The 72,089-nt window shown below is 39.5% G+C and overlaps 1 protein-coding gene across 1 annotated transcript; it reads left to right on the top strand.

Annotated features, from left to right (window-relative positions):
* Positions 1-21,627: 21,627 nt before the first annotated feature.
* Positions 21,628-68,247, top strand: RUSC1 (RUN and SH3 domain containing 1). The gene is made up of 9 exons (XM_053703226.1): positions 21,628-21,716; positions 29,591-29,653; positions 31,202-31,278; positions 33,508-33,682; positions 42,044-42,149; positions 42,435-42,481; positions 44,505-45,726; positions 45,845-45,976; positions 66,182-68,247. The coding sequence occupies exons 2-9, from the start codon at positions 29,611-29,613 to the stop codon at positions 66,348-66,350; spliced, it is 1,971 nt and encodes a 656-aa protein (XP_053559201.1). The 5' UTR covers positions 21,628-21,716; positions 29,591-29,610; the 3' UTR covers positions 66,351-68,247.
* Positions 68,248-72,089: the final 3,842 nt, after the last annotated feature.

Raw genomic sequence — 72,089 nt, 5'->3', positions numbered from 1 at the left:
CCCTGTGCCGTCAGAGATCCCCACACAGCTCCCCAACCTGTGAGACTTGCATCTGTTGAAATTACAGTCCAGGTCGGAAGAACAAAAGAAGCCCCCTGAATTAAACGATGGTGATCTGTCCACCACGTTAGAGAGTGTCGAACAATCGGTTTTAAAGATATTAATTGATATATCTTCGTGTAATCCCTGCACCATTGGTTCAGCATACAGAGCTGAAGAGGTCGCATGTGAAAACGAGCAAAGGGGATCGCGTCCGATGCAGCAGTCATAAGACCTAGAATTTCCATGCATAAGGCTACCGAAGGGAATGATTGAGACTGAAGGTTTCGACAAGCTGTAATCAATTTTAGACGTCTCTTGTCTGTTAAAGACAGAGTCATGGACACTGAATCTATCTGGAAACCCAGAAAGGTTACCCTTGTTTGAGGAATCAAAGAACTTTTTGGTAAATTGATCCTCCAACCATGATCTTGAAGAAACAACACAAGTCGATTCGTATGAGACTCTGCTAAATGTAAAGACTGAGCAAGTACCAAGATATCGTCCAAATAAGGAAATACCACAATACCCTGTTCTCTGATTACAGACAGAAGGGCACCGAGAATCTTTGTGAAAATTCTTGGAGCTGTAGCAAGGCCAAACGGTAGAGCCACAAATTGGTAATGCTTGTCTAGAAAAGAGAATCTCAGGAACTGAAAATGATCTGGATGAATCGGAATATGCAGATATGCATCCTGTAAATCTATTGTGGACATATAATTCCCTTGCTGAACAAAAGGCAATATAGTCCTTACAGTTACCATCTTGAACGTTGGTATCCTTACATAACGATTCAATAATTTTAGATCCAGAACTGGTCTGAAGGAATTCTCCTTCTTTGGTACAATGAAGAGATTTGAATAAAACCCCATCCCCTGTTCCGGAACTGGAACTGGTATAATTACTCCAGCCAACTCTAGATCTGAAACACAATTCAGAAATGCTTGAGCTTTCACTGGATTTACTGGGACACGGGAAAGAAAAAATCTCTTTGCAGGAGGTCTCATCTTGAAACCAATTCTGTACCCTTCTGAAACAATGCTCTGAATCCAAAGATTGTGAACAGAATTGATCCAAATTTCTTTGAAAAAACGTAACCTGCCCCCTACCAGCTGAACTGGAATGAGGGCCGTACCTTCATGTGAACTTAGAAGCAGGCTTTGCCTTTCTAGCAGGCTTGGATTTATTCCAGACTGGAGATGGTTTCCAAACTGAAACTGCTCCTGAGGACGAAGGATCAGGCTTTTGTTCTTTGTTGAAACGAAAGGAACGAAAACGATTGTTAGCCCTGTTTTTACCTTTAGATTTTTTATCCTGTGGTAAAAAAGTTCCTTTCCCACCAGTAACAGTTGAAATAATAGAATCCAACTGAGAACCAAATAATTTGTTTCCCTGGAAAGAAATGGAAAGTAGAGTTGATTTAGAAGCCATATCAGCATTCCAAGTCTTAAGCCATAAAGCTCTTCTGGCTAAGATAGCTAGAGACATAAACCTAACATCAACTCTAATAATATCAAAAATGGCATCACAGATAAAATTATTAGCATGCTGAAGAAGAATAATAATATCATGAGAATCACGATTTGCTACTTGTTGCGCTAGGGTTTCCAACCAAAAAGTTGAAGCTGCAGCAACATCAGCCAATGATATAGCAGGTCTAAGAAGATTACCTGAACACAGATAAGCTTTTCTTAGAAAGGATTCAATTTTTCTATCTAAAGGATCCTTAAACGAGGTACCATCTGACGTAGGAATGGTAGTACGTTTAGCAAGGGTAGAAATAGCCCCATCAACTTTAGGGATTTTGTCCCAAAATTCTAACCTGTCAGGCGGAACAGGATATAATTGCTTAAAACGTTTAGAAGGAGTAAATGAATTACCCAATTTATCCCATTCTTTGGAAATCACTGCAGAAATAGCATTAGGAACAGGAAAAACTTCTGGAATAACCGCAGGAGCTTTAAAAACCTTATCCAAACGTATAGAATTAGTATCAAGAGGACTAGAATCCTCTATTTCTAAAGCAATTAGTACTTCTTTAAGTAAAGAGCGAATAAATTCCATCTTAAATAAATATGAAGATTTATCAGCATCAATCTCTGAGATAGAATCCTCTGAACCAGAAGAGTCCAAAGAATCAGAATGATGGTGTTCATTTAAAAATTCATCTGTAGAGAGAGAAGATTTAAAAAACTTTTTACGTTTACTAGAAGGAGAAATAACAGACAAAGCCTTCTTTATGGATTCAGAAACAAAATCTCTTATGTTATCAGGAACATTCTGCACCTTAGATGTTGAGGGAACTGCAACAGCCAATGGTACATTACTAAAGGAAATATTATCTGCTTTAACAAGTTTGTCATGACAATTATTACAAACAACAGCTGGAGGAATAGCTACCAAAAATTTACAGCAGATACACTTAGCTTTGGTAGATCCAGCAGGCAGTGATTTTCCTGTAGTATCTTCTGGCTCAGATGCAACGTGAGACATCCCAGGACACTCATCTACATGTTTGTAGAAAGCCAAACCAGTACTGAAACGAGAATCAGTAGAGGTAATGGTATAAGAGTATATCGTCGATCTGAAAAGGGAGGTAAGAGATGAATCTCTACGACCGATAACAGAGAACCTTATGAAATAGACCCCGTAGAAGGAGATCACTGCATTCAATAGGCAATACTCTCTTCACATCCCTCTGACATTCACTGCACGCTGAGAGGAAAACCGGGCTCCAACTTGCTGCGGAGCGCATATCAACGTAGAATCTAGCACAAACTTACTTCACCACCTCCCTTGGAGGCAAAGTTTGTAAAACTGATTTGTGGGTGTGGTGAGGGGTGTATTTATAGGCATTTTAAGGTTTGGGAAACTTTGCCCCTCCTGGTAGGAATGTATATCCCATACGTCACTAGCTCATGGACTCTTGTTAATTACATGAAAGAAAAGATATCTGGGAAAATAATTCTGCTGGTGTTTCGTTGGGTGCGTATATATTGCAAAGCACTATATCGGTGTTGTCAATTTGACCTTTAACTATTAGATATCTCCCTTCCTCATCTATGATTGTGGATTCATGTATAAAGTTAAGGGCCGAGTGGATTAAAATGGATACTCCCCTTTTTTTAGTAGAGACAGTTGCATAAAAATGTTGTTGAAAGTGTCTGGACCAGTATTTAGGAACTTGATGTCTAAAAAAATGGGTGTCCTGTAAGAAAAAGATGTTAGCCTTAATATTTATATATTGGTTCATAGCCACTCGTCTTTTAACATCCGTGTTCAGACCTCTTACATTGTGAGAAATCAGTTTAATTTTTGGGGCCATCAGGGTAACTATTGTTTGGAGCTATAGAGCAGCTAAAAAGTATCTTTATAATGCTATTACACCAGGTATCTTTCTGGTGGAAAGCATCTGCTAACCAATCCCATATAGGGTTTGTGGGGAACACATGGCATGTATCAGTGACTTGTGGGTCCAAGCAGAGAATATGTTTGGTTGTGTGGGTATAGTAACAAAGTAACAAACTAACCATAAAAAACAAACATGGTAATTCCCCCGTGAGAGGGTTAAGTAAAAGAACAGATAACATTGAAATATTAAATGTGCAAGTGCTATATATCAGAAACAAAGAATAACAGGTGAAACCCCCTCCATAGGCATATGTTGTCTGCAGTAGACACCCATCCTACCTCTGGGTTGCCCATGAACCTGCATATATCATCATCAATAATCTGGTAGCCCATAAAGGGAGTCCCACAATGCAAACGTTCATTAAACATTACAACTGTAGAAAGTCTTATAGCTAACAACTATCCAGTACAGCTCAGTGGAGAATCTCAAAAAAGGATACTCTGTTCGAGATGGTTAGGCCCTCCAAATATCTTTGGGCCTTCTTCTGTCATCTCCTCACCTCTAGAAGATTTCTGGGACATAAATCTGTATTTCATTTAATTTTGGGACATCTTTTGCCTGTTTTCCATTTGGGTAGAGTGCTTGATTTCAGCTGTGCTTGAGGTTCCAGTTGCAATCCTGAAACTGGCGAATCAGGCATTTTTGGTGTCTCTAGTCCCAATCTTTGACACAGATCCGGAATGTCAGTCGCCTCCTTAATGGTTATGGTCAGGTTGTCCTTTAGGATATAAAGAGCAAAAGGGAACCCCCACCTGTATTGAATCTGTTGCTTTCTCAATAATTGCGTGAGAGGGCGCAGAGAGTTCCGTCTTTGTAAAGTCATTATGGACAGGTCTTGGTAAAATTGAACAACCGACCCTTGGAATTTGAAGGTGGGGGTATTTCTGGATGCCGAGAGTATAATTTCCTTATCCTGGAAAAGTAGCATTTTCACTATTACATTGCGTGGTGGAGCCTCCCCCATGGGTTTAGCTTTCAGGGCCCTGTGAGCCCTTTCCATGGTGAATTCCATATCTCCTTTGTTTCCCGTTATGCTTCTGAAGAGCTGTTGCACGTAGGTGAGCAGGTCTTTACCAGCTACTGTCTCCGGTATACCTTTTAATCTTAGATTACTTCTTCTGCTCCTGTTCTCCAGGTCCTCTAGTTTATCTTTCATCTCTGTGAAAAGGTGTTGATGTGAAGATACAGTTTGCGAAACTCCAGCTATATCCTAAGTAATTGCTTCCGTGTGCTCTTCGAGTGTATCTATTCTGCCTCCCAGTTCATCTATATCTGATCTGATTTCTGTCAGGCTGGCAGTGACTGCCATGTGCATGGAGTTGATTTTGTCCCATAACTTGTCGAAGCTGGTAGAGATATATTGTTTTGAAACTAGGGATTTTAGATCCGCTTTAGTCACAGGAGTCTTGTCTGCGTCTGATATTGTGGTTTCTGAGTCTGAATCCATTTCTTCTTCTTCCACTTCTATATCTGGTTGATCAGTCTGTTTCAATGGTTTAGACAATTTAAAATAGGTGTTCAAGGATGAAGTCTTGCTTTGTTTATCCTTAGCTGATTTTCTGACAGACATGTTGGGCGATACGAAGGTATTCACAGACAGTCTCCGGTGGGTATCCTATTGGATTGAATGGTAGATATTGTCGGGGAGAAGAACAGCCTTGTACAGGATGGGGAGCCACTGGAGATCTTATATGCTGGGAGAGAGGCCCACACCACAGATTCTAAGTTTACATATATATATATGGTACCGAAGTGACTGGAGTATAACAGGGGGTCACTCTGTTGCATTATGAGTGGTATGTTCTAGCAGATTATTCTCCTGAGATCCATAGATGATATCTTTTCTGTGGGACACAGGTTGTCTAGCCTCCAGGGGAAACTCTGGAGTCTGAAAGTCACTAACGTAGCACTTGCACAGTATGTGTCTGAAGTTTAGAAGGCACGCATATTTCTGGGTGTTGTTTGCATCTATTTATTCAAGTGTGCAATGTTTCAGGTCTAGCTCTGCTCCCCAGGGTCAGTGTCCTCATCACAGGACGATAAACGGAAAAGGGGACTCAGGATTTGACCCACCACCACTGAGGATGGCAGGAAAAAGGGGGGGGGAGAGTAGTGCCTTAATATAATTAAGTTGTTGCTGCTGAATTTGGGCTCCCAAAACTGTGGGCCTTAACAGAACTGGTGGGTGAGGCCCTATAGGGGGCTAGTGGTTGTTATATCCCGTGGTGCTATGGATCCACAACTTGAGTATGAGATTTTAAATTTTATTTCCCAACATGCCAGTCCAAGTTCCCAGTGGGCTATAAAATATCTGTGACCTGGTACACTAGTTGCAACCAGCACCGTCTTAATGAGAGCACTGTCCTACAGCAAGGGTAGTGAAGAAAGATGGCGTTTTTTCCCGCCACTGATCTGCCTGCAAATGTGTGATGCTGGTCCTGTAACTTACAGATTAGTACCAATCCAGTGGTGTTTCAGTTGTCAGGTGTCCCAGAGTCTATGGCCCCAATTTAGCAAAGGTCTTGCGGACCTGATCCGACACTGCGGATCAGGTCCGCAAGACCTCGCTAAATGCGGAGAGCAATACGCTCTCCGCATTTAACATTGCACCAGCAGCTCACAAGAGCTGCTGGTGCAACGCCGCCCCCTGCTGACTCGCGGCCAATCAGCCGCCAGTAGGGAGATGTCAATCAACCCGATCGCATTCGATCAGGTTGATTTCCGTCGATTCCTGTCCGCCTGCTCAGAGCAGACGGACAGGGTTATGGAGCAGCGGTCTTTAGACTGCTGCTTCATAAGTTGTGTTTCTGGTGAAACACAGACGTTCAAGCTCTCTACGGAGCTTGTCAAATGGGCCTGCTAGTCTGTTGGTCTAGGGTGTTTGAATGATCGTTTGTTGCTTCGTCGTGAGATAGGGCCTCTGGGGTATTTATAGTTCTTATTAGTCAGAAAGTACCCAAAATATCACCTTTGATGTCTTTATGATGCTTGGCTCTGCTTCTCATCCACCCCTGGTGGGGTAGCTGACACTTTTGTTGGCTTTCTTAGGGCCTGGAGTCCCGAAGTAAGCCGCAGCCTGGACTTTCCGAGAAATTTGCTGGTTCTCTGTTTCTGGTGTATCATGAACCTTCTCAAAAATGTCCCAAATCTGCACCGGACTGTCTGTGTTCATGTATTTTGCACCCAGGTAGTTTTTTTAAGGCAGATTACCTCTGTTATATGCACAAAAACACTTTTAAAAATCAAGATCTGCACAGAGCTTCACAGTGGTGCTGCTGCTCAGGTTGCTGGCTGGCGTCTTTCCTCGTTAACTTTGATTTAACCCCTTAACGACCGACGACGTATGCCATACGTCCTCAAAAAAAAAGCACTTAACGACGAGGACGTATGGCATACGTCGTCGGTTTAACAGAGCACTGGAAGCGATCGAAATCGCTTCCAGCTGCTCTAACAGTATTGCAGGCTTGCCTTAAGGTCTAGGCATCCTGCAATACTGTTCCCGAGTGCCGGGACCGGATTGATCACTCCCCCACGAGTGATCACTTCCGGTTTCGCTCCACGTGGAGCCCGGCAGTGTTTCAGAGCATCGGAAGCAATCGGACACGCTTCCGATGCTCTGCTTGTGTGCTAAGTGCCTCAGTGGGTCGAGGCACTTAGTTAGTTATAAATAAAAGTAAAAAAAAAAAAAAAAAATGCCCTATATAGCCCCCCCCTCCCCCTTCACTAGGCATCCAAGATGGCGATGCCCAGTGCATCATGGGGCCTCTGGGGGTGTCCCTAGCCTGCCTCATCATAGGGGCAAGCTAGGGTCACCCAATCTGAGCCTCCCACCCAAAAAAATAAATAAATAATAAAATACCCCATTTGTCTGATCATGTCAATATTTGTAAATATTGATACTGATCAGTGTGGATCTCCCTCCCTCTCCTTACTTGCGATTTTGTTGGAGAGAGAGAGAGACCTGTTTTTTTGCAGAGAGAGATTTAATTCTTTTATTTGTTAAAAAAAATATAGAACCAAAGGCTCTTTTCAGAGCCATTAACCCCTAGCTTGCCAGTGATCACTATAAATCACTGGCATTAGCATAGCTGCACTTTTTTTTGCTGTCTGTGCATTTTTTTAGGGGTTAATTTTTGTTGTTGTAATTTTTAAAAAATCCAGAGGCTCTTTTCAGAACCATTTAGTTAATTTAATTTAATTTTCAGAGCCATTAACCCCTAGCTTGCCAGTGATCGCTATAAATCACTGGCAGTAGCATAGCTGTACTTTTTTGCTGTCTGTGCATTTTTTTAGGGGTTAATTTTGTTGTTGTAATTTTTTAAAAATCCAGAGGCTCTTTTCAGAACCATTTAGTTAATTTAATTTTCAGAGCCATTAACCCCTAGCTTGCCAGTGATCGCTATAAATCACTGGCAGTAGCATAGCTGTACTTTTTTGCTGTCTGTGCATTTTTTTAGGGGTTAATTTTGTTGTTGTAATTTTTTAAAAATCCAGAGGCTCTTTTCAGAACCATTTAGTTAATTTAAATTAATTTTCAGAGCCATTAACCCCTAGCTTGCCAGTGATCGCTATAAATCACTGGCAGTAGCATAGTTGTACTTTTTTGCTGTCTGTGCATTTTTTAGGGGTTAATTTTGTTGTTGTAATTTTTTAAAAATCCAGAGGCTCTTTTCAGAACCATTTAGTTAATTTAATTTAATTTTCAGAGCCATTAACCCCTAGCTTGCCAGTGATCGCTATAAATCACTGGCAGTAGCATAGCAGTACTTTTTTGCTAGTTTATTTAGTTAATTAATTTAGTTAATTAATTAATTTAATTTAAAAAAATTTAGTACATTTTTTCTGTGACAGATACAAAAATGTCACAGAAAATATATAGTGCTGAGGAGGCGTATGCCATCCTTGCGTCAGAGTCAGATGCCTCTATGTCTGACTCAGACCCCAATTTTGACCCTGCCATATGCTCAGATACATCACTAGATGCAGTCTCAACTGATAGTGATGTATCTGTGGCTGCTAGACCCCCTACCAGCCTCCCTGCTAGCCCCCCTGCCAGAAGGAGGCGTGTTGCTGCCATTGCTGCTGAAGAGTGGGTAACACCTCATCTCCAGAGGCCAGATATCCCACCCTTCACAGCAAATGCTGGCATAAATATAGATGTGGCAGGTTTTAGCCCCCAGCAGTTTCTGGAAGTGTTTCTGGGCGATGATGTATTGGGCAACATTGTCGCCCAAACTAATTTATATGCCCATCAGTTCCGTGCTGCAAAGCCTGGAACATATTTGGCAAAGCAGCAATGGGCCCCCATCAATGTGCCAGAATTCAAAAAATTCTGGGCATTAACCATGCTGATGGGCATCATAAAGAAACCCTCCATTCGCTCCTACTGGAGTACTAGCCCCATCTGCTCTACCCCCATTTTCTCCCAGTTTATGTCGAGGAAGAGGTATGAAATGATTCTGCATTTCATGCACTTCAGCGACAACAGCCTGTGCCCCCCTAGGGAGCATCCCCAATTTGACAGGCTGTATAAAATCCGCCCCCTGATAACCCACTTTTCTGCCAGGTTTGCAGAGGCTTATACACCTGGAAGGAATATATGCGTTGATGAATCCCTAATGAAGTATAAGGGAAGGCTGGGATTCAAGCAGTTTATTCCTTCCAAGCGCTCCAGATATGGGGTAAAGGTGTATAAGCTCTGTGACAGCGAGAATGGGTATACTCAGGCCTTCCGGGTGTATGAGGGAAAGGATAGCCAACTTGACCCTCCAGGTTGCCCAGAACATATGGGAACCACTGGCAAGATTGTCTGGGACCTGATATTACCCCTAATGAACAAAGGGTATCACTTGTACTTAGACAATTTTTATACAAGTGTCCTTTTGTTCAAGCTACTGTATTGCTTTGATACAGTAGCTTGCGGTACAATTAAAAAGAACCGCGCAGGTTTCCCAGGACAGCTTGTACGCACCCGGCTACGAAGGGGGGAGACCTCAGCTCTGCGCCAAGAGGAGCTGTTGGCACTGAAGTACAGAGACAAGAAGGATGTATACCTTCTTACCACCATCCACACAGAGAGGACGGTGGCGGTTTCTGTACGTGGCAGAGCTGAGATCATAAGGAAGCCAGTGTGCATCAAGTCTTATAACCGGCATATGGGTGGGGTTGATCTGGCTGATCAGCTGCTGCAGCCCTACCTAATTATGCGGAAGACAAGGGCCTGGTACAAAAAGGTTGCAATTTACCTAATGCAGATTGCAACCCACAACGCTTTTTTGTTGTTCAAAAAAGCAAACCCCAGAGTTAAAAAGACTTTTTTACAGTTTCAGCTCCAGATTATTATGGGGATTTTGTACCATGATGCACCTGCTCCCCGGGCGGTGATGGGAGAGAGCAGAGTTGGGGCTACCCATTTTATTTTTAAAATCCCACCTACTGCCGCAAAGCAGAAACCACAAAAAAAATGCAGAGTCTGTACCAAGAGGGGGAAGAGAAGGGACACCATATATCACTGTCCTGATTGCCCTGGACAGCCTGCACTCTGCATTGGGGACTGCTTCAAGCGGTACCATACAATGGTCAATTTTAAAAAAAATAAATACATTTGCTGTTATATATATATATATATATATATATATATATATATATTTTTTTTTTTTTTTGGTTATGTTTACAGTTAGATGTTTTTTTGGTTTTTTTACTTTTACTGTGCCAGATTTTTACATTTCACTACTCTATTTTTTTCTAAAATTGGGCCTGTTTTTTTTTAACCAAAACCCCTGTCAAACCTATGCATGGGGGACATAGGTGTTCTCAGGGTGCCTTGCAGAAAACAACCTGAAGTATGTTTTTGTAATAACTCTCCTAAATCATAGTCAAAAAGCAATGTGTCTGTAAAAATGAAAATTGAAAAATTACCACCATACACTTTCTCCAATTTTTTGGGCTAAAACGGTTGCTTCAAAGGCATCAAAGCACACCATATACAATACCTTGGGCTGTCAACATTTAAAAAATATACACTTTGAATGCAATAAATAAAAGTGGGGTATGCGATAGGCCCCAAACTAAAGATAGGCCTATCAGAAGAAATACTCTCATTTTTAATAACTAAAATCACAAGTCATAAAATTGTAACATAACCTTCCCAAAATCCTGGCAAACCTATGCATGGGGGGCATAGGTGTACTCAGGGTGCCTTGCAGAAAACAACCTGAAGTATTCTTTTACAATAACTTACAACAATCTCTCCTAAATCATAGTCAAAAAGCAATGTGTCTGTAAAAATGAAAATTGAAAAATTACCGCCATAAACTTTCTCCAATTTTTTGGGCTAAAACGGTTGCTTCAAAGGCATCAAAGCACACCATATAAAATACCTTGGGGTGTCAACATTTAAAAAATATACACTTTGAATGCAATAAATAAAAGTGGGGTATGCGATAGGCCCCAAACTAAAGATAGGCCTATCAGAAGAAATACTCTCATTTTTAATAACTAAAATCACAAGTCATAAAATTGTAACATAACCTTCCCAAAATCCTGGCAAACCTATGCATGGGGGGCATAGGTGTACTCAGGGTGCCTTGCAGAAAACAACCTGAAGTATTCTTTTGCAATAACTTACAACAATCTCTCCTAAATCATAGTCAAAAAGCAATGTGTCTGTAAAAATGAAAATTGAAAAATTACCACCATACACTTTCTCCAATTTTTTGGGCTAAAACGGTTGCTTCAAAGGCATCAAAGCACACCATATACAATACCTTGGGGTGTCAACATTTTAAAAATATACACTTTGAATGCAATAAATAAAAGTGGGGTATGCGATAGGCCCCAAACTAAAGATAGGCATATCAGAAGAAATACTCTCATTTTTAATAACTAAAATCATGTAACATAACTTTCCCAAAATCCTGGCAAACCTATGCATGGGGGGCATAGGTGTACTCAGGGTGCCTTGCAGAAAACAACCTGAAGTATTCTTTTGCAATAACTTACAACAGTCTCTCCTAAATCATAGTAAAAAAGCAATGTGTCTGTAACAATGAAAATTGAAAAATTACCACCATATACTTTCTCCAATTTTTTGGGCTAAAACGGTTGCATCAAAGTCATCAAACCACTCCATGTATAATACCTTGGGGTGTCAACTTTTTAAATATAATCACATTTATGGAAAACAAATAAATTGGGGTATGTTAAAAGACCCCCCAAAAAAACGATAGGCAAAGAAAATATGTTAAATGTGAAAAAAAATCACAAACACATGTCAGACATTTGGCATTGCACCGCCCAAACAAGCCACCAAACCTATGCATAGGTGGTATCACTGAACTCAGGAGATGTTGGTGACCACATATTGGTGTCTTCTTTGGAAGTAACACATAACAGGAGCTGTGAATCCATGTCTAAAGTACAATGTATGTGAAAAATAACACAAAGAAATGAATACCCAATAGTTTGACAAAGACTAGTGGTTGAATTAGTGTATGGAAAGTGTTAAAATACCTGCATTTGAAATACCCTAGGATGTCTACTTTTCAAAAATAAATGGTTTTATGGGGGTAAATTACATTGGCCGGCTTCAGAAATGTCTTAAATAGAACATGGGTGCATGGGATGTGAAAATGGGAAGTGTAAAAAATGGAATGCGCTTCCTAAAAATAAGGCCTTCTAGCCCCCAGAGAACCCAACACACCTATACATGGGTGGTATCACTGTACTCAGGAGATGTTGTTGAACACATATTGAGGTGTTTTTTGGCAGTAACACATAACAGGAACTGAGAATCCATGCCTAAAGTACAATGTGTGTGAAAAATAACACAAAAAATGACTACCCAAAAGTTTGACAAAGACTGGTGGTTAAATAAGTTCATGGAAAATGTGAAAATACCAGCATTTCAAATACCCTAGGGGGTCTACTTCTCAAAAATATATGGTTTTATGGGGGTAAATTTCATTGGCCGGCTTCAGAAATGTCCCAAATAGGACATGGGTGCATGATGACCGATGTGAAAATTCCAAGTTGAAAAACTGGAATGCGCTTCCTAAAAATAAGGCCTTCTAGCCCCCAGAGAACCCAACACACCTATACATGGGTGGTATCACTGTACTCAGGAGATGTTGTTGAACACATATTGAGGTGTTTTTTGGCAGTAACACATAACAGGAACTGAGAATCCATGCCTAAAGTACAATGTGTGTGAAAAATAACACAAAAAAATTACTACCCAAAAGTTTGACAAAGACTGGTGGTTAAATAAGTTCATGGAAAGTGTGAAAATACCAGCATTTCAAATACCCTAGGGGGTCTACTTCTCAAAAATATATGGTTTTATGGGGGTAAATTTCATTGGCCGGCTTCAGAAATGTCCCAAATAGGACATGGGTGCATGATGACCAATGTGAAAATTCCAAGTTGAAAAACTGGAATGCGCTTCCTAAAAATAAGGCCTTCTAGCCCCCAGAGAACCCAACACACCTATACATAGGTGGTATCACTGTACTCAGGAGATGTTGTTGAACACATATTGAGGTGTTTTTTTGGCAGTAACACATAACAGGAACTGAGAATCCATGCCTAAATTACAATGTGTGTGAAAAATAACACAAAAAAATGACTACCCGAAAGTTTGACAAAGACTGGTGGTTAAATAAGTTCATGGAAAGTGTGAAAATACCAGCATTTCAAATACCCTAGGGGGTCTACTTCTCAAAAATATATGGTTTTATGGGGGTAAATTTCCTTGGCCGGCTTCAGAAATGTCCCAAATAGGACATGGGTGCATGATGACCGATGTGAAAATTCCAAGTTGAAAAACTGGAATGCGCTTCCTAAAAATAAGGCCTTCTAGCCCCCAGAGAACCCAACACACCTATACATAGGTGGTATCACTGTACTCAGGAGATGTTGTTGAACACATATTGAGGTGTTTTTTGGCAGTAACACATAACAGGAACTGAGAATCCATGCCTAAAGTACAATGTGTGTGAAAAATAACACAAAAAAATGACTACCCAAAAGTTTGACAAAGACTGGTGGTTAAATAAGTTCATGGAAAGTGTGAAAATACCAGCATTTCAAATACCCTAGGGGGTCTACTTCTCAAAAATATATGGTTTTATGGGGGTAAATTTCATTGGCCGGCTTCAGAAATGTCCCAAATAGGACATGGGTGCATGATGACCGATGTGAAAATTCCAAGTTGAAAAACTGGAATGCGCTTCCTAAAAATAAGGCCTTCTAGCCCCCAGAGAACCCAACACACCTATACATGGGTGGTATCACTGTACTCAGGAGATGTTGTTGAACACATATTGAGGTGCTTTTTGGCAGTAACACATAACAGGAACTGAGAATCCATGCCTAAAGTACAATGTGTGTGAAAAATAACACAAAAAAATGACTACCCAAAAGTTTGACAAAGACTGGTGGTTGAATTAGTGCATGGAAAGTGTTAAAATACCAGCATTTGAAATACCCTAGGGTGTCTACTTTTCACAAATATATGGTTTGATGGGGGTACATTCCATTGGCCAGCTTCAGAAATGTCCAAAATAGGACATGGGTGCATGATGACCGATGTGAAAATTCCAAGTTGAAAAACTGGAATGCGCTTCCTAAAATTAAGGCCTTTTGGCCCCCAGAGAACCCGACACACCTATACATGGGTAGTATCACTGTACTCAGGAGATGTTGTTGAACACATATTTAGGTGTTTTTTGGCAGTAACACATAACAGGAACTGAGAATCCATGCCTAAAGTACAATGTGTGTGAAAAATAACACAAAAAAATGACTACCCAAAAGTTTGACAAAGACTGGTGGTTGAATTAGTGCATGGAAAGTGTTAAAATACCAGCATTTGAAATACCCTAGGGTGTCTACTTTTCAAAAATATATGGTTTGATGGGGGTACATTCCATTGGCCAGCTTCAGAAATGTCCCAAATAGGACATGGGTGCATGATGACCGATGTGAAAATTCCAAGTTGAAAAACTGGAATGCGCTTCCTAAAATTAAGGCCTTTTAGCCCCCAGAGAACCCGACACACCTATACATGGGTGGTATCACTGTACTCAGATGTTGTTGAACACATATTGAGGTGTTTTTTGGCAGTAACACATAACAGGAACTGAGAATCCATGCCTAAAGTACAATGTGTGTGAAAAATAACACAAAATAATGACTACCCAAAAGTTTGACAAAGACTGGTGGTTGAATTAGTGCATGGAAAGTGTTAAAATACAAGCATTTGAAATACCCTAGGTTGTCTACTTTTCAAAAATATATGGTTTTATGGGGGTAAATTCCATTGGCCAGCTTCAGAAATGTCCCAAATAGGACATGGGTGCATGATGACCGATGTGAAAATTCCAAGTTGAAAAACTGGAATGCGCTCTCTAAAAATAAGAGCTTTTAGCCCCCCGAGAACCCGACACACCTATACATGGGTGGTATCACTGTACCCAGGAGATGCTGCTGAAGACATATTAGGGTGTTATTTGGCAGTAACCCTTAATATTATCAGTAAATGTATTCTTAAATTGCTATTTTGTCAAAAAATCAAATTATTTTTCCCCCCCCCCAAACTTTGGCATAGATTGGTGGTAAAATGGTTGCATGAAAAAAGTCAAAATACCCCAAGTTTAATACCTTAGGTTGTCTTCTTTTAAAAAATATATACATTTGAAGGGTTATTCAGGGATTCCTGACAGATATTGGTGTTACAATGTAACTATCGCCAATTTTGAAAAAACATGGTTTTGAAATAGCAAAGTGTTACTTGTACTTATTGCCCTATAACTTGCAAAAAAAGCAAAGAACATGTAAACATTGGGTATTTATAAAATCAGGACAAAATTTAGAAACTGTTTAGCATTGGTATTTTATGGTGGTTGTAGATGTGTAAGAGATTTTGGGGCTCAAAGTTAGAAAAAGTGCATTTTTTTCATTTTTTCCTCATATTTTATATTTTTTTTTATAGTAAATTATAAGATATGATGAAAATAATCATATCTTTAGAAAGTCCATTTAATGGCGAGAAAAACAGTATATAATATGTGTGGGTACAGTAAATGAGTAAGAGGAAAATTACAGTTAAACACAAACATTGCAGAAATGCAAAAATAGCCTTGGTCCCAGATGGTCAACAAATTGAAAAGTGGTCTGGTCACTAAGGGGTTAAAGGGACATGAAACAAAAAATGTATTTCACGATTTAGATAGAGAATACGATTTTAACCAACTTTCCAATTTACTTCTATTATTTATTTTGCTTCCTTCTCTCTGTATTTTGTTGAAGAAACAGAAATGCATATGGGTAAGCCAATAACACAAGTCATACAATGTGCAACCACCATTCAGCAACTCCTGAGCCTATCTTTATATGCTTTTAAACAAAGGATACCAAGAGAACAAAACAAATTAGATTATAGAAATAAATTGGCAAGTTGTTTAAAATTTCATGTTTTCTCTGAATCACAAAAGAAAAATATTGTGATCCATGTCCTTTAAATCTATACACAGGTACAAGTCCGGAATTCCAAAATCAAAATTTATTCTGAAATCCAAACTTTTTAAAAATTACTATTCCCCCCCTCCCATTTGTAAGTCACAATCCCCTCTGCCTGTTTTTTTGTGTTCTACAATGCAAATAGTCTATATTTATTTAAAACAACAAATCTTACCTTTCTGATTACAATACCATATTATCTTTCTGAAGGTAGTATGTATACAGAGGTATTAAAAAATTATCTAAAAACTACCTTTGGTATTTAAAATGATATAAAACTACCTTTAGGTTACATGTATAAGCTGTATTAGGACATGTAAATATTGCCTAAATGAAGGAACGAAGTGTAATCAATATCTTCCATCTCCTCTCAAAACTGTCCCATTTCAAAGATGCAAATATTCCAAAATCCAAACCTTTTCCCAAGCAGTTTGGGCTTTCTACCTGTTTACAGTCGCCTAGATTTAGAGTTTTGCTGCCAAAGGGGTGCGTTAGCTACGCGTGTGTTTTTTCCCCCGCACCTTTTAAAAAACGCTGGTATTGAGAGTTCTCTGAAGGGCTGCGTTAGGCTCCAAAAAGAGAGCGTACAGGCATATTTACCGCCACTTCAACTCTCAATACCAGCGTTGCTTACGGTAGCGGCTAGCTTGAAAAACGTGCTTGTGCACAATTCCCCCATAGGAAACAATGGGGCAGTTTGGGCTGAAAAAAAGACCTGCAAAAAAGCAGCGTTAAGCTCCCAACGCAGCCCCATTTTTTCCTATGGGGAAACACTTTCTAAGTCTGCACCTAACACCCTAACACGAACTCCGAGTCTAAACACCCCTATCCTTACACTTATTAACCCCTAATCGGTCGCCCCCGCTATCGCTGACCCCTGCATTATATTATTAACCACTAATCTGCCGCTCCGGACACCGCCGCAACCTACATTATACCTATGTACCCCTAATCTGCTGCCCCTAACATCGCCGACCCCTATATTATATTTATGAACCCCTAATCTGCCCACCCCAACGTCGCCGCTACTTTACCTACACTTATTAACCCCTAATCTGCCGACTGGACCTTGCCGCCACTATAATAAATGTATTAACCCCTAAACCGCCACACTCCCGCCTCGCAAACCCTATAATAAATTGTATTAACCCCTAATCTGCCCTCCCTAACATCAGCGACACCTAACTTCAAGTATTAACCCCTAATCTGCCGACCGGACCTCGCCGCTACTCTAATAAATGTATTAAGCCCTAAAGCTAAGTCTAACCCTAACCCTAACACCCCCCTAAGTTAAATATAATTTTTATCTAACGAAATAAATTAAATATTATTAACTAAAGTCTTCCTATTTAAAACAAAATACTTACCTGTAAAATAAACCCTAATATAGCTACAATATAACGAATAATTATATTGTAGCTATTTTAGGATTTATATTTATTTTACAGGCAACTTTGTATTTATTTTAACCAGGTACAATAGCTATTAAATAGTTAATAACTATTTAATAGCTACCTAGTTAAAATAATTACAAAATTACCTGTAAAATAAATCCTAACCTAAGTTACAATTAAACCTAACACTACACTATCAATAAATAAATTAAATCAATTAACTACAAGTACCTACAATTAAATAAACTAAACTAAATTACAAAAACAAACACTAAATTACAAAAAAAAAAAAAGATTACAAGAATTTTAAGCTAATTACACCTACTCTAAGCCCCCTAATAAAATAACAAAGCCCCCCAAAATAAAAAAATTCCCTACCCTAATCTAAATTAAAATAGTTAACAGCTCTATTACCTTACCAGCCTTTAAAAGGGCTTTTTGCGGGGCATGCCCCAAAGAAATCAGCTCTTTTGCCTGTAAAAAAAACACAATACCACCCCGCAACATTACAACCCACCACCCATATACCCCTACCCTAACCCAAACCCCCCTTAAATAAACCTAACACTACCCCACTGAAGATCTCCCTACCTTGAGTCGTCTTCACTCAGCCGAGCAGCGATGGACCAAAAGAAGACATCCGGAGCGGCAGAAGTCTTCATCCTATCCGGGCAGAAGAGGACATCCGGACCGGCAAACATCTTCATCCAAGCGGCATCTTCTATCTTCATCCATCCGACGAGGAGCGGCTCCATCTTCAAGACATCCGGCGTGGAACATCCTCTTCTCCCGATGTTCAATCAGATTGAGCTTGCATTCTATTGGCTGATCGGAACAGCCAATAGAATGCGAGCTCAATCTGATTGGCTGATTGGATCAGCCAATCGGATTGAACTTGAATCTGATTGGCTGATTCAATCAGCCAATCAGATTTTTCCTACCTTAATTCCGATTGGCTGATAGAATCCTATTAGCCAATCGGAATTCGAGGGATGCCATCTTGGATGACGTCACTTAAAGGAACCTTCATTCGTCGTCTAGTCGTTGGGAGAAGAGGATGTTCCGTGCCGGAGGTCTTCAAGATGGAGCCACTCCTCGTCGGATGGATGAAGATAGAAGATGCCGCTTGGATGAAGATGTTTGCCGGTCCGGATGTCCTCTTCTGCCCGGATAGGATGAAGACTTCTGCCGCTCCGGATGTCTTCTTTTGGTCCATCGCTGCTTGGCTGAGTGAAGACGACTGAAGGTAGGGAGATCTTCAGGGGGGTAGTGTTAGGTTTATTTAAGGGGGGTTTGGGTTAGAGTAGGGGTATGTGGGTGGTGGGTTGTAATGTTGGGGGGGTGGTATTGTGTTTTTTTACAGGCAAAAGAGCTGATTTCTTTGGGGCATGCCCCGCAAAAAGCCCTTTTAAGGGCTGGTAAGGTAATAGAGCTGTTAACTATTTTCATTTAGATTAGGGTAGGGAATTTTTTTATTTTGGGGGGCTTTGTTATTTTATTAGGGGGCTTAGAGTAGGTGTAATTAGCTTAAAATTCTTGTAATCTTTTTTTATTTTTGTAATTTAGTGGGGGGTTTTTTTAATTAATTTAGTTTATTTAATTGTAGGTACTTGTAATTAATTGATTTAATTTATTTATTGATAGTTTAGTGTTAGGTTTAATTGCAACTTAGGTTAGGATTTATTTTACAGGTAATTTTGCAATTATTTTAACTAGGTAGCTATTAAATAGTTATTAACTATTTAATAGCTATTGTACCTAGTTAAAATAAATACAAAGTTGCCTGTAAAATAAATATAAATCCTAAAATAGCTACAATATAATTATTTGTTATATTGTAGCTATATTAGGGTTTATTTTACAGGTAAGTATTTAGTTTTAAAAAGGAAGACTTTAGTTAATAATATTTAATTTATTTCATTAGATAAAAATTATATTTAACTTAGGGGGGTGTTAGGGTTAGACTTAGCTTTAGGGGTTAATACATTAATTAGAGTAGCGGCGAGGTCCGGTCGGCAGATTAGGGGTTAATACTTGAAGTTAGGTGTCGCCGATGTTAGGGAGGGCAGATTAGGGGTTAATACAATTTATTATAGGGTTTGCGAGGCGGGAGTGCGGCAGTTTAGGGGTTAATACATTTATTATAGTGGCGGCGAGGTCCGGTCGGCAGATTAGGGGTTAATAAGTGTAGGTAAGGTAGCGGCGACGTTGGGGGGGTTAGATTAGGGGTTAATAAATATTATGTAGGTGTCGGCGATGTTAGGGGCAGCAGATTAGGAGTACATAGGGATAATGTAGGTGGCGGCGGTGTGCGATCGGCAGATTAGGGATTAAAAAAAATTATTAGAGTGGTGGCAATGTGGGGGGGCCTCGGTTTAGGGGTACATAGGTAGTTTATGGGAGTTAGTGTACTTTAGAGCACAGTAGTTAAGAGCTTTATGAACCGGCGTTAGCCCAGAAAGCTCTTAACTCCTGACTTTTTTCTGCGGCTGGAGTCTTGTCGGTAGAGGGTCTAGCGCTCACTTCAGCCAAGACTCTAAATACCGGCGTTAGGAAGATCCCATTGAAATGATAGGATACGCAATTGGTGTAAGGGGATCTGCGGTATGGAAAAGTCGCAGCTGGAAAGTGAGCGTTAGACTCTTTCCTGACTGAATCTAAATACCAGCGGGCCGTAAAAAGCAGGGTTAGGACCCCTTAACGCTGCTTTTGACGGCTAACGCAGAACTCTAAATCTAGGCGAGTGTGTGTAAATATATATATATATATACAGTATATATATATATATAATCGTGCAGCTGTACCTTTAAGTAAACAATACCAAAAAAGTGTTGTGCTGAGCATGTTTAACGTACCTGTTACTAACTAACTACCCCAAATACGCTTTTTATCAATAGCATTTCATTAACATATCTCTACCGTATGTCAGAAATCTTGTCTGCAAATTTAATTGTTTTCCAAACCCACTCCATTGGTATCCTTTGCTCTGTACCAATCCGTTTACAATACCTAGGTTTCAAAATGGCGCTTTAAACACAAAGTTATTGGTTTAAGTATTTTGCACATGCAGTGCTGAAAATAGTGGGCAGGATAACGTGACATCATCGACTAATAAAATATATAACTTTTAGAACGTTATGAAACTTCGTTTTGGAGAAAATATAGGTCAGTAGGTTTTAATTAATGTTTATTAACTTTAATATGTTAGTTGTTTAGCTTAAAAATTATAACAGAAAGTAATCCTTTAAAGGGATACTCCACCCAAATAGTTTCTTTCATGATTCGGATAGAGCATGCAATTTTAAGCAACTTTCTAATAATATACGCCTATTATCAATTTTTCTTCGTTCTCTTGTGATCTTTATTTAAAAAGCAGGAATGTAAAGCTTAGGAGACTGCCCATTTTAGGTTTCGCACCCTGGATAGAGCTTGCTACATTTAGCTACCAATAAGCAAGCGTAACCCAGGTCTGAACCAAAAATGGGTCTGAAAAAGTTTGGGTTTAGAATCCCTTTAACTATTTAATAAATAATAAAAACAAAGATTTTGCATGATTTTTCACCATGCCAGTGAGTTTTTTATCAAGTCCATAGACTTGCAGGGTTAGTATTGCTAAAACCACAAGCTCTAGCAAGTTAGAGTGTACACCGTTTGTACTATACTGTAGTGTCCCTTTAAAGAGCAATGATTTAGCAGAATACACAACAGTGCCTAAAACCTACGCACTGAGATGAACATTGTTCCTAAGAAAGAACAGGAATATGCTAATGCATAGTGAAGTATGCTCTACCCAAATCCAGCTGTTATTTACGTCAGCCAAGATTACGTATATTTTACAAATGGCGAAAAGTAGAGCAAGCACTGCAATGCGTTTCAGTCTGTGACGTCACACAACGGTGTCTGTCCTCCTTACACATAAGCAGCATGAGCTGGCACCAGTTGAAGTGAGAGTGCTGCAAATCTATTTCAGGGTACAGGAACAACGATGTATGGTCTGGGATAAATAATTAAAAGCACTGGATGTATTTTAGTCTATTAATAGGCATTAGAGCCAAAATATCAGAGCATCCACCTTAGAAAGGAAATACTTTCCATAAAATGCATTCAGCCAATTTCAACGAGTCCCCTTTTCACTTCCTGATTATTTATATCATTCCCCCTCCTCCCTCTCTTTAGCCATGTGACATACAGGAAAACATAGAGCCTGGTAGCTTACTGATAAACCGTCAAGCTTCTAATAGGATGAAAAGTCATGTGATTCCGTTTAACCAATCACATGTGCCTTATATTACATAGTATTGGATGTCCACAGGGTCCCAGTTCCGCCGTGTGAGGGTCTCCTGGCAAACTTGGTGAGTCACAGAGACAGGACACGCCCCTAAACTAGAACACCGGGCACACCACCGCATTTTAGCAATGCATTGCCTCCAAGTCCAAGAAGAACGGCATTGTAGACCCTGACATTGTTATATAGAATACGGATGTTCATGAGGACACTGAATGTATAAGTGGAATTATTTACAGACATCAGAAACAGCAAAGTCTAGCATCAATTTACTTATCAATAACCTTTATTATTGAAGAACAAACTCAATTCGTTCTCATGTATATAGACACAATCACACGAAATAATGCGTACATATAAAATGTATTAGTGGGATTTGCTACGTTTTGTGACACTACTAATATTTATTTAAAGACAATCTTTTGAAATATATTTTGTTCTCATGATGTCTTAATCATTATAAATTGCATCTGTACAATCAACAGACAGTGTAACTAAAGGTTGAACCTTGGCAGCCCTGGATCATTAGTAGGAAATAAGTTACAATAATTTTATTGTGCCAGAATAACTATAAAAATACATTACACGTTAACATCCCTTTTGTCTAAACAGATCTGGAATGTTAGTGATATTTTAGATGGAGTATAATTTATCAGTTGAAACGAAGATGCGCTATAACTTCATTTTTAATGTAGCGCTAAAATTCAAATTCCCAGAGCTCCGGCCGCCCATTTAAAAAAAGGATTTTTGTTGTTGAGCTGTTTGAACTGTTCTCCAATCAGCACTCTAGACATACGGCACTTTTGTTGTACCTAGAGCGCAGATTGGAGAATATTTAAAACCGTTAGCTCAACATAAATATTACTTTTGAAGTGGGCGACAGAAATTTGAATTTCAATGCTACATTAAAAAGTAAGTTATAGCGCATCTTCATTACAACTGATGAATTAAACTCCATCTAAAATATCGCTTACATTCCGGATCTGTTTATACAAAGGGGAACGTTTACTAGCACTTTAAAGCAATATGAACCCCAAAAATGTATTCTGTGATACAGAGTATACAATTTAAAAAAGTTTCCAATTTACTTCCATCATCGAATTTGCTTTGTTCCCATAATGTTCTGTGTTGAAGAGATACCTAGGTAGGCATCTAGAAAACTACATGGCAGGAAATAGTGCTGCCATCTAGTGTTCTTGCAAATGAATAACATGCTTGCAAAACTGCTGTCATATAGTGCTCTAGAAATGGGCTGGTTCCTAAGCATACATCCCTGATTTTCAATAAAAGATACAAAGAGAACAAAGAACAATTAAAAATAGAAGTACATTACAAAGTTGTTGAAATCGTATGCTCTATCTGAATCATGAAAGAACAATGTTCATATCCCTTTAAAGACTGCTCCATTAGATGTGGTGTCATTTTAAAGGAGATATTGCATGGTTTTTATACATGGTTGGTACAAATAATTTAATCTTTTCAGCAGTTTATAGAAATACTAGTCCTAAAGCCCGTTCACACGGGCCATTTTTTGCAGTACAGTGGTCCCACCCCTTGCGCTCTCTCCCTCCCCCTCTCTTTTGCTCTCTCTCTCTCCCCCCTCTCTTTTGCTCTCTCTCTCCTCTCTCTTTTGAGCTCTCTCCCCCCTCTCTTTTGAGCTCTCTCTCTCCCCCCTCTCTTTTGTGCTCTCTCTCTCCCCCCTCTCTTTTGCTCTCTCGCTCCCCCTCTCTTTTGAGCTCTCTCGCTCCCCCTCTCTTTTGAGCTCTCTCTCTCCCCCCTCTCTTTTGAGCTCTCTCCCCCTCTCTTTTGCGCTCTCTCTCTTCCCCTCTCTTTTGCGCTCTCCCCTCTCTCTTTTGCGCTCTCTCTCTCCCCCCTTTCTTTTGTGCTCTCTCTCTCCCCCTCTCTTTTGCGCTCTCTCTCTCCCCTCTCTTATACGCTCTCTATCTCCCCTCTCTTTTGTGCTCTTCCCCCCTCTCTTTTGCACGCTCTCTCCCCCCTCTTTTGTGCTCTCTCCCCCCTCTCTCTCCCCTCTCTTTTGCTCTCTCTCCCCCTCTCTTTTGCTCTTTCCCCCCTCTCTTTTGCGCTCTCTTTCCCCCTCTCTTTTGCGCTCTCTCTCCCCCCTCTCTTGCGCTCTCTCTCCCCCCTCTCTTTTGCTTTCTCTCTCTCCCCCCTCTCTTTTGCTTTCTCTCTCTCCCCCCCTCCTCTCTCCCCCCTCTCCCCCACCCTCTCTCTCTCTCTCTCTCTCTCTCCCCCCTCTCTCTCTCTCTCTCCCCTCTCTCTCTCTCTCCCCTCTCTCTCTCTCTTCCCCCTCTCTCTCTCTTCCCTCTCTCTCTTCCCCCCCCCTCTCTCTCTCCCCCCCCCTCTCTCTCTCCCCCCCCCTCTCTCCCCCCTCTCTCTCTCCCCCCTCTCTCTCTCCCCCCTCTCTCTCTCTCCCCCCTCTCTCTCGCTCTCTCCCCTCTCTCTCGCTCTCTCCCCTCTATTGCGCGACAGCACCAGACCAGATCTTTTGCGCTCTCTCTCCCCTCTCTCTTTTGCGCTCTCTCTCTCCCCCCTCTCTTTTGCGCTCTCTCCCCCCCCTCTCTCTCTCTCTCTCTCTCCCCTCTCTCTCTCTCTTCCCCCTCTCTCTCTCTCTCTCTCTCTCTCTCTCTCTCTCCCCCCCTCTCTCTCTCTCCCCCCCCTCTCTCTCTCTCTCCCCTCCCTCTCTCTCCCCCTCTCTCTCTCCCCCTCTCTATCTCTCTCCCCTCTATTGCGCGACCGCACCAGACCATGCCCCCTTCACGCCAGACCACGCCCATTCACAGCCATTCATGTCCGGCCATGCCCCTTCACGGCAGTCACGCCCCTGTTCATGCCCGGCTACGCCCACTTTTGCCGTAGATCAGCTAGGGACTCAAAGGCCAGGTGTGTTTGTCCTCCTGCTGTCTTTACTGCGAATGAAAGCTTCGGACAAACACACTTGGCCTTTTATATTATAGGATAAACATTTTCTCCTTTTAATGGGTGGGGGGGTTCTTATGTCCCCCCAACAACAAAACAGGGTTTTATTCACCCATATCTCCCCATAAGTGACAGAAAGGGGCCCCAAAGACCCTGTTAGAGTTCTTTCCTTTCAGTGAGGTATCTCATGCCCCTGTCATTGGTTGGTGACTGATATAAAGTGTTTGATTGTAAAATTTAGAAAATAATGACTTAGGGCCACATTACGAGTGGGGTTTATTGCGGTTATTTTTACGCGTTGGATTTACATGTTGGAATTAAGCGCAATCACGATTTATTCAAGAATGAACTTGTAATACGAGCGGTACACGATGCGCGAAAAAAACTTACTTCTAGCGGAGTTAGCGCGGGAGTGTTGAATAATCTGGCCCTTAATTGGTACACAGTAAAAAAATTACACAAAAAAACATTTTTTTTATTCTGTTACAGCATGTGGGCTTAGACACCTCAGAGATGCACACAATCCCCCAAATTTTACATGTGAGAAACAAGCCAGAGATTGAATGATTACATACATTTACACAATTACACTTAACCAGTACAAAATGGACACAACAATAGAAACACAAGAAAAAGGTTTTATGGTCTATTTATATAAAGGAAACTTTCAAACACTAAGAGGAAGACACATTTTGGAAAACAATTTAATTATGATATTTATTACATTAAAAAAAAAATAGTGACCAAATATATATACCACACTAATCTTCCACTAATGAAAAAAGATTATTATTCAATCAACCTTTTCACTGAGATCCTTATTCCCAAAAGGCATTTAACGATTTATCAAAAAATACCACTATTTAAAGCCAATATTAACATGCCAGCAATTCAAACATTCTATTAATATGGCTATGCTGCATAAACTATGTGTACATCGATGTGTAAATAAAAAAAAAAAAAAGATAGTAATCTCTGCGCTGAAAACAACTAAAAAGCAGATGGTCCCTTTCCCCTAAAGTGTACTAGAAAAATATAAAGTTAACCCTCACATAGAGTGCGGACAACCTAATACCACTGCACAGAATAAACTGCTTAAATTAGTTACTAAGCAGACAGATACGATACTTCAATTATATAAAAAATAATAATAACACATAAAGGTGAACATATAGCACATAATAGCACTACTTAGACAATATACGTTGATCAGGCGTTTATGAAACAAGATAAGTGCAGTATCAGAACACAGCTTTAAAAACAGTTTTAAAATTCAACAATTAAGAACACAATTACGATATAATGGAAATGATCCGATGACGACCGATTATCAATTAAACAAAGGATTCCACATTGATACCACTGGAAGAGGACACCCAGGTAGCTGGAATACAGAAAGATTCCAATCAACAAAACAGAAAAAGAACCAATCGTAAAGTACAAGTTAGACATCTCCCAGGTATGTCAGCAAACAATTCGTACTGGCGTGTCAATACACTTTCAGATCCTCAGACTACGGAACCGTGCAGGGGAAATCTTTACGCGTTTAAGCCCATCCAGGGCCTTTGTCAAGCTGCAGATGATGGTATACGGAAGGTTTAAATACCCGAACCTGTAATTTAATTGGTTCTCTACATTGAATACATTACTGTGCATATTAGAAGACAGATCTAAAGCTAATTACAGCGTAGCAGTCAATGGGGCCTATCTATCAAGCTCCAAACGGAGCTTGACAGCCCGTGTAAATCACCACAATTTAACCCGATCGAGTACGATTGGGTTGATTGACACCCCCCTGCTGGCGGCCTATTGGCCGCGAATCTGCAGGGGGCGGTGTTGCACCAGCAGCTCTTGTGAGCTGCTGGTACAATGCTGAATACGGAGAGCGTATTGCTCTCCGCATTCAGCGAGGTCTTGCGGACCTGATCCGCACTGTCGGATCAGGTCCGCAAGACCTTTGATAAATTGGCCTCAATGTCGTTAAAAAGGGGCAGAACTTTTAAACAATGTATCGTTCATTTAAACAATGTATCGTTCATTTAAACAATGTATCGTTCATTTAAACAATGTATCGTTCATTTAAAAACATATAAATATAATCTAAAGTATTTTATCTGTGAAATTGTTATAAATACTATTTGGACATAAAAAGGTTACAAATACAAACCGGAACAAATTTATTAAATATGAAAAAAGGGATATTTTTAATTATAAAAAGTTAAGAAATGACAAAATGGAAAAAAAAAAGTTCAAATACATAGATCACATATAGGCGAAATAAAATGTATAGTATACAGATTATTATATACTGGTAACAAACGTATTCAGTATAATTTCACATTGTCTCAATCCTAACAGGAACAAATGTGGACCTAAGTATGTAGTGGAACATCCTCATACTAAAGAGTACATATAAAGAAGGAAGGTACAAATAAAGAAATAACCATCACAGTAGTTTCATTTATCTATACCTTCATCATTACTCAATGAATATATATTTAAAGGGACATAATACTCATATGCTAAATCACTTGAAACTGATGCAGTATAACTGTAAAAAGCTGACAGGAAAATATCACCTGAGCTTCTCTATGTAAAAAAGGAAGATATTTTACCTCACAATTTCCTCAGCTCAGCAGAGTAAGTTTTGTGTAAAAAGTTATACTCAGCTGCTCCCAGCTGCAGGTAAACAAATTTAAAAAAATGAAGAAATGAACAGCAGCCAATCAGCATCAGCAGTGCTGAGGTCATGAACTCTTACTGTGATCTCATGAGATTTCACTTAACTCTCATGAGATTTCATAGTAAGCTTCCTTTACCTGATTGGTGAAATAATATGAGAGTGCACGATGCTAGTCCCTTCAGATGTCCCAGGACAGACACACTAAAATGCTGCTTAGAAATCCTTTACAATGGGAGGTGGCTACTGAGGAACTTTTGAGGTAAAATATCTTTCTTTTTTACATAGAGATGTTCAGGTGATATTTTCTAATCAGCTTTTTACAGCTATGCTGCATCACTTTCAAGTGTTTAAACATTTGGGTATTATGGCCCTTTAATCATTAAGATAGCAGCCTATATCAAAATCCAGATTTAAACCCCCTGGTTGTAGAGTATTTAAATCAAAAATCCAATATGTGATTTGTTATACAATGTAGTTGTGGCAAACAATACATGGGTGAGTCGGAAAGACCCCTGCGTGATAGGATTAGGGAACATATTTGGTCAATTCAAAACTTTAATCTAGAAAGGAACAAAGATTTACCTATAGCTAAACATTTTGCATTATGTAACAAATAAGATTTGAATCATTTCTCATGTGTGGGACACAAAGGTAACTGGAGAGGTGAAAACTCACCAAGGGAGCTTCTTAAGAAAGAAACAAAATGGATTTTTGATTTAAATACTCTACAACCAGGGGTTTAAATCTGGATTTTGATATAGGCTGCTATCTTAATGATTAAATATATATTCATTGAGTAATGATGAAGGTATAGATAAATGAAACTACTGTGATGGTTATTTCTTTATTTGTACCTTCCTTCTTTATATGTACTCTTTAGTATGAGGATGTTCCACTAATACTTAGGTCCAGATTTGTTCCTGTTAGGATTGAGACGATGTGAAATTATACTGAATAAGTTTGTTACCAGTATATAATAATATGTATACTATACATTTTATTTCGCCTATATGTGATCTACGTATTTTAATTTATTTTTAATTTTGTCATTTCTTAACTTTTAATAATTAAAAATATCCCGTTTTTTACATATTTAATAAATTTGTTCCGGTTTGTATTTGTAACCTTTTTATGTCCAAATAGTATTTATAACAATTTCACAGATACAATACTTATGATTATATTTATATATGTTTTTAAATGAATGATACATCGTTTAAAAGTTATGCCTCTTTTAAAAGTTTTGCCTCTTTTAACGACATTGACTGCTACGCTGTAATTAGCGTTAGATCTGTCTTCTATTATGCACAGTAATGTCTTCCATGTAGAGAACCAATGAAATTACTGGTTCGGGTATTTAAACCTTCTGTGTACCATCATCTGAAGCTTGACAAAGATCTTGGACGGGCTGAAACGAGTTTTCCCCTACACGGTTCCGTAGTCTGAGGATCTGAAAGTGTATTGACACGCCAGTACCAATTGTTTGCTGACATACCTGGGATATGTCTATCTTGTAACAGATCAAGTACGGAGGAGCTGCCGACGAGAGGGGTTGATCCACACCTGCATCTTAGAACCTTTCCGGTGTAGGTAAAAGTGTACAAATTGGTTCTTTTTTCTGTTTTGTTGATTGGAATCTTTCTGTATTCCAGCTACCTGGGTGTCCGCTTCCAGTGGCATCAGCGTAGAATCCTTTGTTTAATCGATTATCCGTCGTCATCGGATCATTTCCATTATATCTGAATTGTGTTCTTATTGGTTGAATTTTAAAACTGTTTTTAAAGCTGTGTTCTGATACTGCACTTATCTTGTTTCATAACCGCCTGATCAACGTATATTGTCTAAGTAGTGCTATTATGTGCTATATGTTCACCTTTATGTGTTATTAAATAAAAAAAAATGTATAATTGAAGTATCTTATCTGTCTACTTAGTAACTAATTTAAGCGGTTTATTCTGCACAGTGGTATTAGGTTGTCCGCACTCTATGTGAGGGTTAACTTTATATTTTTCTAGTACATTGTAACAACTTCCAAATAGTTTAAAATACCTATCCTAAAACTTCTATAAAAACACAGTAAAATCAGCTTCTGTAATACAATATGCCTGGGGGAGAGAGCAGTCATAGAAGCATGTACTGTATTAATATATAGCTGGTGCAATAGAGGTTTCATTGTAACTCACATATGGTGTTGCCTAGCAGAACAATATTAACTTCTAATGTGCACACAAACAAAGACAGAGTGGTCTGGAGGTGTCCTGTGAGTGCACACTGGCGAAGTGGTCCTGTAAACAATGTAATATTGGTATTCTGTGTTGCAGCTGGACTTGACAAGCTGTTGATGGCAGAAAGAGGAGAAGATCCCTTGCACAAGGAGAAAAAAGGTCAGCTTCTCTCCCTGCATACTCTTGGTCACAAAGCCCCCTTATTGAGTGCTTTATATGTTTTTATCTTTTATGTAATTAATTCTGTTCTGAAAGGGCAAATGGAACACGAGCAAAGAAATGATTTCACATCATAATCGTTTGATAAATATGTCCTAGAGGAGACAAAGTCCTTAATGTGCAGGCCTTAATTTTATCTGATAGCTGTTACTATTGCTAAGCTTAAAATGACACCCAATTTATCAAAACAGAATGAATAAAGGATGAATTGTTCCTTTGAGGATTAGAACCTACAACAATGAGGTATCAACAGTAACTTATTATTATTAATAACAATAAGATTTTGTTTGTGAAGTACCAAGATATTCTGCAGTGCTTTAGAAGTACAATATATTACTAAAAGAATCACGAAAACAAAACCAAAGGTAAAACCTACTGATGCAGAATGGGTTAAATGCTTGTCTTATATATATATATAAAACCATGTTATAAAACCAGTCCAGAATAGAAGGGACTAAGAATTTGTCTGGCAGAAGATAAACTTACTATTTATATTATCATGAAATGTTTTTGACAGGACAGTGATTTAGCAATTTAGCATAGAAATAAGCTGAAAGGAAGGTGAATGAACCATGGAAGTGGTCTGGCTTGATCACAGAAGTATCAGGAAGGACAGTCGCCTCACAAGATAGTGACTTGCTTAGACTATGCCTTGTGAGGTCTTGCAGTGACCCTCTCATGAAAGTGATGTCACAGGACAGTCACCCACTTATGGAAATGGTTTGGAAAGACCTTCGACAAGGGATTAGGTGAAACAATAACCCTCTAGGACGGGGGTGACAATTTGTGCTCATAAATAACTTTTTTTTACAGGAATATAAAGAAACATTAAAGTTATTTAATAAGTTATAATATATACTAATAGGTTTGGTTCCTAATGAATCCATACTATATATCATCAATTATGCTTTAATTGCTGATATATAGTATGGGTTCATTTGAAAAATAATGTAATGTACTACATTTGCAGCCAAAGGAACCAATCATTATTGTGGCTGCCCAGATGATGAGTGACAGTAGATTTGCTTTGAGTACCACCTTGGGCACTCGTGCCTTAGGTTCACCAACCCTACTTTAGAAGAAGCCATCCAGAAAGGCAGTAACATGATCTGGCCTGGAAAGTCAGGGATATTTTTTAAAGAACTTGTCTGCGAGAGCAGTGATTATTTGTCACATTTTCTTCTTTTGTTCATGTTTTTCTTTGCTCAAAATATTTTTGAAGCATCAAACGCCAGAATTTGAGTATCGTTGACTTTAAAAATGTGATTGATCATAATATCTCATAGAATGCACATGAATATAAAACCCTGGAAATGTAATTTGAAACAAATGTTTATTTATACTGCAAAGTAAACAGGAATACATCTATAAACGTATCCTGTAAGGTGTGAACCCATTCTCATGAATACTTGTGAGTGTGCACAACCATGAATGCATCTTCTAAGGCCCTGCGTGTGACAGTCTTTTGTTTCTGTCTGATCATTACAGGTTTGTTAGTTGCAATCAGCTCATCAGTGGATAAAATCATTTGTCATTTCAATACCAGCAGAAACCTGGTGCAGAAGGTGAGCAAAAAGAAAGACTAAAGAGCTGGGATGGGAAGATAATGGCCTCGATCCAATAAAGATTCTGGCAAGATCAGCTCCATTGAGCTGTTTCTGTTTTGCAATCAATAAATTATATAAAGAAAAAAGAAAAAACAACCTTATTAGCTTGAATGTAGTTGTACACAACAGCGAGACAAGATACTTAACATGGGAATCTTGTCTTTTTTACATCCTGCATGATGAGTCACGGTTTAGGTGAAAAATCCCAACCACGCATCAAGAAGGCCTCAGAACATCCTGTTGGTCAACTTTTTTATTGTGCCTTGGAGATCAGAGACATATCACGTTCTATCCAGTGAGACTACATTAACATAACAAAAAAACATGCAAATATATAAAGGGACAGTAAAGACAAAAGTAAATTTAAATGGATTGGATTTATTTCTGTCATCAAGTTTGCTTAGTTCTCCTGGTATACTTTGTTAAAGAGTAATCCTAGGTGAACTCAGGAGTGTGCACGTGTCTTTAGACATCTGGCAGCAGTGTTTGCAACTATGTATAACATTGCTATAAACATTGTTGCAAACACTGCTGACATAGAATGCCACAGACACTTTATGGCATACGTTTTTGCAGTTATGTATAACTGCTATAAGTATCGTTGCAAACACTGCTGCAAAATGTTTAAAGACGCGTGCACTCTCCTGAGCTCACCTAGGATTACTCTTTAATTAAAGAGTATTACCTATATTTAAAAGAACCATTTTGCAAACATGTTTTTAAAGTATTTCTATGAATCAAGCCCAGTATATGAGGGAGAGAAAACATTAAAGGGTAGGGGTTAGCTGGGGTGGAAGTGAAGGGATAGGAAAGATAAAAGGTAAAGAGTGTATGAAAAGAAGGATTGAGACAGGAGGAGGGTAAAGTTTGATACAAATGAAAATGGAGACAGTAGCACTAAAATGCCTTCGGACACAGTAGATAGTATATAGGTATGATATGAGGGAGGAGAGTAAGTATGCAGAAATGTGTGTGGGAGAAAAGAGTTGGTAGAGATGGAAGACAGAGGATTATGTGGTAGATGATTATGGGGTGATGGATTATGGAAGCTTTAATGGAGGTAGAGGGTTGATGGTCCAGTATATAGAGGAGGAACAATTGTTTAGAGGAAAGACTGATACAGTAAAAAGGAGGAAGGAGTAATTATAATGCAATGGGAGGAAACATATAAATATAGATTGTGATTGCAAATAAGAAACCAGGCCCATCTAGTCTATGAAGACAACAGTATAAGAAAGTATGGGGAACAGCTAGTATTAGGGAAGTGGAGAGAGCTATAGAAAGGGGAGACTGAAATGTGGAAGAGAGAAGGAGCAGTGGTACTATGGGAGATGGTTAGGAGAGGATGATTTTAGAGGAACTAATGGGGAGATGGCGAGAGCAATGGTAAATAATAGGAGCAAGGGAAAAGATGAAACCGGTATCTGCAACAGGGGAGAAAAAATAAAAAAATGGAGCTACTAAGTAAAAAAATAAAAGACGCAATGGTGGAATGGAGTAAGGATAGATAGTAAGAGGAGACACAGAGATGAAGAAGAGAGATGGAACAATAAAAAAGAGAAGAAGTTGTACAAAGACGTAGAGCATTATGGGAGGGAAAGTATTGATACTATGTAGTCAGAATGATGGAAATGGCGATATAATGATGGGGAAAACGTTACATTAAAAAGTAATAAATTAGTTGGGGGAGAAACAATATGTAGGAAGAGAGCGATGAAGAGGGGAAAGGGAGTGATGGAGAAGAGAGGTAGTGAAGAAGAGGAAAGGGGTGATGAATAGGAGAGGGAGTGATAAAGTGAAGAGAGAGACGACAGGGAATGGTAAAGAGAAGAGGATTTTATAGAGAATAAATGAGGTGATGGGCAAGAGAAGCAGTGATGAAGAGGGAAGGATGGTCATGAGAGAATGATGTAGAGGAGAGATTGTGATGGAGATGAGAAATAGCTATGTAGAGTTGGAGAGGAGAGGGGATGGTGATGGAGTAGACAGGGAGTGATGGAGAGGGCAAGTAGTAATGGAGATAAGAGAGGTGATGAAGAGAAGATTGGGGTGAGGCATAGGTTATAAAGTCAATGGAGTACCAGGTACTGTGAGCATTCTAAAGGGTGCATGTTTGAAAATAAGTTGAGATAGGACATTGTGCACGGAATTAAATGCAATGTATGACAATGTTCTTCTTTGTACCAGGCTCGGCTTGGGGACAGCAGGCTGAGTCCAGAACTTGGGTACCTCATTTTGAATAGCCTGTGTCCATCTCTTTATGCACTGCTCAACAATGGATTGAAGCCTTTCCAGAAGGATGTGATCCTAGGCAGGAGAAGGCTGAGTCCTTGGAGTCTAGTGGAGGCCTCAGTCAAACCAGGTGAGCTCACATTGTCTGATGTCACTGTAAGTTATGATTTCCTTGTCACTGGAGATGACGTGTAATTATACAGTTCTAATGTAGTGTCATTGTTAAGCTACTGTTAATGTATACAAACGCTAAGCAATATCTTTATGAAATACTGAAATCAAACTATACACCAGCTCAGAAAATAATTTGACTCATCATGGGGTCAAAACACACACAATGGTTCCAGTTTTTTATTCTAAAAGTAATATGGACATATAGTAAACAGAATTACACGGATCTGTATATTTAAATAAGAGAAAATAAGATGATAAGATTATTTGATTAAACTATAAGTAGACACATACATGGATGATCTACAGATACTTTGGTAACGAGTCAGCAATCTAAACAACTATTGATCAGTGTCACAAGTTGACCAGAGAAACACTACATTTTGGGGTAGATTTATTAAGCAGTGGATGCTGCTTCCTACCCCGATCATTTCTGGTTCACCAGAAACGGAAGTTACAACCGCTGCTCCTTAACTTCTCTGCCACCTTTTAGGTGGCGGACTGCGATCATCCCGATCCGATCAGTATGATTGACACCCCCTGCTATGTGCAGGGGGCGGCATTGCACAAGCATTTCACAAAAAAAGCTTGTGCACTGTTAAACACAGACAGCGTATGCGCTCGACCTTTAATAAATCTACCCCCTACTCTTGAAACTCTGAAACACCTGCAATGGTGCCAGGCACAAGATAGACTTTGGCATTAGATCTGTAAGGCCTCTGGATAAAATATTTTTACCAAATAACTGAACTTACTATACATGCATAGTAGTAGTAGTAGAATATGCCGTTCCCAAAAAATTAATGAGAAACGTGAGAAAGTCCCATATTTCTGTTGTAGTGGTCTTTATATGATCAAAAAAACAATATAAGCAGAACACTGATTTATCTAAAAATTCAGTATTAGGCTATAGTTTATACACTGGTAATTAAAAATAAATAATAAACCTTTATTGACAGTGCTTAGAAGATACTGTCGAGACGATAAACGCATAGAAGTTTCAGTCATGTATATGGAAGATCATCTTTTAAACATAAAAGGCTAGATTATAAATTGAGCACCAAATATCACTTTTGTGAAAGAGATATTTGCGCTCAACCTAGTATTACCAGCGCACGCAAATGTGCGCTGGTATTACAAGTTAGGTGCAATGCGATCCTTACCTCGTGTTCGCATTGCACGAAAGCATTGCGCTCACGAGAGCACGCTTCCATAGAACTTAACGTAAGACACGGCATGAACTGTATGTGTATATACACATATTAATACATAGATATATATTATTATTATCGGTTATTTGTAGAGCGCCAACAGATTCCGCAGCTCTAATATATATGTATATAACTGTATATTCAAGTGATTTACTATTTGGGTTACATGTCCCTTTAAAGTTAAATAATAGCTTATAACAATAGAGAGAGGGGGCATATGTATCAAGCTCCGAATGGAGCTTGATGCCCCGTGTTTCTGGCGAGCCTGCAGGTTCGCCAGAAACAGCAGTTATGAAGCAGCGGTCACAAAGACCGCTGCACCATAACCTGTCCACCTGCTCTGAGCAGGCAGACAGACATCGCCACAATACAACCCGATCGAGTACGATCGGGTTGATTGACACCCACCTGCTGGCGGCCCATTGGCCGCGAGTCTGCAGGGGGCGGCGTTGCACCAGCAGCTCTTGTGAGCTGCTGGTGCAATGCTGAATACGGCGAGCGTATTGCTCACCGTATTCAGCAAGGTCTGGCGGACCTGATCCGCAGTGTCGGATAAGGTCCGCCAGACCTTGATACATCTGCCCCAGAATGTGAAGCATTTGCAGTAAAACAAGAAAAGAGAGGCGCAACCCCACAACAAGGTAGAATAACTTTTAATTTAAGCTAAAAACAGTTAAGCTAAAAACAGTTAAACACACTCACAAGAGGTCTGCAGATACAGTCTGTGTTAGGTTTAACAACCGGGTTATCAGAGTTTTTTTCTCCCACAGTCCAGGATTTGATCTTGCTGAATCGTGTCTGCAGTAGTCCGCCACAGGCTTCGACCCACAACACATTTCGTTTGCTCCTGAGCAAACTTTTTCAAGAGGATTATACTTTTTTTTTTTAAGAGGATAGTACTCTTCACAGTCTACAGGGGGAAACAAATTTAGATACAGGAATGTTAGATGAACAAGATTGATCCAGTTTGAGTTTACATGGGGAGGAGACTGTTTTTACATAGCCAATTTAAACGCCCCTCCAACTTTAACCCAACTTATGCACAGGGAGAGTATATCTCTATGTTCAATGAAGTTGTAAAGGAAGAGTTTATATACTATTTTAAAAAGCATACTAAGAAAGGATTGCTCAAGTATCAGGACAATTTGTCTCATCAGGAAAGAAAGGCATTAAATTAATTGAAACAAGATACTAATATAGCCATCAGACAAGCGGACAAACATTGAGGGATCGTGATCCAAGATAGAGAGAGTTACCTACAAGAAGCATATAGGCTGTTGGGCAGTGAGGATACGTGCATAAAATTGGACAAGGATCCTACTTCTAGGTTTAATCTTGAACTCAATGAATTAGTCTCCAAAAGGAAGAGAATATGGAATTCTCAATACTGAGGAATCCAATTACATCCTTGTATCTTGTCCTACTGTACCTTTGTTTTATCACCTACCAAAGGTGCATAAGGACAGAACTAATCTTCCCGGATGGCCCATTATATCCGGAATGGGGTCACTGACAAGCAATCTGTCGTGCTATGTAGATTGGTTCCTACAGCCTGTAGTGAAAACTATAAAATCATACTTAAAAGATACCACTGAAACTATTAATGTATTTGAGGGAGTCAGTTGGGAGGAGGATTTCCTCTGGATATCGTGTAATGCCCTGTACACGAGTATTCCCCATGTACAGGGAGTTGAGGCTTTTGAAAAGTATTTTTCTAAATGTAGTACCTTACCCCATGCACAAATCAAATTTTTAGCTAAAGGAATTAAGTTTATACTATCCCACAATTATTTCTCCTTCGAAGGAAAGTACTATCAACAAGTGCAGGGATCATCCATAGGGACTTCCATGGCCCCCTCATATGCCAATATTTATATGGCATCCTTCGAGGAGAAATACATTTGGAATAAAAATGTTGTCATGTACCGTAGGTACATAGAAGACATTTTTATCATCTGGAAGGGAGATGACAAGAAAGCAGCGGGTTTTATGGAACATATCAACAATAATATTTATAATCTCAATTTTACTGGCAAAGTAGATAGAAATAAGATAGAATTTTTGGATCTACTTCTGTTTGTGGACAATACCACAAACAAGACTGTAGTCAAAATTTTTAGAAAGACAACTGATAGTAATGGCTTCTTAAATGCCAGTAGTGGACACCTACCTCAGTGGAAATCTAATATACCCCTAGGACAATTTCTCAGAATTCGCAGGAATTGTACATCCCTAAAAGACTTTGAAGAAGAATCCCTAGTGCTAGAAAAGAAGTTACTACAGAAAGGTTATAATCAGGATTTAATTCAAAAAGCAAAAGAAACAAGTGTAGGCAGATATAGGGAAGACCTGTTGGCGAATAAGATCAAAGCCCCAAAAAAATCCTTTAATGAAGAAGCAAAATTTATTACAACTTTTAATTTAGGGACAGGTTTTATTAAAGCCACCCTTAAGAACATTGGAATATTTTATTATCAGACCCAATCCTAGGGACACATCTTGATAAGAACCCTGTTACAATATTCAAGAAAAATAAAAGTATAAAAAAACATATTAGCTCCTTCCAAGTTACGAGCAAAGAAAGAGCCGAATAAAGGCAATTTATTAGCTTGGTGTACCAACAAAGAGGGGACTTTTAAATGTGGGCGCCTGAATTGCTGCATGTGTGGGTTAGTCCAAAAAGGGGATACCTTTAACAATTGGAATAACACAATGGAATATAAACTTAAACAAAGAGCCTCCTGTGTGTCCATGTATGCGGTATATAGTTTGACCTGCGAATGTAAGAAGATCTATGTGGGTAAAACTAAGAGAAAGGTCAAACGCTGAATATATAAACACATAGAAAACATTAAAAATGGGTTAAAAAATCATAGCGTATCAGATCACTTTAAACGTGTGCATAATAAAAATCCCAAGGGTCTATCGCTTAGAATTTTGGAAGTCATCCCAGCATCAGTTGGCAACAGCCAACAAAGATTGATGCGTCTAAGACAGTGCAAGACCAAGTGGATACATTTAGCCTGGCACCTAAGGGGTTAAATATAGACCTGGACTTGCAGGCATGATATAGATATATACTTTTTTGGTTTTCTTCTTTCAAGTTCCTTTTCCTTAAAGTTTTATGAAATGGGTTTTTATAATCTATATGTTTAATTTAGACATTTTATGAAATATTGTTTGTATACATTTGTCTTCAGATTGAAGTGCATATGACATGTAGTTTAGTCATTCTTTTTCTCTGATAGGGTTAATGAATTTTATTTATTTTGCAAATACATTTATTTTTTAATAATGTGATCTTACATAAAAATATTGCCATGAAATTTAGTTTAAAAAAAAAAAAAAAATTCTTAAATTAAATTTTAAAAATTGAATTCCAATGTTAAATTGTACTATGTACTTATGGTAGGATTTATGACCAATTAATGTTTTTATCTATGCATTTTTTCTTGTATCAATTCACCTGTAATTTATATCGCCAAACCGTTATGTTATAGTTAGTACGTATTATGATATTCTCTATTGTTGCTTCCAAAATAGCCTTAGGCTCATTAATTGTTTATATAGTGAGAGGAGAATCCAAGTAATAACGTATAATGAACCTGATATAAAACCAGCAAGGCCTATAAACACGCCTTGTATTACATCACACAAAGGGCTATATCAGTTAGCAACATTGGATTGGTTAAGGACTCAACCAACTGAAAATCATTAATGCCGACAACGAATATTACATCAGACAAATACACTCCGTGATTGGTTATCATACAGATTGAAGGCCATTATAAGCGGGTATGTATTGATTACAGGAGCAGCGGACTGTAAGCAAACACAAATAATCCTTTTGAAAAAGTTTGCTGATGAGCAAACGAAACAAGTTGGGGGACCAGTGAATGCGGCAAACCTAACACAGAGTTATTGCGGATACTTTTTGAACCTCTTGTGAGTGTGTTTAACAGTATTCTACCTTGATGTGGGGTTGCGCCTCTCTTCTCTTCTACTGGAGATTCTTCTAATTGAGAGTGTGGATGGCACAACTCTGAGTTCGGCAGCACCTGACTGAAAGCGGAATAGGTGGACCATATGAATTGACTGATCGTTTTGCCTAAATACAGACTGAATCTATGTCATTAATCCTAGTAATTTGTCCTCAAGGGAGCTGGTAATTTGCAATCATTGTATGCATTTTTTCAAACTTTTTATTTACTTATATCCTTAGTGTTAGTAGTTTAAAAATTCTTTTTTTACTTTTTTATAATTTATCTGTACATTGCTCATAGGTGAGGGATCTTGTGTACAGGGCCGGATTTACATCTCAGGTGCCTGTAGGCACAAAAACCTGAAGCGCCCCCCCCACCCCCCCCACCCCCCCTAGAAAAAAGTGGAAAAAATGAGGACTTTTTTTTATTATTATTTAGGACAACTAAAAATAAATATTAGATGTAAAATTACATTTTCCCTTTTATGGAGATACACAAATACACACACCAATTGCAATATTTGTTGTAATGGAAGCTACACCAAAAATCAATATTCACTTGACTCAAATGGCCATACAATTTCTATTATGTATAACAAAAACAAATCATGTTAAACTTTTAATGCAAAATATTCTAAAGAAAACCCTATTTAAAGGGACATCAAATGTGACAGTTTGCTGGGCATTTTATTATTGCACTAGTGCTTGCAGAGAAGTGTGTTAGCCTCTTGCAAAAGAGTTAAACACATAGTCAATGTCAGTTCTGAGACAGCAATACACATCTGTGCAGACCCAGATGGGCTCATAGGACATGTTTATTGACAAGCCATTAGTGTATTGCTTTTCTGGAGATGACTTTGACTATGTGCTTAACATTTTGTTGGAGTCAAACACAGTTTTGTGTAAACAATAGCAATATTAAAACTAGCAGCATGCAAGCTCATCACCATCAACAACCTGTGCAGCCAGTGGAAGAAAATATAAAATGTAGGGAAAAAAATCTTGTAAACTCTGATATTTTTGGTACAAACACACACAGATGTTACATTTATTTTGTTCTGAAATATAAATATCATATGATGTTGCTCTCAAAGGAAAACATGGAATATTGTAGATTATATGTAATCCAGGGGTCAACAAATGTGTTTAAAATTAGAATTTAGAAATTCAATGGGAGGGGTTTAGTTTTAATCTTTGCCCCTCTCTCCTTCATGGCTCCCTCAACTGCTGTAACATATTCCCAATGAAACACTCGACTTTGTAGGCACCTGGCAGCACAATTCTTACTAAAATAAATGCCCTCATAAAAAAAAAAAAAAAAAAAAAAAAATTTTTTTTTTTTTTTATTATTGACAGGCAGGCGCCCCTCACTGCAAGGCGCCTGTAGGCACATGCCTACTGTGCCTAATGGGAAATCCGGCCCTGCTTGTGTAATTATTGCCTTTTATTGAGAATTTTACTTTCTGAATACCCTCTCCTATTATCTGCCCTACTCATTTAAAATCTTTATCCATCAGCTGCGCTGTGAATATTTTGTGGTTCTAATTTAGAATGTGAAAGTGACACTGAACCCAAATGTTTTTCTTTTGTGATTCAAATAAAGCAGCAATTTTAAGCAACTTTCTAATTTACTCCTATTATCATATTTTCTTCATTCTCTTGGTATGTTTATTTGAAAAGCAAGAATGTAAGTTTAGATGCTGGCCCATTTTTGGTGAACAACCTGGGTTGTCCTTGCTGATTGGACAGCACCAATAAACAAGTGCTGTCCATGGTCTGAACCAAAAATGTGCCTTCTTTTTCAAATAAAGATAGCAAGAGAACAAAGAAAAATTGATAATAGGAGTAAATTAGAAAGTTGCTTCAAATTGCATGCTCTATCTGAACCATGAAAGAAACAAAGTAAAGGGGGGGGGGGGGGGGTTATGGGATAGCGCTAAAAAAGCTGAGAGGAAAATCTGATTAAAATTCAATTGAAATTTATATTTTGGATACTATGTCCAAGGATCTAGTAAAGTAATATGGCAGTATATTATCGCCAGAAAAATAAATGTGTAGCAGCTAAAATGTGTGAAAATAAGTAATAAAGTAGATATCTTAACGAGATTGAGATGATTAAATAGTATAAATATTATAAATCCTCTATATTTCAAGTAATACCTAAATTTTCTGAGTATTCTAAATAAAGGAACAAGATATATTGAATCAGATAATTACAATTTATTTGTTAGCAGTCCGAATATAATATTATGAAAAGAATGAAGATAAAATTAAAAATAAAAATAAAAAGATGCCGGCATCAATAGAATAGTTAAAAAACACTTATAATTAATAAAGAACTATCGCAATATAATTAATAGACACGATGGTATACATCTGAAAGTAACCCACAAATGTATCAAACATTCATCACAAGTGTATAGGGAACTTTGTATCTTTGATAGTTCAAATGATCCGTGACAGATTCAAGTGTATCCTCTGGTTAATATTAACCCAAGAGTGATTGGCAGACGTCCAAATAAGAAAATCGTGTCACTTATATAACAAACTGTTACAGTGTTATTTGCTCTGTAAAACCTGCTCCTGTACTGTGGTCCGTGCAGCGTTCAGCGTCCAATGTAAACCGCCAAAGCAGTGTTTACTTGCTTGTGATGTAACCAGCTCCTGCACTTTGATCCGTTCAGCGTCCAATGCAAACCGCCTAGGCAGTGTTTCCCCGCTAGTGATAGAAACTGGCCTGGGTGAAAGTTCAAACAGGTTCCGTCTGAATGTGCCTATGTTCTAACGGCACAAGTTTAGAATTAATGATTAGTAGGGTGGGTCCGTATGAATAGTTCCTGGGACAGGGATTACATATACAGAGAGAGCACGTATATTAGAACTGCTCAATGTACCTGTCCTATCTACTACCGGTAACACACCCAATACTGAGTTTAATAAATCTCCAATGTCAGTAAGCAAATTCTCATGTCCCTCATGAAAGAAACAATTTGGGTTCAGTGTCCCTTGAAGCATTCTTGTAAATATGTCCATATTGAAGCTTGATTATGCATTGTAATAAATAATATGCACAGTGGAAATTAAGTCTGAGTACTAATTTATGATACTGAATTGTACTCTCTTTTAGGATCAACTAAGGAAACCATACACAATCTGTTCTGTGCTGTCAGCCACCTTTCCCAACTCAGAGATCCCAAAAGGAGGTTTAATGCCTTCATATTCGGTCTACTGAAGTAAGGAGAAACATCATTGAGTTTGCTTGCTCACGTGTGTGTGTGTGTGTGAGTTTGAATGTTGAGAGTTCAATTGGAGGTGAGAGAGCCACAGGGAGTATGTGTTTATTGGATGAGTACACATTTTAGATATGTAGGAGTGGAGGATGCCCTTGGATGTGTGTGTATGTGGGAGGAGAATTACTTTAGTAGTGTTTATATAAGAAAGCTGTGAAGACCACACCAGCAGGAATGTGTGTGTCCTACACTGACAAATAACTTTTTTTCTTTTACATTTATTTGTAGCACAAAACAACTGGATACCTGGATATCACATATGAATCAAAACTATGGTGAGAATGCTGGAAAAAAAAATATATTTATTGAAAACAAATGTATTTATTTTTTATAACCTTCATATGTTTCTAAAATTCGCTGTGTGGATGAGAATTGTAGTATCAGTCTTTCCACTTACCTCAGTGTCATCTAGCTTTTTTTCACCACCCCTTGAGCACCCCCCAGTCCTGTCCTACTAGATCTTAGCATTATTCTTGTAGTGATGCCTTCCACTGTAACTGTACTATCCCCTAGAAACTAAACAAATATTGATATAATTCGATGCAACAGCATTATTCCCTTAGAATGAGACAAGCAGCAATGCTTGACCGTTATATTGCATCTTGTGCTCCTTAAATTATCTCCGACATCACACAGGGAAATTTAACTCACATTTGAGCAGGTATCCCAATGGTGGTGTGGGAGTTACTGGAGAGGTTTAATGTTGAGTCTACCTTCAAATAGCCATTACTTTCGGTTGGGGGAGCCCTTGATTTGGGGTACTTTGATTCATTATTTTTTATGAAGAGGTCACATTGGGGATTCCGTAGGAGGTTCTATTGTGGTGGGTCGGGCCACAATGGGTAGAAGTAGAACCCGAATGTGGGTTCCACAGGAATGGGTGGTTTTGTGAATGAGGGTCTTATGGCAGATAGGTGGTTAATAGAGTCAGGGGCTATTGCAGCATTAGAATTTTAGTTAGGTGGATGTATTGCAGTAGTGGAGCATTAAAGGGATATGAAATCCAAACATTTTCGTTTGTAATTCAGTCAGAATGTACACTTTTAAACAACTTTCTAATTTACTTCTATTATAACATTTTTTTCGTTTTGTTGGTATCTTTTGATGAAAAGCAGGGATGTAAGCTCAAAAACATGCCCATATCTGGAGCACTATTTGGCAAAGGTTTTGCAAGAATGTTATCCATGTGCGAGAGCACTAGGTGGCAATACTATTTTCTGTCATGTAGTCTTCCAGACACCTACCTAGGTATCTCTTCGACAAAGAATACCATGGGAACAAAGCATATTTTTGTATGCTCTGCCTAAATCACAAAAGAAAATGTTTGGGTTTCATATCCTTTTAACATTGAAAGGATAAGGGAGGGGTTCTGAGCTTCTAGGAGGCACATTGTCTTTTAAATGATATCCTGGGATATATGATAAAATGTATGAGAAATGTTATTAAATCCCAGTTTTCACTAGAGAATTGTTTTGGATGTCTGATGGGCCAGTTTGAGTTCTCCAGGGGAAGAGAAAGAGAGAGTGAAAGACAAAGGTAGGGAGACTAAGGGCCCAATGAGCTAAAGTTCTCCGCTCAGGTGAGATGATCTAAAAAGTCTCATCAGTATGGTGAGGTCCCTCAAAACATTTTAGAAACTAGAGATTTACCTTGAGAGGTGTTTATCTCAGATTGCAGGGTTGTCAAGGTAAGGGAGAGACTTCTATATTACAATATAAAGTCTAAATAAATCCCAAATAATTTTGTGTGATTTCTCTCCATGCCAGCAAGTTTTTGATCATTAGGCCCTAAGAAAGAGAAGGGACAAGAAAAGAGAGCTCAAAAGAGGAAGCGAGAGAAATAGAGGAAGAGCGAACAAGAGTGAAAGCAAAAGACAGGAAGGGAAGAAACAAGCAAGAGGTAAAAGGAGAATGTGGGAAACATGAGAGTAGAGTTTGAGGACACGTGGGAAAAGAAAGAACAGGTGAAACAGAGAGAGGGAGAAGTAGCAACCAAGTGGTAAATTCAGAGGGATGAACAAGAAATATACCAGGAGTGTTTGTGCTTTTTACATTTTAAAGGAATTTTTTTACTATTAAAGTTTACCTTTTAATAACAACTAAATAATTAGATAGATTTTGTGAGTAATTACAAATGCTAGCGGAACTATTTGGCATGCAGTGAATTAAATAATAGGGGCAGTACACTGGCTTTTTCCATTTGAGTTTACCCTTTGAAAATCCTACATGGAATGAATTTATGTGGTTAGCAAAAATGCAGTTTGTGTTCTAATGTTCTTTATCCCTTCTCTTACTTTAGACTTGTTCTCCATCTTTTTTGATCCTACCGCATTCCTAGCTCTGGCTTCAGGCTCTAACCCAGAACTGTGTGAGGAGCTGCTCTTGACATTGCAGCCTCTTTCAGCTCTAACCTTTCACCTGGACCTGCTATTTGAGCATCACCACCTTCCCTTGCCAGATCCTTCGGTTTCACCACGGTTGGTTACCCATGGGCAGGGAGATACATGGGGAAGAGCCTCACTACAACATATATTTCACTGGGGTGGACAACTTGCACACAGCCTAGTACACAATGCAGAGCAAAAGAGGTTCCCTGCTGGCAGGGAAAATTCACAGAACAGGTCCACTCTTCATACAGATATTTCACAGGACCAGTCTGCTCTTTCCAGAGATTCCCCACAGGACTCATACTCTCTTCTTAGTGATACCCGTCAAGACTCGCAATCCTCTCCAAGTGACACTCCACAAGATGTGCCTTCTTCTAATAAAATTAAGCATGATTCATCCTCTCCTGATGGAGAAAATACAGATGGCTTATCCCCACCTGTCAGTGAAATCACACAGGACTTATCCTCCCGCACAACAGAAATTCAACAGAATTTGCCATGTGCTTCTAAAGAAGAAGAACATGGTTCATCTTGCTCTCCCAAAGACAACCAACAGGATTTATTGGTCGACAAAAAAAATGCCACACAAGTCTTGTCCCCTTTATCCAGTGAAACTGCACAGGAGTTGATCTCTTCGCTGAGTGATACAATACACAACATTTTGTCTCCACACACTGAAACCCCACAAGACTCAAGCAGTAGATGGTGGGGACATCTTGCCCAGGCTTCACGAGTGTACATGCCCTCAAGCATAGAAACCTTTCCTTTCACAAGATGGAGTAAACTAAGAAGCTGGGGGACACCAGAGAGAGAACAAGAAGCCACAAATGTAAAACAGGAGGGCATCACAGGGAAAGGGGAAACATTTGCAATAACCTCTCAAAATACAACAAAGATTGTGGATTGCAGGGAAGAACCAGCATTGGACCAGTACATTATGGAGTCATCAAGGACTTTCCCCCATACTCACATAGGCCCTACGCAAAAAAATGCATATTGTACCACATATTCAAGCCATATAAAGACTGCTGAATTGCCTCAGAACACTGAAGGATGGGGTTCTTGGTTTGGGCATCTTTTCGGAGCAAATACCTTCCCCAACAAAGAGATGGAAACAAAAAATGTTAAATCCAGGTGAGTTAAAGGAGACAGTAAATATTTACCATGGTAACTGTGAGGATGAATTACTTTGTAGGGGGTGAACTAATCATAGAACATGAAGTAACATTTCCCTCACTTGCTTTCTTCTTAGACGGCCCTCGAGTTGGCTACAACCTAATATTAATGTTTTTGATCTGGTAAAAAAACCCTTGATGCCAGAAAGATTACCTCTACCACAGAAAGCCAGTGGAGATGGGCATCAGAATTCCAGCAAACATGAAAGGTAATCTCCATTATGTATTACGTATATTACAAAGTTACACATGCTATATAAACCAGCCAAGAAAAAGGGATTTCTGTATAAACAAATGTCGTATGGAAATAGTGTCAAATGATTCATGTACAGAAAAAGAAAATAACCTTGTGTTACCCATACATTTATGTTTCATATTTCAGCAATATTTTGGAACTACTCAGTACTTTTTCCCAAGTCATTTAGGGACCTATGATCTAAAGGTCTATGGGCTGGCGAGTTTGCCAGTCCTTCTATTTCCCTGGTGGCATGATCTAAAGCCAGCTTTTATCCTGAAAATGGGGTGTCTCGCTAAGGGGCCTATACTGCATTTTCGTATGAAAAGTGCAAAATAAACTTTGGATTTTAAACAGCATATAAAACAAATAATTGAACCATTCACACAAAAATAAGGAGGAACAATATGTATTGTTAAGGTGCATCAAACATCGTAACAAAATTGTTCACCAGAGATCTTATTTTATCATAAATGTAAAATTTGTAGCCAAATTATACAGGAATAAATCGTATTATCTATGCGTAGCATAAATTGCAATTTAAGTACACTGGATGCGCAAAAAAGCAAGAGATTTGTACTTAAAAGTACAAAATACAAAGCGTAATTTATTTATTTTAAGTAAAATGGGCGGAACATGGGCGTATATACAGTTGTCTCGCTAATCCCAGCATAAATCTGTAAAGATATTCGCACTACAGATCTCACAGTTTTTTCTTTACATCTAAAAGGTGACAAGCTTTTCTCAAAACACTGAAAATACTTATAACCCAAATAGAAAAACACATGCATACCAAATATAGGCAATTGCAAAGTTATAAAAATGTTTTAAATTAAGCTTATAATTAAACAATCAATAAAGCAAACAATTATGTGGCTGGTACATTACTGTTAATTTACAACCTCAATATATTTTGTAAATACCTCTTTTGCTCATTCTTTTATAGATGAGCTCTAGGTACAGTCAAGTCCCAAAAGCTAAACCTAGGAGGTTCATATGCTAATTTCTTAGACCTTAAAGGCCGCCTCTAATCTAAATGCATTTTTATAGTTTTTCAACACTAGAGGGCATTAGTTCACGTGTTTCATATAGATAACATTGAGCTCATGCACGTGAATTTACCACGGAGTCAGCTCTGATTGGCTAAAATGCAAGTCTGTCAAAAGAACTGAAAAAAGGGGACAGTCTGCTGAAGCTTAGATACAAGGTAATTACAGAGGTACAACATGTATAATTATAACTGTGTTGGTTATGCAAAACTGGGGAATTGGTAAGTAAGGGATTATCTATCTTTTAAAACAACAAAAATTCTGGTGTTGACTGTCCCTTTAAAACAAAACTCACTGGGCCCCAGGGTAAAGTCTGTGGCAGGGCCTTTCTCATTTGAACAGCACCCCTCTCATAGCATAGTTAATGAGCATTATATATATATATATATATATATATATATATATACTGAGTGTATATATATATATATATATATACACATATACAACAAGCACATGCATACATAAACACACACACACATATAAAACATATATACATGAACACACACACACATACATAAACACATGCACACATAAATGCATACACACATACATACAACAAACATGCACACATATAAACATACACCCATAAACACAAACACACCCATATATATATATATATATATATAATACAAAAGGGAGAAGAGAAGGAGGTGTATAAGGAGGAGGTGTATAAACTATTTAAACCTACACAGTTAGGGAATGCAGAAAAAAGCAAATCATACATGCATTTAACTTTGTCAATGCCCATGTTGCCATAGGAACCTGACAGCAAACCGCAAGCTCGCGGGTACCTCACGTTCCTATGGCAACATGGGGATTGACGAGTGACATCATCACCGTGTGCACGCAAATGGGGGGCGGTCTTGTGAGAATCAGCGGAATGGCGCGAATGACGGATGCACACCGGTGGGTAGTTAGGTTAGTTTAGAGGGTATATTATGGTGTCTTTTCATGTTCATTGTTTTGTCTGTTTGGCCTCCACTGAAGAAAGCTCCTGCTTTGTATCTGAAGGTTTACTGCCAGATCTTGGATACTACTGCGCTTTTACATTATTGACCTGCAGAGCACAAGGGAATGTTTGCTGTTGGTGTGCATTATTCCTACCTAGCGTGATATATAGAGCTTGTAAGTGAGTGCTGGACTTTCTCTGTGTGTTTTATTAATTTGTTTTGTAATTTTCCCTATGGTTCTTGCACCCAGACCTGTCTGGGGTTAACTGCTTGTGGCTCTGGGGACAGCACAGCTTCCTGTGAGTGCCAGTGGCACCCAGGGCTGAGCATGTTGCAGGGTCATTGGATGTGTACCCGGTCCGGCATGAGAGTGCAGTTCCCTTCCGTGTTTTGTATATGTCTAGGGTGATTACCTATTCCTGTGCACCCTTTTTTTTGTTTTCAGTTTGTTTGGATTTGAAAGCTTGCATTGTGTGGCTGTTTTAGGGTCTCAGGTATTGGAGAGGACCTTGACGTGGTACCTGAGCTTGTCCCATTTGGCCAGATGCGGTGACTAACCTTTCCATTTTTGCTTTTAAATCTTAGCTGAGAGCTTGTAAGTGAGTGCTGGGTTTTCTCTGTGTGTTGTATTAATTTGTTTTGTAATTTTCCCTATGGTTCTTGCACCCAGACCTGTCTGGGGTTAACTGCTTGTGGCTCTGGGGACAGCACAGCTTCCTGTGAGTTCCAGTGGCACCCAGGGCTGAGCATGTTGCAGGGTCATAGGATGTGTACCCGGTCCGGCATGAGAGTGCAGTTCCCTTCCGTGTTTTGTATATGTCTAGGGTGATTACATATTCCTGTGCACCCTTTTTTTGTTTTCAGTTTGTTTGGATTTGAAAGCTTGCATTGTGTGGCTGTTTTAGGGTCTCAGGTATTGGAAAGGACCTTGACGTGGTACCTGAGCTTGTCCCATTTGGCCAGATGCGGTGACTAACCTTTCCATTTTTGCTTTTAAATCTTAGCTGAGAGCTTGTAAGTGAGTGCTGGGTTTTCTCTGTGTGTTGTATTAATTTGTTTTGTAATTTTCCCTATGGTTCTTGCACCCAGACCTGTCTGGGGTTAACTGCCTGTGGCTCTGGGGACAGCACAGCTTCCTGTGAGTGCCCGTGAGCACCCAGGGCTGAGCATGTTGCAAGGTAATGGGATGTGTACCCGGTCCGGTATGAGAGTGCAGTCCCCTTCCGTGTTTTGTATATGTCTAGGGTGATTACATAAGCCTGTGCACCCTTCCCTTGTTCCCAGTTTGTTTGGATTTGAGAGCTTGCATTGTGTGGCTGTTTTAGGGTCCCAGGTATTGGAAAGGACCTTGATGTGGTACCTGGGCTTGTCCCATTTGGCCAAATGCGGTAACTAACCTTACCATTTTTGCTTTTAAATCTTAGCTGAGAGCTTGTAAGTGAGTGCTGGACTTTCTCTGTGTGTTATATATATATATATATATATATATATATATACACATACACACATGTACCCATATAAGCATACTCACACACATATATAAACATATACACAGACACATATAGACACACACACAGATAAACAAACACACATACAAACAGAAATATACACACACCCACTTAAACACATGCACACACACATATGTAAACATACACACACATACACATGAACACATATAAACAAACACACACACAGGGCCAGATTACAAGTGGATCAGTATTTAACACTTGCACGCTAACTCCGCTAGAAGTAAGCTTTTTGCGCGCGTCGGGTAACACTTGTATTATAAGTTGAAAGTAAAAAGTTTTCGCATTCATGCTAGCCTGATGTGCAAGAAGCCGAACTTTGAATATTGCGATCGTGTAAACAAATTCCCCCATAGAAGTCAAGGAGCAAAAAAGTGGGAAAAAACACTGTACTCGCCCACAAACCTGATCGCATATTCGCAAATGCGCTAACCCAAAATGAAAATATGAATATTTCACATTCCAATGTTCTTCACATAGTAAAATTTGTTCTATTCTTAAATACATATTTCTACACAGTATATATCTGATGGTATTTTGGTACAATATATATCTATACCTATATATATGTAAGATTATATATAGGTATAGATATATACAGATATATATAGGAATATATATTCAAAAATACATATAACATATTCTGCTATGTGCAGAACATTGGAATGTGAAATATTTACAATAAATACACAGTATAACACTTTATTAAATATGATTATTGCATAAATATGCTTTTTCATGTTTTAATCTACTTGACTGCAAAGGACAAATGCACTTAAATATATATGTCAATATATGTATACATATGTATTTATGTGTATATATATATGTCTGTAAATACATAAATACACATATAAATACATAAATACATATGTGCACACATGTATACATACCTATTTAGACATGTATATGTATGTAACTCTATGTTAAAGCCCTTTGGCTGCCTTTTTTGTTCCAACACCTGAGACCTCATATATTTGAGCCCTTATAACTTTTTTATGTAATATAATTTTTATCAGAATGTGTTATTATGAGTGTAACTGTACAGTTAAATGTATTTTTGATGTGTTTTGTGAAACATTTTCTCTTGTAAGGTGTATCCAGTCCACGGATCATCCATTACTTGTGGGATATTCTCATTCCCAACAGGAAGTTGCAAGAGGATACCCACAGCAGAGCTGTTATATAGCTCCCCCCCCTCACTACCATACCCAGTCATTCTCTTGCAACTCTCAACGCGCATGGAGGTAGTAAGAGGAGTGGTGAAAAATAGTTAGTTTATTTCCTTCAATCAAAAGTTTGTTATTTTTAAATAGTACCGGAGTTGTGCTATTTTATCTCAGGCAGAGATAGAAGAAGAATCTGCCTGAGTTTTCTATGATCTTAGCAGGTTGTAACTAAGATCCATTGCTGTTCTCACATATGTCTGAGGAGAGAGGTAACTTCAGAGGGAGAATGGCGTGCAGTTTACTCTGCTTGAGGTATGTGCAGTTATAATTTTTTCTAGGATTGGAAATGCTAGAAAATGCTGCTGATACCTGATAAATGTAAGTTAAGCCTGAATACAGTGATTTAATAACGACTGGTATCATGCTTGCTTTCAGGGGTTATACCCTTATAGAAATGCTATATAAAACGTTTGCTGGCATGTTTAATCGTTTTTTATATATGCTTGGTGATAAAACTTTATTGGGGCCTAATTTTTTTCCACATGGCTGGCTTTATTTTTTGCTTAGAAACAGTTTCCTGAGGCTTTCCACTGTTGTAATATGAGTGGGAGGGGCCTATTTTAGCGCTTTTTTGCGCAGTTAAAATTACAGACTGAGACATCCAGTTTTCCTCAGAAGTTCCCTGAATGCTACAGGACATCTCTAAAGGGTCTAAAATCGTTTATTGGAGAAGGTAGGAGCCACAGTAGAGCTGTGGCAATTTGTTGTGACTGTTAAAAAACGTCTATGTCGTTTTTTTGATCCGTTTTTTGAACTAAGGGGTTAATCATCCATTTGCAAGTGGGTGCAATGCTCTGTTAGCCTATTACATACACTGTAAAAATTTTGTTTGTGTAACTGCCTTTTTTCACTGTTTTTCAAATTTTGACAAAATTTGTTTCTCTTAAAGGCACAGTATTTGCTTGTTAACTTGATTTAAAGTGTTTTCCAACCTTGCTAGTCTCATTGCTAGTCTGTATAAACATGTCTGACATAGAGGAAACTCCTTGTTCATTATGTTTAAAAGCCATGGTGGAACCCCCTCTTAGAATGTGTACCAATTGTACTGATTTCACTTTAAGCAATAAAGATCATATTTTGTCTAACGGGGAAGTTATGCCGACTAACTCTCCCCACGTGTCGGATCCTTTGACTCCCACTCAAGGGACTCACGCTGAAATGGCGCCAAGTATATCTAGGGCACCCATAGCGTTTACTTTACAAGACATGGCAGCAGTCATGGATAATACACTGTCAGCGGTATTAGCCAGACTACCTGAATTTAGAGGTAAGCGAGATAGCTCTGGGGTTAGACGAAATGCAGAGCATACTGACGCTTTAAGAACCATGTCTGATACTGCCTCACAATATGCTGAAGCTGAGGAAGGAGAACTTCAGTCTGTGGGTGATGTTTCTGATTCAGGAAGGGTACCTGATTCTGATATTTCTACATTTAAATTTAAGCTTGAACACCTCCGCGTGTTACTTAAGGAGGTTTTAGCTGCTCTGAATGACTGTGACACAATTGCAGTGCAAGAGAAATTGTGTAGACTGGATAAATACTATGCAGTGCCGGTGTGTACTGATGTTTTTCCAATACCTAAAAGGTTTACAGAAATTATTACTAAGGAATGGGATAGACCAGGTGTGCCGTTCTCTCCCCCTCCTATTTTTAGAAAAATGTTTCCTATAGACGCCACCACACGGGACTTATGGCAGACAGTCCCTAAGGTGGAGGGAGCAGTTTCTACTTTAGCAAAGCGTACTACTATCCCTGTCGAGGAAAGTTGTTCTTTTTCAGATCCAATGGATAAAAAATTAGAAGGTTACCTTAAGAAAATATTTAGTCAACAAGGTTTTATCCTACAGCCCCTTGCATGCATTGCCCCTGTCACTGCTGCTGCGGCGTTCTGGTTTGAGTCTCTGGAAGAGGCCTTACAGGTAGCGACTCCATTGGATGACATACTTGGCAAACTTAGGGCACTTAAGCTAGCCAATTCTTTTGTTTCTGATGCCATTGTTCATTTGACTAAACTAACGGCTAAGAATTCTGGTTTTGCTATACAGGCGCGCAGGGTGCTATGGCTTAAATCATGGTCAGCTGACGTGACTTCAAAATCTAAGCTGCTTAACATTCCCTTCAAGGGGCAGACCTTATTCGGGCCTGGTTTGAAGGAGATTATTGCTGATATCACTGGAGGAAAAGGCCATGCCCTTCCTCAGGACAGGTCCAAATCCAGGGCCAAACAGTCTAATTTTCGTGCCTTTCAAAACTTCAAGGCAGGTGCGGCATCAACCTCCTCTAATGCAAGACAAGAGGGAACTGTTGCTCAGTCCAAGGCGGTCTGGAGGCCTAACCAGACCTGTAACAAAGGTAAGCAGGCTAAAAAACCTGCTGCTGCCTCTAAGACAGCATGAAGGAACGGCCCCTTATCCGATAACGGATCTAGTGGGGGGCAGACTTTCACTCTTCGCCCAGGCATGGGCAAGAGATGTTCAGGATCCCTGGGCGTTGGAAATTATATCTCAGGGATATCTTCTGGACTTCAAAGTTTCTCCCCCAAAAGGGAGATTTCACCTTTCACAATTATCTGCAAACCAGATAAAGAGAGAGGCATTCTTACACTGTGTACGAGACCTCCTAGTTATGGGAGTGATCCATCCAGTTCCAAAAGAGGAACAAGGACAGGGTTTTTACTCAAATCTGTTTGTGGTTCCCAAAAAGGAGGGAACCTTCAGACCAATTTTGGATCTAAAGATCTTAAACAAATTCCTCAGAGTTCCATCATTGAAGATGGAAACTATTTGTACCATCCTGCCTATGATCCAGGAGGGTCAATATATGACTACAGTGGATCTAAAGGATGCTTATCTTCACATTTCGATACACAAAGATCATCATCGGTTTCTCAGGGTTTGCCTTTCTGGACAGGCATTAACAGTTTGTAGCTCTTCCTTTTGGATTAGCTACAGCCCCAAGAATCTTCACGAAGGTTCTAGGGTTGCTTCTGGCGGTTCTAAGGCCGCGGGGCATTTCGGTGGCCCCTTATTTAGACGACATCCTGATACAGGCGTCAAACTTCCAGATTGCCAAGTCTCATACGGACATAGTACTGGCATTTCTGAGGTCGCATGGGTGGAAAGTGAACGAGGAAAAGAGTTCTCTATCCCCACTCACAAGAGTTTCCTTCCTAGGGACTCTGATAGACTCTATAGAAATGAAAATTTACCTGACGGAGTCCAGGTTATCAAAGCTTCTAAATTCCTGCCGTATTCTTCATTCCATTCCACGCCCTTCGGTGGCTCAGTGCATGGAAGTAATCGGCTTAATGGTAGCGGCAATGGACATAGTGCCGTTTGCACGCTTACAACTCAGACCGCTGCAACTATTCATGCTCAGTCAGTGGAACGGGGATTACACAGATTTGTCCCCTCTACTAAATCTGGATCAAGAGACCAGGGATTCTCTTCTCTGGTGGATATCTTGGGTCCATCTGTCCAAAGGTATGACCTTTCGCAGGCCAGATTGGACAATTGTGACGACAGATGCCAGCCTTCTAGGTTGGGGTGCAGTCTGGAACTCCCTGAAGGCTCAGGGATCGTGGACTCAGGAGGAGTCACTCCTTCCAATAAATATTCTGGAATTGAGAGCGATATTCAATGCTCTTCAAGCTTGGCCTCAGTTAGCAACTCTGAGATTCATCAGATTTCAGTCGGACAACATCACGACTGTGGCTTACATCAACCATCAAGGGGGAACAAGAAGTTCCCTAGCGATGTTAGAAGTCTCAAAGATAATACGCTGGGCTGAGATTCACTCTTGCCACCTATCAGCTATCCATATCCCAGGTGTAGAGAACTGGGAGGCGGATTTTCTAAGTCGACAGACTTTTCATCCGGGGGAGTGGGAACTCCATCCGGAGGTGTTTGCACAAGTGGTTCATCGCTGGGGCAAACCAGAGTTGGATCTCATGGCGTCTCGACAGAACGCCAAGCTTCCTTGTTACGGATCCAGGTCCAGGGACCCCAAGGCGACGCTGATAGATGCTCTAGCAGCGCCCTGGTCTTTCAACCTGGCTTATGTGTTTCCACCGTTTCCTTTGCTCCCTCGACTGATTGCCAAGATCAAGCAGGAGAGAGCATCGGTGATTCTAATAGCGCCTGCGTGGCCACGCAGGACCTGGTATGCAGATCTAGTGGACATGTCATCCTTTCCACCATGGACTCTGCCTCTGAGACAGGACCTTATACTTCAGGGTCCTTTCCACCATCCAAATCTAATTTCTCTGAGACTGACTGCATGGAGATTGAACGCCTGATTTTATCAAAGCGTGGTTTCTCCGAGTCAGTCATTGATACCTTGATACAGGCACGAAAACCTGTCACCAGGAAAATTTATCATAAAATATGGCGTAAATATCTTTACTGGTGTGAATCCAAGGGTTACTCATGGAGTAAAGTCAGGATTCCCAGGATATTATCCTTTCTCCAAGATGGTTTGGAAAAAGGATTGTCAGCTAGTTCCTTAAAGGGACAGATTTCTGCTCTGTCTATTCTTTTGCACAAGCGTCTGGCAGATGTTCCAGACGTTCAGGCATTTTGCCAGGCTTTAGTTAGAATCAAGCCTGTGTTTAGACCGGTTGCTCCGCCATGGAGCTTAAATTTGGTTCTTAAGGTTCTTCAAGGAGTTCCATTTGAACCTCTCCATTCCATAGATATCAAACTTTTATCTTGGAAAGTTCTTTTTTTGGTAGCTATTTCCTCGGCTCGTAGAGTCTCCGAGTTATCTGCCTTACAATGTGATTCTGCTTATCTGATTTTCCATACGGATAAGGTTGTCTTGCGTACCAAACCTGGGTTTTTACCTAAGGTGGTATCTAACAAGAATATCAATCAAGAGATTGTTGTTCCATCATTGTGTCCTAATCCTTCTTCAAAGAAGGAACGTCTATTACACAATCTAGACGTGGTTCGTGCTTTAAAGTTTTACTTACAAGCTACTAAAGATTTTCGACAAACATCTGCTTTGTTTGTGGTTTACTCTGGACAAAGGAAAGTTCAAAAGGCTTCGGCAACCTCTCTTTCTTTTTGGCTAAGAAGCATAATACGCTTAGCCTATGAGACTGCTGGACAGCAGCCCCCTGAAAGGATTACAGCTCATTCCACTAGAGCTGTGGCTTCCACCTGGGCCTTTAAAAATGAGGCGTCTGTTGAACAAATTTGCAAAGCGGCGACTTGGTCTTCGCTTCATACCTTTTCAAAATTCTACAAATTTGACACTTTTGCTTCTTCGGAGGCTATTTTTGGGAGAAAGGTTTTACAGGCAGTGGTACCTTCCGTTTAAGTACCTGCCTTGTCCCTCCCTTCATCCGTGTACTTTAGCTTTGGTATTGGTATCCCACAAGTAATGGATGATCCGTGGACTGGATACACCTTACAAGAGAAAACACAATTTATGCTTACCTGATAAATTTATTTCTCTTGTGGTGTATCCAGTCCACGGCCCGCCCTGTCATTTTAAGGCAGGTAATTTTTAAATTTAAACTACAGTCACCACTGCACCCTATGGTTTCTCCTTTCTCTGCTTGTTTTCGGTGGAATGACTGGATATGGTAGTGAGGGGGGGAGCTATATAACAGCTCTGCTGTGGGTATCCTCTTGCAACTTCCTGTTGGGAATGAGAATATCCCACAAGTAATGGATGATCCGTGGACTGGATACACCACAAGAGAAATAAATTTATCAGGTAAGCATAAATTGTGTTTTTGTCTTATGTAACAGTTTCTCCTTAACCACGCAGTGAAGTAACTTCGGTAAGATAGAAAATTAATAGTGTAGCGGAAGCACACTGCACTGAGGTGTATAATATGTGCTGCCATCACTTCTTTACCCCCCTAATATGACCTCAGTGCTCAGATCATGACATAAAACAAAGACATTTTGCTAATGCAAAATAATGCAATAGCTAAGTAGGAGATGGGTTCATTCACCCTTGTGTTGGTTGCAGGCTGATTTAACTTAAATGGACAGTCTAGTCAAAATTACACTTTCATGATTCAGGGCATGCAGTTTTTAACAACTTTAAAATTTACTTTTATCATCAAATTTGCTTTGTTCTCTTGGTATTCTGTGTTGAAAACTAAAACTAGGTAGGCTAAAATGCAAATTTTTAAAACCTTAAAGGCCGCCTCTTATCTCAGTGAAGTTTGACAGTTTTTCACAGCTAGATTGCCCTAGTTCATTTGTGCCATAGAGATAACATTGTGCTAACTCCGGTGTAGTTAAAGGGGGCAGTTTGCAGAGGCTTAGATACAAGGGAATCACAGAGGTAAAAAGTGTACTAATATATCTGTATTGGTTATGCAAAACTGGGGAATGGGTAATAAAGGGATTATCTATATTTTTAAACAATAAACATTTTCAAGTAGACTGTCCCTTTAAAGTGAAGAAAACAAGTCGATGCACAGCCTAGCAAACACTGCAGCACTAAGAGCAACTGAAAAGAACACTTACCACAGAAAAACTGCTAGCTTTCTAGACAGAGCTTTTTTTCCCCAGAGGGTTGTTTCTGAGGGCCTGATGATCAAAGATTCTTCTGTTTGGAGAGGAATTGTAGTGCAGACTTCACAGGGGCTGAGTTCACTGAATGATCAAAGAAAAATGGTGCAACTCTCCAGCACTACTTGATCTCTCACATTCCTGTATGTGAAGGAGAGAAGCCCAGTGCAATATAGCACTGCATGATTTGAGAGTTTTGTTACCCTTAGACTTTGTACTTTGTATTTTATATTACTTTAGATTTCCCATTGGGTCCTTTCAGTATTATTACATTCAAGCTTTGCATTTTCTATTTTAATAAATTTAGATTTATATCCAGCAGTGATTTTACTTATTCTGATTATGTTTTGAAGGTTTCTATTATTTTAACAAATTAGTACCATACTTTGTATATTTGTGTGTATCTTTTACAACTTACATTGTGTCACGCCGCGCCGCTCTAGCCGTTGCTAGGGGCGCAGCGCCTCCTTCCCTGCTCGTTGCCTAGGGCTGTGTCGGGTCTGGGGGCGTGTGGCGCTGACGTCATCGCCGCATGCTCCTTTCCCACTCTGATGCCAGACGCTTGTGGCGCGAATCCTACACCTATGTAAGTGTTCCTTGTACGATCTATCACTGCCCAAGTATAGGTGTTACTTTGTGTGCTCCTGGGTGTGATAGATCATACTTTTCTTACTGCCTTATTGTTACACCGCTGCTGAACTCTGCCTGTCTGACTACTCTGCCTTTTAACCCCTAAATTGCTGGATTGATTATTACTGCTGAACTCTGCCTGCATGACTACTCTGCCCCTTAACCCCTAAATTGCTGGATTGATATACTGCTGCTGAACCCTGCCTGACTGACTGCACTGCTTATTAACCCCCTGTTGTTCTGGATTGCCTCTTTGTTGCCGAACCCTGCCTGCCTGACCATTCTAGTGGTTTGCCCTTGGACTGCTTTACTGTTGCCAAATCCTGCCTGCCTGACCATTCTAGTGGTGTGCCCTTGGACTGTTTTGGTGTTGCCAAACCCTGCCTGCCTGACCATTCTAGTGGTTTGTCCTTGGACCAGATACCATTGCCTGACAAGTATGAAGGTACTACTGATTGCAGGGGCTTTATAAACCAATGCAGGCTGCACTTCCGCAATGATCCTCACACCTTTCAGTCTCACCAGTCAAGGGTCACCTTTATCATTTCCTTACTGAAAAACAAGGCCCTAGCCTGGGTCTCTCCCCTTTTGGAACAGAACGCTACACTCATGCATGATGCTGATGAGTTCATTTCTGCTTTATCTTCTATGTTTGGGTTTTCTGGCCATACCTCTGCTGCAGAATATTCTCTCCTGGATCTCTGCCAGGACAACTGTGAGAACTGTGGCACAATTTGCCATCGAGTTTTGCACCTTGGCACGTGAAACCACTTGGGATGGCAGTGCTCTCAAAGCAGCCTTTAGGAGGGGTCTGCATGAACGCATCAAAGATGAACTCACTTATCGTGATATTTCTTCTTCTTTGGATGACTTTATAAGGCTTTGTATCAGTCTGGACTCTCACTTTCAGGAGAGACAAGCCGAGAGAGACAGAACAAGGAGGGTCCTTCCCTCCCGTCCTCTTGTTCGCCCAGTTTTGGCAGCATCTGCTACCCCTTCAGCAGTTCCAGTTACCTCAGTGGCGGAACCCATGGATCTTTCCTCCTTCAAACCTTCAGAGTCTGAAAGACAGAGAAGAAGGAGACTGAGACTATGCTTTTATTGTGGATCTAACTCCCACCAACTAAAGAACTGTGACATTCGGCCGGGAAAAGCCAATGCTTAGGGGATAACACAGGGGTACCTCTAAGCATGATCTCAACTAAATCCCCTCACTCCTCTCAGATCCTGGTACCTGTTACCCTTATCTTCCTTCAGAATACTGTCCACACTCAAGCCTTCATTGATTCAGGGGCAGCTGGGAACTTCCTGGATCACCGTTTCATAATTCAAGCTGGCTTGCCTCTTCTGCAGAAAAGACATTGTCTCAAAATAACTTCTCTGGATGTAACCCCCCTTGGTTCAGGCTTGATCCATTTTGAGTCAGCACCCCTGAACCTGACTGTGGGGGTCCTTTACACCGAACAGCTGCAGTTTGAGGTCATTCATTCCCCAGCACAGCCTGTCATCCTTGGTCTTCCTTGGCTTCTTATACACAATACACAGTTCAACTGGGCTGAAAGACAACTGGCCTCCTGGGTTACCTCCTGTTTCCACTCCTGCCTTGCTAAAGTCATTCCTCTGCCCCATATCCCCATAGCCAGTATACAGACTCCTTCTAACCTTCCTTCAGTATACACAGACTTTGCGGATGTGTTTGAGAAAAAAGCAGCCGATGTGCTGCCACCCCACCGTCCTTATAACTGCAAGATCGACCTCTTTCCTGGAGCCCCACTTCCTAAAGGGAGGACTTATCCACTCTCCAAATCTGAAACTAAAACCATGGAGGAGTACATCCAAGATAACCTAGCTAATGGTTTCATTCGCCCTTCCTCCTCTCCTGCTGGGGCAGGCTTCTTTTTTGTCAGTAAGAAGGATGGCGGGCTCAGACCGTGCACCGACTACAAGGTCTTGAACAACATAACCATCAAGAATTGCTATCCCATACCATTAATCACCGAACTGTATGACTCACTCCAGGATGCTCGCTTTTTCACCAAATTGGACTTGCATGGTGCATACAATCTGATTCGTATCTTTTCAGGCCACAAATGGAAGACCGCCTTCAACACAAGATCTGGGCATTACGAATACCTTGTAATCTATCTGGATAACATCCTTGTTTTCTCTTCCAATTTGGAGGAACATCATAGACGCGTGAGACAGGTGCTTCTATGTCTCAGAGACAATTCTTTGATAGCCAAGCTAGAAAAATGTGAGTTTGATCAAGTTCAGATCCAATTCCTTGGTTATGTCATCACGAAAGAGGGTTTTGCCATGGATCCTGCTAAACTCACCGCAGTTCTGGAATGGCCTCAACCTACTTCTCTAAAGGAATTACAGAGGTTCTTGGGGTTCTCCAATTATTACCACAAGTTTATAAAGAAACAGTCGCTTCTCTCACTGAATTAACAAAACGGAACAAAGACTGTATACATTGGTCTCCCGAAGCCATAAGTGCCTTCTCTAGTCTGAAAAAGGCTTTCTGTTCTGCTCCTGTGCTCCGCCATCCTGATCCTGACCTACAGTTCACTTTAGAGGTTGATGCCTCCGAGATAGGGGCTGGAGCAGTTCTTACCCAAAGGGATCCTTTGACTTCCAAGTCACACCCTGTAGCCTTTTTCTCTAAACACTTTACTCCTGCTGAGAGGAACTACGATGTGGGTAATCGTGAACTCTTAGCCATTAAGATGGCTTTGACCAAATGGCATCATTGGTTAGAGGGCACCACCAATCCCATTCAGATTCTCAACGACCACAAGAATCTGACTTACCTAGAGACTGCTCATCGACTCAATCCTCGACAGGCCAGGTGGGCCTTGTTCTTTTCCAATTTTAACTTTGTGGTCTCTTATCTTACTGGGACCAAGAACAAGAAGGCAGACGCCCTTTCCCTTCAGTTCCCTCACTCAAGTGACTCCTCTGAAGCTCCTATTGAACACATCATACCCCCCTCCTGTGTGGTTGCTCAACTAAACAACACCCTTCTGCAAATATTGCAATGTGCCAAGTCTAGTTAACCTCCTGGAGCCCCCGTGGCTTTTGATATCTTCTTTGTACCTCTGAACCTATGCATCCCTGTGCTAGCCTGGGCTCATGACAGCAAACTCTCAGGACATCCTGGTTTGACTAGGACTTTCAAGCGTCTTTCCCAACATGTATGGTGGCCTACTATGAAGTCTGACGCTCAGGATTATGTGAAGGCCTGCACAACTTGTGCTGCCAATAAGACTCCCAGATCTTTGCCTCCTGGCTTGCTCCAACCATTGTCCATTCCCAAACAACCATGGACACACATAACAATGGATTTCATTGTGGACCTTCCTCCTTCTGACCACCATACAGTTATCTGGGTTGTGGAGGATCGCTTTTCCAGACTTGCTCATTTTGTACCCCTAATCAAACTGCCTTCTGTCCAAGAATTATCGTCTCTCTTTCTTTTGCATGTGGTACGACTTCATGGCATTCCTGTGAATATCGTTTCCGACAGAGGTCCACAGTTCATGTCTGCCTTTTTGGAGAGCCTTTTGTAAGTTGATTGGAACCACTGTTTCCTTGTCTTCTGGCTACGATCCTCAAACCAACGGACTAACTGAAAGAGCAAACCAGGATCTTGAAACCTACCTTAGAGCCTTTGTCAACGTTCGCCATACCAACTGGTCTGAGTTGTTACCCCTAGCTGAGCTGGCAAGAAACACTCATTGGCACTCTTTGATGTTCTCCATTTCAAGCTGCAGCAGGGTATCAACCTTGTGTCTTCCCTCTTTCTACTCAGTCCACTGGGGTTACTGCTGCAGACCGACACGTCACTAGACTCACCACTCATTGGTAATGTATTCGCTCTCAGCTACGTTCAGCTGTCTCTAGATTTAAGAAGTTTGCTGATCGTCATAGAGCTTCTGTACGAGCCATCCCAGTGGGTGAACGTGTTTGGATCTCTACTCGACACATTCGTCTACGTCAACCCTGTCACAAATTGGGGCCTAGGTTTATCGGCTCTTACAAGGTCCTGAAAAGACTGTCTTCTGTTGCCTACAAAGTGGCCTTGCCCAAAACCCTACACATACACCCAGTCTTCCACATCTCACTACTCAAACCTTACATCAAGAACAGATATACCCGTCTCCAAGCTCCTCCTCCTCTGCTCCTGGTCCGTGGTGACCCTGTATATGAAGTAGCTAAGATCCTGGACTCCAGATACAGATGCAGTCATCTGCAGTATCTGATACATTGGAAGGGTAACACAGTCCAAAGAACGCAGCAGCACTCACCACTTATGCAAAAAGTTCAATCTTTATTAGGATATTCAAAGAAGAAAAGACCTCTAGTCCTTAGTAATGTCAATACATAAATGCAGGTAACACACCTTGATATAGGGATGGGGGTTAAAAAAACCACACCTACTAATTAACAATTTAACTGTGAATACACAAACATTCCTACAGTGTAACCTGTCCTGAAAGAGGATGCGCCATCTAGTGATAGATATACAATAATACATGTTAAAAAGTAACTATTACACATTGTTGCAGAAAAAAATAGCAACATTACAGAGTATTAGATACAGAAACCAATTTATAAAGTTTAAAGAAAACATTTAAAGAAAAACAGATAGATCATATTCTTTATTCATACCAATTGGGGCCATGGTTTCCAATTTATTAATCCAAAATACCTCCTTCTGTTTTAGAGAAAGCTCTCTATTGCCTCCCCTTCTTGGTAAATTAATGTGGTCAATTATTTGAAACCTAAGTTGACATACCCTATGGCCTGCCTGAATATAGTGTTCTGCTACTGGATTTTTTATTTTACCATTTCTAATATCAGACCTATGTTCACATATTCTCTCGCGGACCATCCTAGTGGTCTCTCCAATATAGCTCCGCCCACATGGGCATTTAATCATGTAGATGGCAAAAGTAGTGTTACATGTAAATAGACCCCTGATGTTATATTTCTTGCCTGTGCGTGGATGATAGAAAAATTTACCCTTTACCATACTATTGCAACTAGCACAGCCTAAACATGGGTAACACCCCATATTTTTATCTAAAATGTAACTCTGCACTTTAGTTTTAGAAGTACCTATATCAGCCTTAATTAACCTATCTCTAAGGTTCTTACTTCTCTTATAAGCCGGCATAAAGCCTGACTGAAACTCAGTCACATGGGGATTACATTGGCTCAATATATGCCAGTGTCTCCTAAGAATAGAGTTAATATTGCTGCTTAATGAATTAAACTTTGTAACAAAAACAACACAATTCTGCTTCATCTTAACTTTAGGTTTTGTTGTCTCAAGCAAACTGTTACGTGACACTGTTGCCACTTCTTCAATCTCTTTGTTAACTAAATCAGTGGGGTAACCCCTCACTTTAAATTTATCATCTGGTTCAACCTCTGTTTAACCAGTTTGTCATCTGAGACAATTCTCCTTACTCTTAAGAGTTGACTCCGAGGTAATGACCTCTTAAGGGATTCAGGATGAAAACTATCAAAGTGAAGCAGGCTATTTTTGTCAGTAGATTTAGTAAACAGATCTGTACCAAAATTGTTGCCTAATTTATAGACTTTAGTGTCAAGAAACTCAATACTTTCCTCACTGTGCTTAAGTGTAAATTTGATATGTGTAGTTGCACTATTTAACTGATTTACAAAATCCCATAGAGATCCAATGTCGCCCAACCACACTCCAAATATATTGTCTATGTAGCGCCACCAAGTGGCGCCACATAGAATGAAGAGATTGTTCTCAAAGACAAATCTCTCCTCAAAGATGTTCATAAATATATTTGCGTATGTTGGGGCGACATTGGATCCCATGGCCATGCCCTGTCTCTGAATATAAAATTCGTCTTGAAATAAAAAATAATTACACCTAAGCACAATTTCAAGAAGTTCCAGAACAAAATCTATTTGACAACTATTAAACGTGCTAAATTGCTGCAAAACTTTTTTTACTGCTCCTATACCAGATGCATGTGTTATGGAGGTGTATAGGCTAGATACATCTAGAGTATATAAAATACTGTTCTCAGTTGCAATGTTTAGTTCATTTAGTTTAACTAGAAAATTGCTTGTGTCTTTAATATAGGAGCTAGATAATTCTACAAAAGGTCTTAAAATGTGATCAAGATAGATAGAGATATTAGAACATACCGAATTCATGCTAGAGATAATAGTTAAGGGTTTTTGTGTGGTACCCCTTCAGCCTGCACCACCCTCTTATCTTTGTGCTGTACCATCTGGCCTGTGTTTACATTGGAAGGGTAACTCAGTGGCAGATCGTTCCTGGGTTCCTGCCCATGATGTGCATGCTCCATCCTTGGTCTCAAGATTCCATGCTGCTCATCCTTTGAGGTTGACTCTGGTTCCCGGAGGAAACCCTTTAGTGGGGGGCTATGTCACGCTGCGCCACTCTAGCCTTTGCTAGGGGCGCTGCGTCTCCTTCCCTGCTTGTTGCCTAGGGCTGTGTCGGGTCTGGAGGCGCTGACGTCATTGCTGCACGCTCCTCTCCCACTCTGATGCTGGTCAGACGCTTGTGGCACGAATCCTATGCCTATGTAAGTGTTCCTTGTACGATCTATCACTGCCCAAGTATAGGTGTTACTTTGTGTGCTCCTGGGTGTGATAGATTGTACTTTTCTTACTGTCTTATTGTTACACCACTGCTGAACTCTGCCTGTCTAACTACTCTGCCTCTTAACTCTAAATTGCTGGATTGATTATTGCTGCTGAACTCTGCCTGTCTGACTACTCTGCCTCTTAACCCCTAAATTGCTGGATTGATATACTGATGCTTAACCCTGACTGTCTGACTGCTCTGCTTATTAACCCCTGTTGTTCTGGATTGCCTCTTTGTTGCCGAACCCTGCCTGCCTGACCATTCTAGTGGTTTGCCCTTTGACTGCTTTACTGTTGCCAAATCCTGCCTGCCTGACCAATCTAGTGGTGTGCCCTTGGACTGTTTTGCTGTTGCCAAACCCTGCCTGCCTGGCCATTCTAGTGGTTTGTCCTTGGACCGCTCTGCGGTTGCCGCTGGGGACTGCCCTGCCTGTGGTGAGTGCCGCCTTCCTCATCTTACTAACTTTCTCTGCTCTGGGATATTCCCGATAACAAGACTATTGGCCTAGTTCGGTCTAATAGAGGAATATCCCACGAGCATTACACATTGCACTTGGTATTTTCTCTATTGTAAAATAAAGAACAGGTTCAGAAAGTGGGAGGGACAAGGTGTTCCCTGGGCTGAACAGGGGAGTTTACAGGGTATGTGTGAAGCTCTCTCCCAAGTCTTGTGAAATGCTGTAAGCATTTTAAACAAGCTGGTCTAACTTGTAACTGATGCAAACTGAGGCTTTATATCAGCCTCAGATGTTTTCCAGTTACCGTCTACTCCCCTGTGAATTCTATATCCAAGAGAGCTTCATTACTTTCTACGGATGGCATTGCTCATCTCTCTGGGACTACCAAGTTCTGCCCTTGTTCTTATAGAATTCATTGAGTTCAGCCCATGTGAAGTCAGCACTATAGTTTTATTTTAAAAGAAGAAATACAAAGTGCAATGTAATTTGTAAAGGATACACATAAATATACAAAGTATGATCCCAATTTGTTAAAATTACACAGAAACTGTGAAAACTGCTGTTTACAAAATAAAATGCAAAATAGAAAGTGCAAAGTTGAAATGTAATAAAACATAATCTGAAGTGTAAAATTATATAAAATACAAAGCACAAAGAGTAAATTCAGCAGAACTGTCATGTCATGCAGTATGGCACTAGGCTTGTTTCTCCTTCACATACAGAAATGCAGGGAATGCCCCTTAGAGAAGTATAGCAAAATCTGTCTTTTAAGAATTTGACTAGGGATCTTGCAGTGCTGGAGGATAATTTTAGATCATCTCACCTGAGCGGAGAGCTTTAGATCATCAGGCCCTGAGTCACCACAAGTTTAGCAGCCACTAGTGGTCATTAGAAAAACTGCAACTCCATAAACCACTTGCCCTAAAATCTGATAATGCTTGGGCCGGTCACAGTGGAGACCCCTGTAGTCATGTCCCTTTAAGGTACTAGATATCACCATGGTTGCCTAGTGCCTGTCATTTGTTTGCATGCTATGTCACTTTGCATATGAAAAAAATATTTATTGTAAGAATAAAACTAGTTATTTGAAGACCAATCATCATTCTCTTTGTAACCAAAATAAATATCTTTCTATAGGTCTCTTCGGGCTCTCTGTGACCACGCCAGTTCAGATCAGACCCATCTTAGCTTTAGGAGAGGGGATATATTGCAGTTGCTTGACACAGTGGATGAAGACTGGATCCGTTGCCAGCGTGGAAGGGATACAGGCCTAGTGCCAGTGGGATATACATCACTGATACTTTAATATCCTCAAGAAAGGACTCCTCACCATAGTTCCACTGCAGAGGCCAACAGTATACTCAGGAAATCTGTCAGTGGATGGGTTACTATGTGCAGAGAAATCAACAGATTTTTTTGGGGCCCTGGTACCTCATGTTCTGCACCACCATAGACTCCATTTTACAAGGACATACAGTTATCTATCTCATCAGATAGACAGGCACTGCTTCTCCATTTATATATGTTTGTCACCCTATGAACACAGCACATTGGTACCCTCAATATGCATGGTGCTCCTTATTCACACATCATATGACACTTTTATTCTCAGTACCATACAATTTTGCACTCACCCCCAATGCACACAGTGCTCTGAAATGTCTTTATATTATTATTATTATTATTATTATTAATTGATCTCTGCTTTGTCAGATAAATACATCCCTCTGATGATACATTACATGCAATAGCACTCTTGTATACCTATGAACTACTTCACTAATATACCCAGGTTGGTCATCAGCCCCCATACACACATTGCTCCTCAACTAACATTACAGCTGCCCGGACCCTCTATATCTGTGCCAAGCACCTCTGGTAGCAAAGATCTTTGTTTCTGTAACACATAGCATGATGCACATTCAACCCTAGAAACAAAGGGCACTTTCATCCCATCACAAGCAACACATTCTGCTCTATGCTCACTAATACTTACAACATTCTGTGCCTCATACAAAGCGACACAATACCACAAAGCTTTTAAATCTCTTGACAGATATGCAAAGTGCTAAGCACTCTGAAATACATACAGTATTCTGCACACCTTGATGTAAATGATGTTAAGCAAACTTTGTTGCTCCAACTGCTACTGACAGTATTCTTATCCTCTGTACATACAGAACACAGTATCTTCAGATATCCGTAGCATCCCACATCTCCCAAACAAAGTTCTACTCTGTGCTGTGCCCTCTCTAATAAATACATTGCTCTTCATGCCTTTTATACAAACAACACCCACTATCCCAAGTAGACACAAATTGTTTGGCTCTTCTTGATACACCTGAAATGTTCTTCATCTCCTGATAAATATAGCACTATGCTCTTCAATGAAATACTGCTGTGTACCACTACAGACCACATTCCTCTGCTGTTAAAGGGATACTGAACGCAAATTTTTCCTTTCATGATTCAGATAGAGCATGTCATTTTAAGCAACTTTCTAATTTACGCCTATTATCATTTTTTTATTTGTTCTCTTTGTATCTTTATTTGAAAAAGCAGGAATGTAAGCTTACGAGCCAGCCCATCTTTGGTTCAGAACCTGGGTATCGCTTGCTGATTGATGGCTAAATAATTTGGGTTCAGTATCTCTTTAATGATGCAGAACTCCTGTAACATATACACATCAGTTCTGCAATCCTCACTCCCATGTATATATGCAGCGTTACCATCTGCTCTGGGGATATACATCGCACTGCACCTAGAGGCACACTATACTACACCCATGATTTTAATAGAACACTCTACACCTACTGACACACACTGCTCAGTGTGCACCCAGTACTCACAAAGCTCTACACTTCTTGCTACACACATGGATCTGTATCTCCTGATACTTACACAGCTAAGCATATGTAGTTGACATTTCAATACACAAACCACTATATATATATATATATATATATATATATATATACACACACACTCACACACACAGGTAATTTTCCTTTTACAGAATCACACTTCTCCACAGTTCATGATTCATATAGCACTCTGCATGTCCTTAGACATGAAGGGCCATGAACCAATCACTATGTAACACACAATAACTCTTTATACGCTATACTTTCTTATAAACCATACTATATGTAATAGACAAATAGGAATCCAATAATAAATGTACAGCTCTGCTCTTCCTGAAAGATACTGTTCTATTTGTTGGTAGCTGAGAATGAAAAGGTTGAAATCTGAGCCACTGACAATTGCGATGCAGTACTTTGTACTCTAAAAGACACAAGGCTAGATCACTGCAATATAAGAATATCGCGGGCACGTTAAATTGAAAGTAAACACGAACGTGAGAGCACAATCACATTTAATATGCGTCGGGTTAGCGAGACTGATGACCTTGAATAAAGGATTAGGGATAAAATAAAAGTTGCACCCAATGCAACATAAATACAATATATATACTCATATAAACACTATCTTATGAAAATTATTCACATAAATACTCCTAAAAAATATTTAAAAGGTATATATGGCCATGTGTTTGACTGCAAAGAGCTATAATATATATATATATATATATATATATATATATATATATATATATATATTTATTTATATATATATGTATCTATATAGATATATATGTGTGTGTCTAAATAATAATTCTATAATATTTAATGTGTTCTACTGTGTATTTACTGTGCATATTCCAGTGTTCTTTACATACAGGAATATCTTATTTTTATTGTAAATACATATTTCATTATATATATACCGAAACGATATATATATAGAGACATTTTTATTTAATAATGAAAATGTATTTTTTTCCCTATGTGAAGAACATAGGAATGTAAAATATGCGCAATGCGCTTCGTTTTGAGCACTTTAGGTTTAGCAAGGTGTCGGCTTAGAAAATGTAGTTATCTTAAGGTGCTTTATTGACATATTAAATATAAAATATTAAAAAATATTAATAATTATTACAAATTATTATAGATACTGTAAAAAATCTAAATAATCCATAGAACATATATATATTTTACAGTATCTATAATTTTTTTAAATAATTATTCATATTTGTAATATTTTATATTTCAATAGCGTGCCTTAAGACAACTAAGTTTTCATGTGTGCTAACTTAAAGTGCAAACCCGAAGCACGTTACTCATATTTTACATTTCTATGTTCTTCACATAGATTTTTTTTTAATTTTCATTATTAAATATTTCTATATATATATATCTGATAACATTAAATAGATAATGTAAAATATATCTATACCTATATATATATATATATATATATATATATATATATATATATATATATATGTATATAGATAGATAGATAGATAGATAGATATACAGGTATAGGTATATACAGATATATATAGAAATATGTATTTGCAATAAAATAAATACATTTTCCTGTATTTGATGAACATTAGAGTGTGAAATATTCATAACTCCTGCCACATGCAAAAAGCTAACTTCTAGAAAAGTTTACACTTGAGTTAGAGCGGCACGTGTAATCTAGCTCACAATGTTTCATCACCCTGAATACACCTTAGTTCTATATGACCCTAGATCTCTCTATCCTAAAATTTACATAACTAAACATCTGCTGTTTATCAGGCTTGTAATCAGCCACATTGTTCTTCTGCTGATAAATTATGTTCATTCTGATGATGGAGACACAACCCTTTGATGACTCCTATATTCTCAAAGGTTTTGTTTATATGTTATTCCAGGATCCATATCACAAATGTTCACTCATGTTTCTATTTAATAGAATATTATATGATTAAGAGATTGTGAAAGTCTAAGTTAATAGTTTTATTAATTCCTTCATGCAAATTGTGCTTTTTTTACCCTTCATTGACTGAATGCTTCATTGTCTAATGCACACAATGCACTGTACCCCATCATTTTCCTCTAGAGGTAGACATGTTGCTATTTCATATACTTACACCATTGATACATATAAATGGTCCTGTCAATTAGTATAGATAGAGGTTTACACACTCTAAAACATACAGACTTAAGGCTGTGACACACTGCAAGCGATGCGCTTAGCTACGCGACCTGATGCAGCAGAGTGCTCAGAGATGAAAAGGCAAGACACACTGAGCGCGCACAGCTACATCTACACGCTGCATCTACACGCTGCGCGTCGCTCTGCTTGCAGTGTGTCACAGCCTTTAAGGCTGTGACACACTGCAAGCGGAGCGGTGTGCAGCATGTAGATGCAGCTGTGCGCGCTCAGTGTGTCTTGCCTTTTCATCTCTGAGCACTCTGCTGCATCAGGTCGCGTAGCTGAGCGCTCAGAGATGAAATATTTGAACTTCAGAAGCGATGCGACGCGGTGCGAAGCAGCTGCATCGCCTCGCGCCGCATCGCTTGCAGTGTGTCACAGCCTTTACTCTGCAGAGACACAGACACTTTTTCTCATTCTTCACAAAACACATTGTACCTTCTAAACCAACAATTTGTTGAATCACTTTTCCCTAGAGTTACTGGGCACTATTCACTGGTCATTATGCTGTATCATGCGCACAGTGCTCTGCTCTTTACTATACACATAGGCCATTGTACCCCAATAACCTTCTGCCCAGTGTGCATGAGACAGTGAGATTGTTAACAGTATAATGCTCTGCAGAACAGAACATTGCAGAGTCAGTGTGCGTCTGCACTGCAGTGATTGCTGTGTAATGTGAGATCATCTTACAGAGGCACTTTGAGTGAGCCTATCCTGTGCATGAGGGTCTTATTATGGCTCTGTGTGGGAGTCTGAAATTACCAATATCATGCATGCAAATCTAGTCACTACTGTGTGTGATTAAAGGGACAGTTTACTCAAAAATGTTCTCCCCTTTAATTTGTTCCCAATGATCCACTTTACGTGCTGGAGTGTATTAAATTTAAAAGTATTTCCATTACCCTTATATTGGCATTTGAATTGGTTTATTTAGCCTGGGGTGTCCCCACCCATCCTGAAAGTTTTTGGCCACAAGGCCAAGCTGTATTAACACAGCCAGTAGAAGAAATTACACTCCCAGTGGGTTATAGAAGAGATAAGGTAATACAATGTTAATTTTCCATTGTTCTTTCCAAGTATTGGTGATTGGTTTATGGACAGATATAAGATAAAGAAGCAGGTATATGTGCACAATGTGATAAAGTAATGAGATCTGATTATACCTACAAGCTCAGCCCATTTTATTAGGGTGTGGCTTCAAAACACAAAAGCAGCTAATTCATATACACAAATAAACCTTAAAAAAGCAAATCTCATACATTTTATACTCTGCAGCTGGTAAAAAAGTAATTGAAAACAGATTAAGGGAAAAACTATTTTATAGTATACTGTCCCTTTAAGATACTTTAGTAATATCCAGATCTTGCATTCAGGTATTGGGATAGCACTGTGTGTGAACATAGCACTATCAACATCGTACCTATAGATTTTGATGGGTTTCTGATACCATGTATCTACAAAAAAAAAGGGTAACTCCGCAACACAAGTGATTACTTGTTACTTATTAACAAAAGCCTGTGCTAGTGGGGGAGGCTCCTAATCAAGAGGTACATGCTAGATCACCACACAAAAAAAGTTAAAAACACTTGTTAAAAAAATGATCACAATTAAGTTAGTAAATCTAACCAGCCTATGTTAATTTCAGTACCACCCTGCAAATAAATACATTAATATCTATATAACATAACCAGTGTTGTCTCTAGGTATTTTGGGAATCATCATATTCTCCCTTATTATCTGTTGCTACATAAACCCAACCAAGGCAAAAACCCACCATAACCACCTTCCTAGCCTACTTGATACTATACACAGATTTATGGAGCCCACAAATAATGTTGCTACCCACTATGTGAAATAAAATTCCTATTTAAGCCAAGCCCCAAAGGATTCCAAATGAATTATAAACTTATCTCCTTTGCAAAATGAGCACCTTAATACAATACTTGTCCTAAGGGATCTCCAGCATCATTACTGGTCCTGCTCTGAAGCCTAT

This window comes from Bombina bombina, chromosome 1 (genome assembly GCF_027579735.1).
Source record: "Bombina bombina isolate aBomBom1 chromosome 1, aBomBom1.pri, whole genome shotgun sequence".
In the NCBI taxonomy this organism is placed as follows: domain Eukaryota; kingdom Metazoa; phylum Chordata; class Amphibia; order Anura; family Bombinatoridae; genus Bombina; species Bombina bombina.
This window is presented reverse-complemented; position numbering and strand designations above follow the sequence as displayed.

What these genes read in the sequence shown, in the direction of transcription:
- RUSC1 (XM_053703226.1), top strand. Translation starts at nt 29,611, where the DNA reads ATGGCAGAAAGAGGAGAAGATCCCTTGCACAAGGAGAAAAAAG. An exon ending in GCAGAAACCTGGTGCAGAAG is followed by an intron (nt 31,279 to 33,507) that starts GTGAGCAAAAAG and finishes TCTTTGTACCAG; the next exon opens with GCTCGGCTTGGGGACAGCAG. An exon ending in ACATATGAATCAAAACTATG is followed by an intron (nt 42,482 to 44,504) that starts GTGAGAATGCTG and finishes CTCTTACTTTAG; the next exon opens with ACTTGTTCTCCATCTTTTTT.